This window comes from Marmota marmota, unplaced genomic scaffold (genome assembly GCF_001458135.2).
Source record: "Marmota marmota marmota unplaced genomic scaffold, marMar, whole genome shotgun sequence".
NCBI lineage: Eukaryota > Metazoa > Chordata > Mammalia > Rodentia > Sciuridae > Marmota > Marmota marmota.
This window is the reverse complement of record NW_026000082.1, coordinates 24606626-24669234: the sequence shown is the minus strand read 5'-3', so window position 1 is coordinate 24669234 and position 62609 is coordinate 24606626. Positions and strand designations below refer to the sequence as shown.

The 62609-nt window shown below is 47.4% G+C and overlaps 2 protein-coding genes and 1 pseudogene across 5 annotated transcripts; all 3 read right to left on the bottom strand.

The window, feature by feature from the left end:
* Positions 1-2993: 2993 nt before the first annotated feature.
* Positions 2994-25774, bottom strand: Nt5c1a (5'-nucleotidase, cytosolic IA). Its single transcript, XM_015485222.2, has 7 exons — positions 25637-25774; positions 24886-25396; positions 16724-16891; positions 16122-16251; positions 14333-14455; positions 12181-12365; positions 2994-10631 (listed from the first exon to the last, which is right to left on the bottom strand). Exons 2-7 carry the CDS (start codon positions 25006-25008, stop codon positions 10266-10268), a joined length of 1095 nt encoding a protein of 364 aa, XP_015340708.1. The 5' UTR covers positions 25009-25396; positions 25637-25774; the 3' UTR covers positions 2994-10265.
* Positions 25775-30475: 4701 nt separating this feature from the next.
* On the bottom strand, positions 30476-43273 carry Hpcal4 (hippocalcin like 4). Of its 4 annotated transcripts, none has more exons than XM_048815685.1 (5): positions 43117-43263; positions 42890-42980; positions 36929-37098; positions 36576-36791; positions 30476-34729 (listed from the first exon to the last, which is right to left on the bottom strand). In XM_048815685.1, exons 3-5 carry the CDS (start codon positions 37088-37090, stop codon positions 34532-34534), a joined length of 576 nt encoding a protein of 191 aa, XP_048671642.1. In that variant the 5' UTR covers positions 37091-37098; positions 42890-42980; positions 43117-43263; the 3' UTR covers positions 30476-34531. The 4 variants fall into 4 exon arrangements, with proteins under 4 accessions (XP_048671642.1, XP_048671643.1, XP_048671641.1 ...); XM_048815686.1 differs by having other exon boundaries at positions 42890-42983; positions 43117-43258; XM_048815684.1 differs by lacking the exon at positions 42890-42980 and having other exon boundaries at positions 43117-43273.
* Positions 43274-47842: 4569 nt separating this feature from the next.
* Positions 47843-62609, bottom strand: part of LOC107141492 — a 27965-nt pseudogene continuing 13198 nt past the window's right edge.

Here is a 62609-nt window from a genome sequence, read left to right as displayed (position 1 = left end):
AAAAAAAAAAAAAAAAAAAAAAAAAAAAAAAAAAAAAAAAGTGCCTCTAACTCCCAGAGAAAGTTGGAGGACCCCGAACCTTTTATACCTGGGTAGAACTTACTCTCCAACCATTCTCCTGACCTCCACTCAGTCTTGCCACTTCTCAAAATTTCTCGAATATATATCACAAGTTCATCACAGGTTCATTCTACCAAGTCCCCTGCTGTTGTCAGGGAAACCACGCTTCTATTTTACCGCTTGGAGACTATTAAGACCTTCAGTAAGAGGTGACCCTGGAAGGAGGTCCAGGAAGGCTGTGTCAGTTCAGCTCTTCTAGGAGATGGAGGCCGAGGCCAGTCAGAGGTGTGAGAGATGTGCTTGGAAGAATAAAAGGAAGGGAGCAGGAGGAAGCAGAAGGAGCCCATGACACCCATGTAGTTCTGACTCCTGTGGAGGAGAAGGGGGATGAAGGGGGCTCGGACAGGAAGAGTCTCTGGCTGCTGTGGAGCTCTGAGGACGTCTTAATCCAGCTGTCTTCTAGAGAAGCCCCAGGTAGGGCCCAAGTAGCCTGGAGTCAGTGTCCCCACTGTGCCCGGTCACAGCTAGGAGCAACCAGTGACACTTCTTGCAGCAGTGACACTTCTTGCAGCAGGTTCTCCTGAAGGGAGATACCAGCGTTGTGCTCTCTGGGTGAAGGGTGTGTGCTTTGCAAGTTCACCCAGCAAGCAAGCAACCAGTTCACACCCCTGGGCTATGGCTGCACCGTGCTCACACTGTGGTGAGCGTTAGATCCCTTCGGGCTTCCAGGACTTCTAAGAGTGACTTTGCCAGAGGAATGAAAGACTGAGGATTCGGATTGCTGCATTCTAAATGTTGGTGCCCCTTCCCCCATGCCAGTGGTGAAGACTAATCACCAGTATGATGATATTAGGATGTGGGATCTTTGGGAGCAGATATATCAGTGATAGATCAGTGTCCTTATAAAAGAGACTCTGGACAGTTCCCTTGCCTCTTTCACCACTTGAGGACTCAGCAAAAAGATGGCCATCTTTGAGTCAAAAAGAAGGCCCTCACCAGACACTGAATCTGTTAGAGCCTTGACCTTGGATCTTCCAGCTTTCAGAACTGTGAGAGGTGAACTTCTGTTGTTTATAAGATACGCAGCTTATGGTGTTTTGTTATAGCAGCCCAAATGGACCAACACACAGATGAGGTCATGTGAGAATATGGCACTTCAGACAGAATAGCACTGAACTGGGATCAACAGCCTGGGGTTAAATTTCTTTTCTGCATCTAACATTGTGTGTCCTCAGACAAGGGGCTTTCTTTCTCTAAGACTTGGTTTCTTCTTCTGTAAAATGTGGACAAGAAAATTTCACTCAGGTCTCCCACCCAGGCAAAAAATAATAGGGCAACAGCAACCAGTCTTTTCATCCATAAAGATGGCTCTACTTCTTAGAGAGGTGCCCACCAAAGACCGTTCCTAAAACTTTTGCCCAGCGTAACTCCAATGGCAGAAAATAATTTGTTCTATTCCTGAGGTTTGAGGAGATATAACTCAAACTAACTTAATTAGAGTTCCAAATTTCTTCTGTGGGGTTTATCTTAAAAATGTAAAAGAGAGTCAGGAGAGTATAGCACTTAAGAGACACTCCAGAGTCAGATGACTTGAATTGTCTGTCACTTATTAGCCTTGAATGAGTGACTTTACCTCTGTGAGCCTCAGATTCCTCATCTGTAAGTGGAAATCAGTTCAGAGGGCTGGGTTTGTTCATTCAGGGCTAGTAGCAGAGGGTATCTGGTCACCAGCCACCCTTTGTTCTGCCCTTTCCCTCACCTAGGACATGGTCCACTGGCTGCACACCAGCTCTGGTAGTGCTGACCTATGGGCATTGTAAAGATGCCCAGTGAGATCGAGACATCTCAGAACACAGTTTCCTTGAGGTCTCCAAGCTGGTGATTCTGGGGCTCCTGGAGGGGGGCTTCTCCTGGATGGGAGGTGGGCGGAAGGAAGTGGGTGAGGAATATCATTTTTCCCCAGCTCTGGTGATTGGGTGGGTGGAGGTGAGAAATTGGAGGGACTTCCTGTTGGGAGTATTGTGGAGGTGCATTTGAGACTAGTTAAGCCAGGAGTCAGAGGAGGCTAAAATAACCCTGGAGGACCCTGGTTATACCAGGTTGATGGAAGTAAGACATCTGGTAGCCAGCCTCCAAGATGGCCCTGATGGTCTCTACTTCCTGGTATTTGCACCTTTGTATGGTCCCTTCCCACACTGTAACAGGGTTGATCTGTGTGACCAATAGAATGTGGTTGAAGTGGTAATGTGTCACTTCTGAGGCTAGGTCATGAATGACCAAGTGGCTTTTTTCTTGTTCCCTCTTGGATTTCTCACTTCAGGGGAAGCTAACAGAAATGTCATGAGAACACGCAGGCAACCCTGTGGGAAGGGACTAAAGCCACCTGCCACAGCCATATGAGTGTGCCATCTTGGAAGCGGATCCCTCAGCCCCCATCAAGCCTTCAGATGGCTGGCTGCAGCTTGACTACAGCATCATGAGACACTCTGAGCAAGAATCACTCAGTCTTCAGGATCTGGCTCCACAGAGACTCTGAAATGCAGGAAGATGCTGAGATACAGGGAAAAAGATCATGTGACGATAAGTTTGGAATTGGGGTTACCCCTTTCTCCTCCATCTTAATCCTTTCTCATCTTCTCTTCTCCCTCCTACGCCATGTCCACCTTTTGTAGTTCCAGATGGGAACACTGAGTCCATGTCAGGAGCCCTACTGGGGAAAGCTTGCTTTCTGAGAGGCTCAGGACTGCCATCCATTGCAGATTCTCCCCTCAGGGCGGTCTTCATGAGAGGGGAGAACCTACAGAGAGACCCCCATACCAAGGGATGAAATTGGTCCCAGTCCTGCTCACTACCTATACCCCCATTAACATTTCTCAGGGGCCATACACCAGTTTGTGAATACAGTTTTGGGAGAAAAAATGAGACAATATAAATTTATTCAAAACCTTTTCTGTTTATTTGAATGGCTTTTAAGAAGCAGAAGCCCTCGTTGTAAATGAAGGCATTGACAAGCACGAGGAGGGAGAGGGGTCCACGGGGACAAGCGTATAGCCCTTGATCATGTGACCCGGTGAATGATGCAAAAAGCCAGACCTAGCTGGAACCATGGGGCGTGCTAAGAGCAGGTGAGGGAGGAAAGCTGGGAAGGGTGTGCAAGGCCTAACCCCAGGTGAGGGGACTCATGGAGATGAAGAGGCACATGCTCTGACCTCTAAAGGAGGCACTTGGGAGGTTTCTCATAAACAGCAACTCAGGGGGAGCAGGCGAGTGAGAAGCTGGGCAGCAAATGGTGTGCAGCAAAGGGCTTCTGCCAGGTAGACACAGCCCTACTGTGTGTGATGGCTTCACTCTTAATCTTGTTTTAATCTGGGGATACTGAGATGCTTTTAAGTAGAAACCAGAGATTAAGGAAATGGGACTATTAAATTTAAAACACACAGGGATTGAACTCTTGTCGTCCTCAAACTATGAGCCTGAGTTTAATGACCTCCTACTCTCAGTTACTTGGTTCTAAAAATCCCAATTCCCTGGGCCCAGGTAGCAGTGTAAACTGGAGATTCAAGGGCCAGATTTAGCCTATAAGACATGCTTTTTTTGGCCTGCCTGGTGTTTTCTGAATTTGAAATAGTTGCCAACATCCCAAAGTCCAGACTTCTAGGTTCTTGGGAAAAACTGGGTGGAATATCCAGCAATATCAGCCTGCATTCCCACATGGCAGCCATCTGTCGGGCCCTGGTCAGTGTTTTCCATCTCCCTAATGGCTCTGCTAATCCCCTTTACTCATTTCTATTTGCTGCTCAGCCCCTGTAGGCATCAGGGTTTGTGACCTGTGCCTGTGCAACTGGTCTGTGGTGATCTCAGTGATTTTCTATGTGGTGGCAGCTACATGTCCAGCCTTGAGCCTTTACCCTAATTCAGTGGCAGACTTCCCATGAAGGAGTAGCCACCCATAAGCCAGGAGGACAGAAGTTAATGACCTCCATCTGCAGTTTTGATTCACCTTATGGGGCCTTTTACTTGGCAAAGATGAGTAACTAAAAGTTCCCAGCCATATTTCACTTTCATACTCCTCTGGGACTTGGCTCATCAGAGAGATACTTCCCAATCAAGGTCAAGGGTAAGTCACTTTTGGCTAGAAGTTCAGACTAGAACATCCAAGCAGAGAAAGGAATGCTAGCCTAGGTTGGGCTGGGCCAGGGTTCAGGGAGGAAAGCAACTATCCTAGACACAGCCATGACATGGCCAGGGTATCTGTGCACACTCGGCAGATTTTGCAGCTTTGGGCTTCACCCATGTCACGTGTGAATGGGCTCCTCTAGAGCTTTGCAATACACAATCTGCCCAACTGCACATGTTGGCTGTGGCACTATTAGGAGGAGGGAAGAAACAAGTGGAGTTAGGCAGGTAGAGTCAAAAGCATTGTCCTAGCCCAGATTCTTATCCCTTCCTTGCTAAGTCTACAGAGCGTAGGGGTGGGAGACAGGGTTAAAAGCCAAGGCTTTGGCCAGAGGCTAGAAGTTGCAGAAGAAGGCTAAGGGGACTGACCTCAGTGGCCCCCATGCTACACACATGCAATGTCCATGAGATGATGGGAACAGCCAGAACCAGTTCCAAGAAGCAAGGCTGGCCCCCACAAACTGAGGATCCTCAATTAATGGAGATAACAGTTTGTACACTCCTAGTGAGGAGTGAAAACATGCACACACACACACACACACACACACAGCATCATCAGAAGAGCTACCTGAGCCACTACACATACCCACATAAATATACACACATGCACAGTTTTTATCTGGTTGCACACATTGTGTGCATCCACACAATCACAGTGTTATCGGCAAGAACAATCAGCTCGTCACTCAGGTATGCTTAGAAAACATTTTCAGAGCACCTGAAGTCCTTTATGGCTGGCAAGGGCTACTTGATAGGGAAAGTCCAGCATAGTATTAAGTAGAATGAAAGAAGATGAAAGTAAACCAGTGAATAAAATCACTACAGCTGGCAGCTGAGTGCGGGCATGCAGTGCCACCTACTGGCAAGATGGGTTTTTGCACTTTGCTTAGAGACCCAGGACAAAACCCAGACACTGCTTCTCAGGGCCCCTTCCAGATAAGCTGCCAACCATGGGATGCCATTATCCTCCTTCTCACTGTGTTTCACTGGAATCAGGTGAGAGCCTGGTGTCCTCAGAGTTGCAGCACAGTATCAAAGTGTGGACATCCAGGACTCTTGGAAAGCAATAGCCACATTGATAGGACAAACTAGGTTTCATCTTTCACCTCCAACCCACTGGTAGAGACTGCCTGGAATGCTGGGTTGAGAAGGATTCTGAGGCCAAGTCTAGGCTTAGAAGAGAGAACTCTCATGATGGAATGGTGACAACAACCGTGGCTGTAGATGGGACAACTTCCACACTGCTATTTCTATGATGGATCTTGGAAGCTTCCGGTCCACAGCTTGTTGGTGAAGGGAAGTTTGTTGCTCACACCCTCACAGCACAAGAAAACTGTCATTCCAGCTTTTACTGGACTTTGATCTTTCATGTGATAAATAACTTCTGAGCCAGCCAAAGCCCTCTTGGAACCCTCTTCATGAAGAATTTGTCCTTGTTTTCAGAGCATGCACATGGATGACTCATTGATATGAGGCACTCAAGTCAACAGTGGGCACTTCACTTTATCCAAAGCTTACATTTATCCCCCATCCCTCTACCAGCACTCATCACTGCCCAAAAGACCCCATGAGGACCACAAAGAGGCGAAAACACAAAGCCATTCTGAGCAGATGCTGAACAACCAGCAGAGATCATCCCTAGTCAAGGGTCCTGCTCCCTGCCCCTCCCACATCAGCTTGGGTCACTTGAGAATAATAAAAACTTGGAATCTTAAATCCTCAAATGGATTTGCAGTGCAGGCAAGGATCAGAGGGGCACAGAGCCCATCCCCCTTGGCAGTGGAGCCAACCTCTGTCCTCATGTGCTTCGGGGCATGTGACCTAGTTCATCCCACTGAGGTGTGGCCGTGGATGTTGTCTTAGCCCAGGGGTCAGCAAACTTTTTTTCTGTAAAGGGCCAGAAAAAAATATTTTTTGCTTCATAGTTTCTGTTGTAACCATTCAACTCTGCTGCTGGAGTACAAAAGCAGTCAGAGACATGTGTAAACTAGAGCACATGCTGCATTAAAAAATAGCAGGTGTGGTGGCACACACCTGTAATTCCAGTAACTCAGGAGCCTCAGGCGGGAAGATTGCAAGGTCAATGTCAAGCTGGGCTATTTAGCCAGGACCTAAGCAGCCTAGTGAGTCCCTGTCTCAAAATAAAACATAAAAAGGGATATGGTAAAGCATCCCTAGGTTCAATCCCAAGTACCAAAACAAACAAAAACCCAAAATTCAATAACACATGCACACAACAAAAAAATCTAGAAATTTGACAAAAATAGGGGGTAGGTCATGTTTGGTACAAGAGCCCCTCATTTATCAAATTCTTCATTTGCTCAAACCAGGGGTCTTCAAACAAGGTTCCACCAAATTTGGGATTGTTTGAAAGTGCCCCAGGGATCTGCAAATCTTTGGCTCTGATTTAAATTGATTTTCAGCTATTTATGAATCTATAACCACAATCTGCCCAGTCAGATGTATTCCAGCAGTTCCACATGCAGGAAATCAACATGTTCACTGGCTGTCTAGAGAGCTTCTCTGGTGAAGATCTCAGAGTGGGACTTCTCTTGCCATCACTACGTGTAGAATGGTATGGAAAATAGCGGGGAGCCTGGTTCTAGCAACATACAGACACATCTGGGAGTCCCAGTGCTGCCACTCACTATCTGGGTGGCTTTGGGCTAGTTGCTTTAGCTCCCTAAACCAGCAAGGCCAGGACACCGTGAAACAGAATGGACTCTGGCCATGGTGCTAGCACAGCCTCTTCAAGGCTGAACCGTGGGAAGATGGAGCATTCACACTGTAGGGCCCAGAATAATTGAGGTCACCAAGGGATACTCAGGGGACTCAGGGCAGGACTGTTTACCACCTGGTATGGAGGTATTTCAATATTTTGATCATCAGTTTGGCTGTATGGGTGTACACCAGCTGAATATCATTATAATGCTGAATTCATCTTGGATTTGAACTTCTTGCTGGTTTCTTTTCTTTTGTTCCTGACATATTCTGTTACATTCCCACTATTCTTGATTTGCCTCTCAGGTAGGGGAGGGGGCTATCTGCAATGATCTTAGCAGTCTCGGTGATTAATAACAGGGCTTCCGCTTTCCTGTTAAATGGCAGTTCCATTGGGTCACTTCCATTGTTGGCAAACACTCCTGGGTCCAGTGATCTGTTGGGGAAGTGGTGTTTTCAACTAAAGGGTCCAGCATTCCAGAAGCTGTGGCACCTCTGCCCTGGTGCTGCAGTCCTAAGTCAGGCCTGGGGCTTTGATGCTTATCTGGCTTTTTAATTTCCTGGTGATTCAATAAACAATGCTCCTCACCTCTGGGTCCCTCTTCAGTACTGAGACCATCAGAAGGCTTGTCTGGTTGTGATGAAACCTGCCCCCAGGACTTTTAGCTTTTTACTCCAGCTTCTGAAAGCCCTTTTCTAGGCTTGAGGTGCTCATTTGTGGTTTCAGTAATAGAGTTTGGACCTTCAGTGTCTCTTCATTGCCCAAGGCTCTCTATAGCTATTAATGGTGCCCCAGTGAAATCCACAGCTTTTCTTGTACCTTATCTTTCTGCTTCTAGCATCACATTTTCCTGCTTCCTCAGAGAGCTGAAGGGTCTGTGGTGTTCATCGCTGGGCCCTCGGGATGGACTTCATGGGTTTTAGAATCTATGAAGTTTATCTCAATTTGATGACACCTGCTGCCCTCACCATGCATAAGTCCTTCTTAGTGAGGCAGCCTGATGCCATTCTATGAGCCTGGACTGTGTCCAGCTTTGTAGGGTTCTTATGGCCACTGGCTCTGTGAGTCCTGGAGGCTCCTCCAAGAGCATGACTGTGACCCCAGTGGCAGGCAGGTAGGCCAGAGGCTTTTTGTCACCTCCTGCCAAAATGGAGGTGACCTGAGGCCGAGTTCCCTCTCTCTTCCTTTTCATTTCCCTGTGACTGTTCTTAGGTTGCACAGCATCTATGGCCAGGCAAAGAGCACTGATTTAGAGGAAGCTCCACACCAGACCTTCTGCCCCAAGGCCACCTCTGCTGGCCTAAAGAGTCCTGGTTATGTGATGGAAATGGCTGTGTACAAAAACACCTTCATTACATGCCCATCTGGGTGCCATGATGCCAGTGTCCCTAAGGCAGCTGTGGTAATGTCTGTCTCAGCCACTCAGTCCAGCCTTGCCCTTCTTCCCTGCAAACAGCCTCTCTGGGCCTCTGACACTCAGAGCACAAGCACAGCCAGCACTTCTTTTCTGGCCCAAACTGGTACTCATTTCTGGAAGCACCTCGGTCTTCTTTTTCCTCCTTCCTGGACTATCTTTCTGCAACTGCTACCTGGTGCCACACTGCCTGGGACATGTGCTCACTCAGACCCTGGGCTGAGTGCTCAGAAAGACAAAGGTTGGGTGGGCTCCCCAGGTTGCCCTTCACCCCCAGGCTCTTGCCCCCTCTAATGATGCCTTTGGTTTTCTTTGCAAAGTGCCCACTCATAGCTAGGATCCTTGGGGAGATGGGCAATCAGTGCACACACAGATGTCTGCTCACCCCTTCTTGGTCTTCCATGGGCATCAGCCATTCATGCTTCTTTCCTTTCTCCCAGAAAGCCAAGGCTGCTCAGCAAAGGAAGAGACTGATTCATCAGGGCTCTCTGGAGGTGGTGAAGGAGGTGCTGCAGGAACTTCTGGAAGAGTGGAGGTTGCCTCATTCCAGAATCCCTTACACAACATCCCAGTGACAGAGAGCTCGTTACTTCCAAGCAGCTCTGACTGCCTTCGGCTCACTATCCACAGTGGGAGAATTTTGCCTGGTGCACATCCAGCTCCTTCCTAAGTCATTACTGCCTTGGCACTTTTGGGTCTCAGATCAGACCTACTGACACTTCCTACTTCACCCAGGCAGTGCCTTACCCTCTGGGTCAGCATGGACAACTGCTCACTTCAGACGCTGCAGTTTCTCCCCCTGTGTTTGGGGCCACAGATATTCCACCTCTTTCCCCATTGGCAGAGCTGCTTAACAGCACAACAGGACCAAGGGCCAATAAGAGGGGGTTGGCAGACACAACAACTAAATCTTGGCTAAAATCTGAAGCAGAGAAAACCCGGCAGCAGCAGCTACCAAAGCTCCCCCCCCAGGAAGAGCCTGTAGTGCCCCCTGCTGGCTGAAGGAGAACTTGCGTGCAGGTTCAATTTCCTCCCAACTCCTTTCTGAAAAACTTCCACCTTGGCAGCTGACCCCTGATGGTCCAACTTAGAGAATTCTAGGAAGCAGATGGGTCACGTTGTCCATTGATTTCCAAACATGGAAAGATATATACAGGGCTGCTATGGAACATTGTGTCCTTTAACAAAGGCCTCTGGGCTGAAGGGTACTTGGGGGCTGAAATCCAGCCTATATCTTGTTAACAAAGCTGTGTAGCCCAGCCTCAGCCTGGGTCTGGCCACAGAAAGAGGTATCATTTTATAATTGGCCTAGAAAAAGTGTCCCTTTGTGTGATTTGTATATTCTAGGCTGCATCCCAGCAGCCCTGGCACAGAATGCTTTCTTCAAAAGGCAATTTCATTAAAAAACAAACAAACAAACAAACAAAAAAAACTTCTCTGGCTAAAGGAGAATTTAGAAACCACCTAAAAGATGTGGGAACTGAGGACCATGAAGGGGAAGAAGTCATGCAGTTAATGCCAGGGCAGAGCTCAGATGCCAAGTCCACCTTCTCCACAGCAGTTCTTGGCACTGCACTGGGCTGGTTTTTATCCCAAGGCCCTTCTGAAGCATCCTGGCTTTGCTGATCCTCCCCTGCTCAGTCCCATCAACTTCTCCCTGAAACCAAGCTACTCTGCATGATCCTACTGTCCTAGCTAGGATCATGGCACAGTGTTTGCCCAAAAGGGGGCATGGTCAGTCAGTTCGTTGACCCAGTCTGTGCGATTTCCTACAGGTACCTCACCCAAAGGGATGAGGGCAGACGTGCGGAAGGACAGAATGGCGAGGAACTAGAAGGGGCCACCAGACAAGGTGTTGAACTAAGACAGGGAGCCTGAAGTGAAGTGGCTCAGCTACTGTGCAGATGGGGCCTGCTTTGCAGGTGCAGCCCGCCGGGGTGTCTGTGCCACGCCGTAAGGCACATGGGCAGCCACGGTGCCCATCTCCTGAGCCCCAGCCACGTGGAACATCTGATCATCAAAGAAGATATGTGGGCGAATCTTCTCCAGGAGGGGGCCCTTGGGTGCTCCAGCTAGGAACAAGGCCTCATCCGTCTCCAGGCCCCAGCTGCGCAGGGTCTTGAGAGCTCGAGCCCCAGAACTGGCTGCGCTGCGTGCTGTCACCAAGTAGGTGCGAATTGGGCATTCTAGCCGCAGGCCCTTGGAGTAGAACTTCTTCTGCAGCCTACCCAGTGCCTCCAGGAAGCCCTTTAAGGGGCCCTATGAAAAAGTAAGGGAACACTGTGAGCTCAGCCTCCCCAACAAGTGCTCCCCTCCTCTCCCTGAGGCACTAGTATCCTCCTTGTTTGGTATGAGAAAACTTTTCAGGATCCCTAGATCTCTCGGGTAGTTTTGCTGTGGCTGCTGGGGTTCCTGCGTGCATCAGTGGGGTTGTAGGTACCTCAGTCTGGAGTCTGTCTTACTGAGATTGGGGCTGTGCCAGAATAACTGGACCAGGGCAATTGTTAGTGTGCATATCTATCCAGGCCCCCATCAGCAGGTGTCTGTCTGGCAGCTCTGTAAGCATGGCCTTCTGTGCCCACCAGAAGGGAAGATATTAAAATTAGTAACTATGGCATGGACACCCTCCAGCTGTCAACATCTGGGACACAGGGGCCAATGTGTATCTGGTGAATATGAACCTGCCCCTGGGCACACAGGTGGCTCAGAGTGTCAGACTCAAGCGCTCTGAGGGCAGGGAAAGGATTTATTTCTCTACAGTGCCCAGAGCAATGAAGCTTAACCCAATGAAAAGTCCCAATTCTTCAATTCTATACAGTGTGATGAGACATGAGTTAATGAGGATATATGAATTAAGAACTGGAAGATGATGAAGACTGCTTATTTCTAAAGTAGCTGGGAATAAGTTGGGCTTCTAGGCTTAGAGACTTCTGCCTTGCTGGATGACCCAGAGCAAGCAGTAGTCCTTGGGCCTCTATTGACCACTTAGTGGGAAAATTGTCTTGCTCTGAGAAACTGATTTTTGGGGAAAATTCAAACTGGAGCTCCCAGGAAGACTGGAGAACCCCACAGCTCCAACCCCAAGAAATTTTCAACAAGTATTAAGACATGTTCCATTCTCAGAGGCCCACTGAGCAATCTGAGTGTGACTGAAGTCCCTGATCCCACTCACCGAGGCATAGCAGGAAGTGGCCCAAGCATACAGTCTGTCCCAGCGCCCCACCCCATGCCCCAGCCAGATGTCCCTGCTCCAGTGGGCCTGCCCCTGTGGGGTGCCAATCCAGTTCTTCCTCCTCCAGGAAGGGGAACAGGAGTTTCTTCAGGAACAGGAGCTTACTCAGAGGTGATACCAGAGAGGAGTTGAGGGATCCAGAGACAGGATGGGGGATTCAGAGGGAGGAGGTAAGGCTTTTGGAGAGCAGTGGGAGTTTCAGACAAGATGTGGGGACTTAGAGAATGAGAACTTCAGAGAAGGGGTGGGACCTCAGAAAGGGGATTAGGCTCCAGAAAGGAAGGAGGACAGGAAGGGACAGAGATCTCAGAAAAGGGATTGGAGCTGCAAGGAAGGGGAAGAGGTTCAGAGTGGGGCTCAGAGAGACCATGGAGACTTCAGTGAGGATGATGGGGACTGAGTAAAGGGGTGGGCGCTCACTGAGGGGGCTGGGGCCAAGCCAGAGGGACGAGGGATTTAGGATAGGTGAGAGGACCTGGCTAGAGTCTGGGCTGAACCCAGGTTTGGTTCTGACCAAGGGCAGGTTCTAGGGAGCCATCTTGTTCTTCTCAGGGGTTCTGGGACGATGTAGAGCACCTGAGCCAAAGGTTTGTTCTCATGAGCCTTCTCATGCTCGAAGAATCTGTCCAGCCCATGCGCCTTGACAATGCGCTCTGACTCGTCTGAGAAGAGCACAGCATCCCCATCGAAAGCCACGCGCAGTTGACTCTGGGACACAACGACATCCCTGCTGGGGCTGAAGATGGTGGCAGCTGCAATCCCTGGGCAGAGAGAGGCAAGCATTGTCTGTCTTCAGAGCAGGCAATAGGGACCCCCTGGGTGGTGCAAGAGAGGGCTGTCTCAGGCTATGCCAGAGAGGGTTATCTCAGGCTACGCTAAACCCACCTGCTCTCCCCCACCAGGACAGAGGGCAAGGTTAATGAGAGCTAGTGTTAAAAATATCTAAAAACCAGTAGTTAGGTCATGGACATTGGCCATAGGAGTAGACCAAGCTGTAGCTTCAACATTGGGTGCTAAGGGCCCTCACCTATGTGGAGAGGTCTGGGACAGTCCTGGAGGCAGGAGGAGGCTCAGGGCAAGAGCTCTTTACCAAATAGTATGAAGGAATTTTAATACCAAGAAAAATCATGCTAGGGATCAGCCAAAGAGCTGGTCCTGGGAAGAAGAGTCCACCAGGCCCTGCTCTCCTGCTCAGGGCTCCTCACAGACCCCTGATATGGATCTACGGAGGGTCTGGAAAGGAGCCCTTTACTCTGGCTAGCCCTGGTCACTCCCTCGCTGTTGATTATAAGTTACTCACCTTCTCTGGGCCAAGATAAAATTAAGGTCCTTATGGCTCTGTCTGGGATTGAGATTCCAGGCTGCATTAGGGGTGGGATGAGTGTGGGCACCATGTCTATAACCACAATGGTTCCCAGGTATGCCCTACTCAGGGCAGGTTGGCCATTCATGGTTCCATGAAACAATACAGGTGGCCCTAGGGGGTGGTAGCACAAGCTGCCTTTGACTGTGTGAAGTCTCCATAACTGGGACTTCTCTGTGGGAACCCAGGCTAAAGGCTAGAGCTGCCCTGGACACCAGAGCACCAGTGCTAAGAGGCTGGAAACCTGGCAGCTTGTCTTCATCTCTCTGAAGGCCACTTCTGTCCTGATGTTTGGAATCCAGGATCATAGAGGCAGGGCTCAGCAGAGCTTTAGGAGGAGTGAACAGTACAGGCCTCACAGCAACCTCCCTAGCCTGAGGATGCCAATAGCAGGGCAGCCCCTGGGCATCAGGCTAGGCACCTTTTCAGCTCTGCTAATGCCAAAGCCAAGGTGACCCAGAACCATCTGACCTCCCTCCAGACCACTCTCCTGCTCCCTAGCCTGAGGTCAGGTTACAGGCTCACAGAAGCATGCCTACATGTCAGCACTCAGGCCTCAACCAGGGAGTGTGACATCTGCCTAGGGAAATGGCTCCTGGGTCCTGATTAAAGAAGCCTTGTGGAGCTCCCAACAGCTCAGGAGAGGGAGGCGTCAGGAGAGTGGCCAGGCTTACAGGCAGGAGAAAGCAAGAAAGAGGAAGAGAAAAGTGGATATGGATCCTGCCACTAGTGTTCAGCCTGGGGAGTCTTCTCAGGCAGCCAGGCAGTCCTTCTTCCTCTGTGGCCTGTGTGAGTTGGATACACACCCAATGGGGAGGACTGAGTCTATCCTGGCCACCATAGTCTCCCCTTGAAAAGGGCTCATAGAGGGAACTCCCCTTTGTTGGAACTTGCCCCTGGATTTCCTGGCCTCACTTTAGCTCTGGCCAGCCCAGCTGCTGGAGATGCTGGCCATTTCCTGAGCCCATCACTCTGGCTGGACCGGATATGGATCCCCCGTCCCAATGGCTCAAAAAAGGGTAGGAACTGCCCATGATCATACAGGAAACAGAACTCTCACTGACCTGGAGGAATCTTAGAAGGAAGTAGCTTTCTGGGCTGTAAGGAGGGTTTCCATGGAAACAGAAGGTTGGGTAATGCTGATGAATAAATCCATCTTTAACACAGTAGAGCAGGAGGTGGGAAAGTCGAATAGGTGGGGCCTTGTTTTCAGACTTTATAAACAGATCACAGGAGTTTAGGCCCAGGCCCCTCTCTAGTTACCATAGCAACTCCCAGCACCTGTATAGTTTTAGGACCCAGGCCTCCCACCTCTTAGACCACTTTGCTAGACTTCCTATATTTTCCCTCCTCATTCTGACTTACCCTCATCAATGGCTTCTCGCACTTTTTCTGCATCAGCTGACAAGTAGAGGTTGGTGTGATAAGCCTTGAGGTAGCAGATGGGGCTGTTCCCTCCAGTCATGCAGAACCTCTCGATGAACAGATCTGGGGAGGAGGCAGAGAGCACCCAGGTGAGGCCAGGGTCAATCCTCCAGGTTTTAGAATGGATTCTCTGTGCTTAAGGAGTGCCATCTTGGATTCATGTGGTGGTGGGCAGCAGAGTGATTCTCTGTGACTTTAGGCCAGCATTTCCCTTCTGAGCCCCTTCACCCTTCATCAATGAAATGGGGATGAAACTTCCCAGCTCACAGAAATTCCCTCTTGTTAGGGAATCAGGATGCTATAGACTGCGGGACCTATAGACACCTGACCCAGCTGTCAAACAGTTAGTTCCCATGGCTGCCAAGGGTGTAAAATATTTGCTGGTCAACGGCTGCTATTGTTTTAAGTGATCTATCACTACTTCAGCCCTTACCCCGAACCCCTGTCCTCCTCACAGCTCACAGTCCACAGTCCACAGAAAGGTGAAATGCCCAGCACCACAGAGGTCTTTCAGGGCCAGCTCCAGCACTATCTACTTGGCGCGTGTGGACTGCTCAGCATCTATCACACAGGCGATTAAATATTTTTAGTATCACTTCTGCTCCCATAAATTTGAAATTAATATTTAAAACATGCCAACTGGTGGCTGGGGGCATAGCTCAGTGGTAGAGCCCATGCTTTTACACACAAAGCCCTGGATTCAATCCCTAGCACCCCAAATAAAGAATTATTAAAGTAAATTAAATAAAGCCAACTGGATTAGCTTGTTTCCTTAAAACAAGGTCTTAGAAATCTGTCTCTCTCTCTCTCCCCAAACTGGATTTCTCTGCTTTTCCTTGTTTTATATTCAGAAAGCAGAGAAATCCAGTTTGGGGGCTGCCAGGGAGAGGGAGAGAGAGAGAGAGAGAGAGAGAGAGAGAGAGAGAATGTGAACTTACTAGAAAAGCGTAAGTAAGGGCTTTCCAGTACTTGGCTTCAGGCCTCTGTGGGCCCAATTTTACTTCCTGCCCCAAGGTTCTGAGACACCCTGGAACCTAATAAATTATTTTCTTCATCTGAAGCCAGCTCTGGAGGGTCTAGTATCTTTTTTGAGGTGTGGGTACGTGGAATTGAGCTCGGGGCAATTAATCTCTGAGCCACATCCCCAGCCCTTTTTTATATTTTATTTAGAGACAGGTCTTGCTGAGTTGCTTAGGGCCTCAGAAAGTTGCTGAGGCTGGCTTTGAACTCACGATCCTCCTCCCTCAGCCTCCTGTGCCACTGGGATGACAGGTGTACTCGGCAAGTATTTTTAATCAAAAGTGTGGACTGAGACACAGAGCACTTTTACTCTAGCAACTGCCCGTGATTCTCCCAGCAGCTTTGTGTGGCCTTTTAGCCTCATTGCAGGTAAAGAGGCATGGGGGCAGAAAGTGCTGCTGTCACACAGGGAGTGGGGCCTGTGCACTGTGTGTGGAGCTGACTTGTGTCGGCTTGGGAGAGCCTATGGTCAAACGAATTATGTGAGCCATTTGGTTGAATTTTATTCAACCATGGGTGGCTTGAAATCAGCCATTGCAGGAATATTGACACCTGAAAACTGGCAACACTTCAAATCAGGGTTTTTTTCTTTTATTTTTGTAAACAGCCAGTTCACCAGCATAGCACTGAACTTAGGGGTCCAGTGGGTACCAACTGATGCTGCATTGGTGTGGCCCATCCCCGGGGTGCGGTAGGGCCTCCTGCTTACCGTAGTGGTTGATACTGTTGATGAGGCGGACTCCCACTTGAGCATGGTTGTTGGTCATGAGCACGATGTCAAAGACATCCTCACTGTCGGGGTACAGCTCCCGAAGCCGCTTGTTTACAGCCTCCAGAGCCTGGAAGGAGAGGGCACCCTGTTGCTCAGATTCTTATGATGGATACCTGGAGCTGGTGGCCAGGGATCTAATGAGAGGAGGGGAGGAGAGGAGAGGGGAGGAAAGAACAGGGGAGGGGAGAGGAGGGCAGGGGAGGTCGGAGGCAGACCTGGGATGAGAACAATGCATAGGGACAATCTCCTAATGGTGTTCTTCACCGGTGTGCAGGGTGTTTGCTCTTCAGGAGCACCTCACAAAAGAGATGAGTGAGGGTCACTCACCAAACTGGTTACCTGGCACAGGGCTACATCAGTCCTGAAGAGGGGTGGCCTCTTCTTCCCACAATGGCTCTGTTCCCTAGCCAAGCCTGTGCCCCCGTGGGGTTGCATCTGTACAGAGGGGACTCCTTTTCCTTGCTCAGACAATCATGGGAGTGTTTTTTTCTAGTCCCCACAAAGGCACTCTGTGGGCAGCTGCAGGACCTGCCCCTCACCTTCACGAAGGGGAAGGCTGGCCCAGGACTGAAGGGCTCATTCTCGTGCTCCAGCTGGTAGCGCACGTACTCCTCCACGCCCTGCTCCGTGTAGATCCGCTGCTCCTCGTCCATGCGGAACAAGGCTCGGGAGGACACAGCAATGGTGACAGCATTCTGAGGCCTGGGCTGTAGAGGTGCAGGAGTAAGGGCTGTCACTCAGACTTGCTCCGGGGCAGGTGTTCCTATGCAAACCCCTCAGCTACTGAAGACGTGGAAAAGACCCAGGCCCAGGCTTTTCCCTAAAGAGACTCAGTCTGGGAAGAGGCAGACAGGTTAGGACCCTGTTTACAGAGAACCCAGAGGCAGAGGATGGCTTGCCACCTAGAGTGCAATCTGAAGGAGGGACATGCCCTCAGGGAGTTCGCAATTTGGTTGGGACATCTGAATACAACAGAAAAATGAATATGATGTATGTGGCCCAAGTATGACTGATGCTTGAGATCCAGGTGGTTTCCATTAGGAAATGAGAGCTACATGCCCTAAGGAAGAAATTGATGGCCAGGAACATAGCAATTACATAAGAAAATTTATCTCCAGCCCAGATCTGTCTCCTGAGTTCCAGATTCAAATATCCAACTGCCCCAGCTTCAACTCATCATGCCTGAGGCTGAATTCCCACCACTTCCTCCACCCCCAACTTGATCCCTCCTCCTTTCCCTCACCTCCAGGCTCAGCACCACCATCCACTCCAGAGCTCCACCAGAAGAGTAGACAGCACTGCTGCCGGGTTTCCGTTTTAGCGACTAAATGGCTCAGGGATCACTCCAGGTAAACTGGGCTAACTGGGCTGCATTAAAATAACCACACAAGAGACACAAATACCTTTTTCTTTGGGTCACAGTGACAGCTCCTCTGACCTTAAAGGTCCACAGGAAGAGAGAGAGAGAGAGAGAGAGAGAGAGAGAGCAAGCGCTGACCCCTTTTATTGAGGAGAAGCTATTCAAATAAGACAAGGGATCAGGTTTCAGGGGGCTGAGTCTATCTTCATGATGTCCACTGTCAGCAGGTTGACTGACACCTGGGTAGGCCACACTCAAAGGCACAGTAAGAGAAGGGGACACACACACAAGGCACTTCCATGGAACATTCTATCCTAAACAGGGCAAGGGGTAAGATTACAAAGGAACAGGTGAGCATAGCTCCACCCATGGGGCTGTAGGAAGACACAGCCTGGGCAGGAAGACACAGGTCACTCGAACCCTAGAAGAGCAAGGCAGTCTAGCGGCTTGGGTGCCTGAGGCCACATCGCCCAGCAGGGGAGTTAACTCAGTCACGTGCTAGGTTGGTCTCCCACACACCACTGTCCACAGAAGCAGAACCCTGAAGCGGCTTCACTCCTTCTTCTTCCCTGGCTCCATTCTCCATCAGCCAATCACCCCAAGCAGTCAATACGACCAAGGTCCAGCCACTTCTTTCTGTCTTCTCTACCAGACACCAGCCCATCAACACCTCTCACCCTCTACAGTTTCTCACTCATGCTGCTGTCGGGGAATTTTCCTAAAGTGCAGATGGGAGCACAGCCCACCTCTTCAGTGGTGACCACTCTTTTCAGAGTGGAATTGGCAGCCTTTGGTATGGAGTTGGAAGTCCTTCACAACAGACCCCTTTCTCTTTCCCCACTCTCAGCTTCTGCTTTCCCAGCCTTGTTCAATGTGACCTTTCTCATATCTGACACACCCTCCCCTTCTTCCTCTGAGCCTTTGCTGTTCCCTTTACGGATATGCTGTTTCTCATACTCTCTGTCCAGCTAACTTCTACTCAACCTACAGGTCCCAAATTAGACTGTCACCTCTAGGAAGACTACCCTCACCACAGTCTCCATTTGATACCTCTCCTGTGGGTTTCCTTCTTAGTACAATTAACATTAAATTATAATCACTTATTTAACGTTTTTCTAGGTGAATTTAGGAAGGAAGCAGGAACATGAGTATCTCATCTGTTATTGTTATTATTGGTACCAGTAATAGTACGGGGGATTAAACCCAGGGACACTTTACCAGCAAGCGAAGCCCCCAGAAGTTTTTTATTTTTTTATTTTGAGACAGGGTCCTGGACTGGGGGTATAGCTTAGTTGGTAGAGTGCTTGTCTTGCATGCACAAGGCCCTGGGTTCAATCCCCAGCACGAGAGAGAGAGAGAGAGAGAGAGAGAGAGAGAGAGAGAGAGTCTTGTTAAGTTACTGAGGCTGGCCTTGAACTTGTGATACTCCTGCCTCAGCCTCCTGAGTCGCTGGGATTATAGATGTGTGCCACCATGTCTGGTTTCATTACTATATCTCTGTGCCTGGCACAGAAAGGTGCTCAGCAAACCTTTAATACCTCTGGAATTCTAACATATTTCAAAAACATTTCACACATATACATGTATATATGTTTTTAATTTTTTTAAAAAATTATTTTTTCTTTTTAGATATACATGGTAGTAGAGTTTATTTTGACATATTATATACACATGGACTATAACTTATTCTAGTTAGGATCCCATTCTTGTGGTTGTACATGATGTGGAGTTTCACTGGTAGTATATTCACATATGAACATAGAAAAGTTATGTCACATTCATTGGATTGAACCCAGGGGTGCTCTGCCACTTATTGCTGTCACCCAATCTTCAAAGTATTGGTAGTAAGAGGTGAGGCCTTTGGAAAGTGATCAGGTCATGATGGGATTAGTTATTCTTATAAAAGACATACCAGACAAGGCCCTTCCTACAACACTCCCCTTTTAAAAGTTTTTTAAATTTTGACACAAGGGTCTCACTAAGTTGCTGAGGCTGGCCACAAACTTGCAATCCTCCTACCTCAGCCTCAGAGTCACTGGGATTACAGGTGTGCACCACTGGGCCCAGCATTAATACACTTTTAACATATTTCAATAAGAAAGTGTGTGCAATAAAAAACTTCACATGGAGCCAGGCACGGGGGCACATGCGTATAATCCCAGTGGCTGGGGAGGCTGATGCAGGAGGATCTTGAGTTCAAAACCAGCCTCAGCAAAATTGAGGCATTAAGCAACTCAGTGAGACCCTGTCTCTAAATAAAATACAAAAAAAGGGCTTGGGATGTGGCTCAGTAGCTGAGTGACCCTGAGTTTAATCCCCGGTACAAAACAAAAATGAAAAAATTAACATGAAACAGAAATTCCAATGCAGTGCCCTCATCTGTTCAGATTGCTTCAAATATAGCAGGTGCCCAGAAAATATTTTGTTAGTTGGTATAAAACTGGTGGACATTGACCAGTTTTTTATGCCGGGCACCTGAGCTTGGGTAGAGACATGGCTCCTATTCTCAGAGCTCACGGTGTGGTAGGGAAGGTGATGGTAGTAAGAGGTGAGGACTTGGGAGGTGATCAGGTCATGATGGGATTAGTAGTCCTACAAGAGACACCAGAGAGCTTGCCTTGCCTGTTCCACCATGTGAGGACACAGCTAGAAGTTTCCATCTTTGAATCAGAAAGTGGACCCTCATCAGATACCAGTCTGCTGGTGTCTTGATCTTGGACTTCAGCTTCCATAAATAAATAAATTTATGTTGTTTACAGTAAAAATCACTGAGTTTATGGCACTATTTGTTATAACAGCCCAAATGGTCTAAGACACCCACTTCTGGTGGAAAGGGGAGAGGAGTTTGACACCACAGACAGCAGCTGGACTCTTTTTAGTCCCTGGCAAGGATCAGAATGTGGGTGCCCAAGGGATTCATGGACACCCAGAGAGTCCTTCCACATCTCTGTGACCTGGGAAGTCCTAAATCATGATTCCTACTTTATAGATAAGGAGACAGGGGCTCAGATTGAAGTCAAGACTTGTGAGTGGACCTCAAATTCTGGCCTGTTCCTGGTAGCCCTGTGAACTATGGACCCCAACCCACTGCTTCTTTCTGGGGTCAAACCTGGGCTCCAATCAGTTGATATTACTGAATGATCACCATGTGACAGGCACTATGCTGGGGACATAGCTGAAAACAATACAGGAGATCCCTGCCACCATAGATCTTATTTATGATTCTTCTTCAAGGCAGGGATTCATGCCATTCATTAGAACACTGTCCAGTGGAATTTCCTGTGATAATGCAAATGTTCCATAATCTGTGCTGTCCATGTGGCTATGGAGCAATTTGAAGTGTAGCTAGTGAGACCAAAGACCTGGGTTTTTAATTTCATTTAATTTTAATGAACTTATATATCTACATATAGTTAGTGGCTAGTGCAGCTTTAGAACCTAAAAACAGGAATGGAGAGCCAAAGAATTCCCCAAGGTCATGTGATTGACTGACCTCAGTTTGCAAAGCATTAGCTTTTAACCCCAACCAAGATGGTGTATGTGGCAAGTAGGGTCAGTGTAAGGAGTGGTGGAACAGGTCCTCCTCCTAGGATCAACCCAAATGTCTTTCCCAGTTGCTGAACACTGTATGTCTGTGTTTTCTTGGGCTGGGCACCCCTCTAGCCCCATCAACACTGGTGATCCTTCAAGGAAGAAGCTAAAGTCAAAAGCCCTAAAGGAAAGGGGTGATAGGGTGATGGCCATAGATGGTAAGGGTAGGGTCAGAGGTGGGGACATTCACTCTTCATGAATCTAGGAATTCTATATGCTTTTGAGACAGGGCTTAGCCTACCCTATCCTCTGGGCTTACTACCCCAGGGACAGACCCATGCTCCCTTGAAGGACAGAGAGCCAGCTGCTCCCCAGTCCCTTCAGGCAGATTCCCAAGCCTGTCATTCCAGCCCAGGCAGCCAGCCAAGGTCTCAGTCCCCACTTTCTGTCCCACAGTCTCTGCCAGACTGCCAAGTCCTAAGTCTCCTCTGGCCAAGCTACCCAGACCCCATCTCTTCCCACTCCTGACCATTGCAAGAAAAATCATCCTGGCTGCCTTGGCCCGAGGAGTCTCTATTTCCCTCTTTTCCAGATAGGGAAGTAGGCTAGTGAGGGGCAGTTTTGTTCTACACCACACAGCAAAGTCAAGGCAGAGCCAAGATGAGATCCCAATTTTCGACTTCTATCCTGGCCTCTGTCCACACAGCAGTTCCCTTGATATGGCTCTCCTCAATGGCTCCCAGAAGTCCCCAACCTCTGTTACTTTAGTGACTTCCCTGGATATACCTTCCCTAGCCTCCCTTTCCAGATTGGGAGAAATGGTGAGAGGTAGAGTCTCAGGACAGGGCATCTTTTCCCTCTCAAATGGAATTCCCAAGACAAGGACTCTGCTCTCCACCCCCAGACTACTCTCAACGCAACACCAAGTAAAGTGGGGTCGAAGGGCCTCCAGGGCATGTGCTGCTGTAGGAAATGCGGCTCCAGCTGGAATAGATGAATGGCAGTCAAGACTCCAAGCTGACAGGAAGAACAGGTGAGAGGGTGCTTAGAGACCCTCCTGAGCCTGGCCAAATCTCTAACACCTGGTCACGTGTTGTCAGGTGCACCAAAATCAGAAAGCAGCCCACATCTCAGACTGGGAAATGGGTCAAAACAATTCAGTGGTTCAGCCTGGAAGCTCTGGCTCTAGGAAGCCAGAGTCCTGCCAGCTCCCTGCCTTCTGCTGGGGCTGAGGCATTGCTCTGAATTAGGGGGTGGGGAAGGAAGATTAATAGAGGGCAGCTCAGCTACCACTCCCACTCCAGCCTGCCTGAGAAGCTTCCATATAAATCAACATGATTCTGCCTAGTGCACCCAAGATAGGAACATAGCCAAAATGCTATTATTTCTGGAAGGACTTAGAGAGAGAAGGGTGGCTGGGAGAAAGGAACAGAAGAGCTCTGGATTGAGGAAGTCCTCTGACCCCATAAGGTGAGGGCCTCCTATGTGCCTTCACTCAGTTAAATATTTCCCTCAGGCTCCTGGGAATAAGAATAAGTCCAGGCCAGGCCCTGATGGGGCCCAGGAGGCCTAAAGCCCCCAAAATAGCCTGTGGGAAGAGGGGCTACTACAGGAAGGAATAGGAGCTGGGAAGCCTCCAGGTTCCTTGCCTCCCAGAGATCCATGAGGGAGGCTGGAGGGGTCATGACTGACCTCTGGGCCTGAGCTCCCTGGTTCTTGGTGCTTGGGGAGGAATAGGATTTGGAACACTGAAGCCACTCCAATCTCCAACATCCATCTCCTCTCCAGCCCCCAGACCACAACATCAATCTAGCTTTGCCTTCTGTCTGTTTTGCCTTCTGCCAAATCTGCCCTTTCCAATCCATCCAGCAAACAGACCTAGAGTGATCATCTAGAATGAAAATGGGATCAGGCAAAAAATAAGGGATCAATTTAATCCCCTGCTGAAAAATCCTATAATAGGTCCATTATGGTCTCCATGTTTTGTTGTTTTTTTTTTAATGTAGGTTGATCTTTTATTCAAATGAACTCTTAGGCAGAACCTCAATATGAAAATCATATTGCCATAAATAATAGGTATGAGCTTATTTTACAAATTCAAACATATAATATATATTTATGAATGTATTTATTATAAAGTCAACCAACAAAAACAACACAGTTGTTTTGATGAGAACAAACATAAAACCAGGGGTGGGGACGCCAGGGCAGACTTAAGCTTTAGAATCCAGCCAATTTGTTTCTGTTTTTGTTTTGGAGCAGGGTTGAGAAAGCCCTGATTCATACAGATAAGTGGTTGCAAGTGGGAATGGTTTTAATTTTGTTAAATAATGGGGCTTACAATCTCAAGATGCTTTTCTATTAAATAGAACTGAGGAAAAGCTTTATTCTGAGGTTTGCTAAAAATGTAATAATAATAAACCTGTAGCACAAGTTAATATGTCTCTGGTCCCCATAGTGCTGAAATCTCCAATGAACACATTTGAGTGAGTTGGGCTTTATCACATATTTTTAATAGTTTAAAACATAGTTTAAAGAAGAAAGAAAATTGTATTCAATTGTCTGCAGGCCCCCTGAAACATGGGTCTCCACAGAACCTAGTTTGAAAACCTCATCTCACTAAGGCCCTGTCCACAAGCCCCAAGTTCCTCCACCCAACAGCATCTCTGTTACTCTTCTCTGAATAACCCCACATTTTCCTACTGAGTCCTGATTCTGAAACACAGTCCTTGATTTCAAAGACATCTCCATCTTTTCCCTCTCTGCCTGGGAAACTCCATCTACTCAGGTTTTAAGATCAGCTGAAACACCAACTCCACAAAGCCTTTCCTGGTGGGCAGTCACTCCCTCCTCTATGCTCCCACTGCACCATGTGGGATCTTTTTTTGAGCACCCACCATCTCCAGAGCCTCCAACAGTGCACTGTGATCTCCTTTGACTGGGGCACAGTTTAATCAATATCTCAATGCCATGGATGACCAAGGCCTAGAGATGTCCAAAGAATGACTGTTGGGGTGAGCTTCCTAGAGAAGGCTCTTTGAAAGGAAGCTTTAAGGTCCTTTGAATACATCCAGGCCAGCCTTTATCCTCAGTCCCTTCCCCAAGCTCTGAGATCTGGGAAGATGGACTGAGCAAGGCTAAAGGCAGACCAGGGCTTTATGATTTATTCCACAGGGGAAGAGGAGCTCTTTCCTCTGTGTGAGGTCTCAAAGGTTGGACTCAACTTTGGGATGTTAATATCCATTTCAAAGGGGGAGCAGAGCTTGCTACTGGGGTACAGAACCCAGCGTTGGGACCCTAGAATGAGGGGCACAAAGGCCTGAGCGCACAGAGCAGATCCCCAGTGCCTGGAGCAAGAAGCTCCTTTTAGGACGCAGGGAGGGCAGCATCCCGACACCGAGAGCAGGGCCCCAAGCTATGGCCCGAACGCAGAGGTTTGGGTCCCGAGCCGGTGCCCAGATAGTGGAGAGGGGAGCACACAGAGAGGAGCCGGGTTTCCAGTTTCGAGTTACCGGAGCCTGGGACGCTACTTCAGGCCGGGTTGACCAGCTTTGCCAACAAGTCCACCCAAGCACCCCGGATAGTGGGGAAGGAAGTAATCTGGGGTCGCAGCCCAATCTGAGCAGTGATAACACTTGGGGGGAGGGGGACCCTGGCGTGGAAACTGAGCCGAGGGGTGGGGGAGAGAAGAAAGAAAGAAACAACAACAACACACAACCACCAGAACAGAGCTCCCAAAATAAACCCGAGCCTGAGCCAACTGCTGGGCGCTTTCTGGAGCAGAGGAGCTGCGTTCCCTCCCAGAGGAGCACTACGGGTCCCTTCCCAGGGNAGGTTGTCATAGAAAGTCTTGGCCTCCTCCCAGCGCGGGGCCGCGGCGGTCTCTGCCCCGGGTCCAGGTCCCCGGGCCTCCCGGGACTCTCCGGGTTCCATGCTCCAGCTCTGACCCTGCCGGGCTGGAGCAGGCGGCTGCGGAGACGCGGAGCTCGCGGGGCCGGGCTGCGGGAGGGAAGGCGCGGCGGGGCGTGAGAAGAGGGCGGGCAGCAGCGGCCAGGGTGTCCGCGTGAGCCGCCGCCCCGCCCGCCCGCCCGCCGCGGGTGGGGGACCCGGGAGGTTAGGCTCGCCCTCTCTGTCGCCGACGTGCTGCTGCTGCTATAGGTGCGGGGTACAGCTGAACTCTCCTTTCCCGACGGACCCGCGCCTGAAGCAAACTGAGGGATGCGGTTCCAGCTTTGCAAGCTTGTAGGCTGCTGCGGATTCCGGATTGTCAGGATGATATTCAAGGGCATGGAGAGAGGGGAGATCTGACAACTTTTCTCACCTAGAGTGTGGTGATCACCAAAAGAGAAAATGGAAAGTGACTCTCCACCTTCCTTTCCAAAGCTAACCGTCCCTCTGAACCCTTCGGATGCCAGAATGCTGGAACCCTAGGACCCTGAGCAGTCCCCTTCCCCCATCCTGCGGACTGAGGAGGAGGTGGATGGACAACTCCAACTACCAACAGGGACCTGCTCCTCAGCGGGGGGGCAAGTGGGAGATCCAGCCAGCAGCCCTTCTATACCATGGCGGAGGCGGTCGAGACGCTGTGCGTGCGATGCTGCCTCTTCTGCGCCCTGGCCTAGCGGGAAACCCAGATCGAAGAAACTGGGACTCTGAGACCAGATTCTCGCTGGCTCCTTGTTGGCCAGCAGAGGGCGTGCGTTCCCAGGTCCCACCTGCCGAATTGGGAGTGGTTATTTACATGTTATGGAGGGGCTGGAGGCGGGAGCTTAGAAGTAGGGCCTAGGAAACAAATGTTAAGCAGCCGTTTTTTTGTTTTTTTTTGGAATTCCACGGTATTGTCCCTTTGGTGCAGAGCCCTGAACTATGAATATCATCCATTCCAAGGAACAGGCCAGGAAGTCTAAGAGTGAATACAGAAAGGAGGGATCTTCCTGGCCTCCACCATGTAAGGAGGAACCAACCAAACCTTGTTTGGGAAAAAGAGGGAAATTATAGTAACCAAAAAAAGTTATAGGAGTGAGGGGATGTGTGTTTGTCCTTCCCAAGACTTAGCAGATAATTTCTAGTTATGACCCCAGACCTCTCCCACCCTGCCTGCCTTTGCTAATTTGATGATAACATTCCTCCTATCTGAGGTGGCCTTGTGACTTGCTTTGACTAACAGAATGCAGTAGAAATTACGTTATATGGTTTCCAAGCTTAAGTCTTAAGAGGCCATGCAGATTCCATTTTTTTGCCCTCTTGGGAACCAGCTACCATGTAAAGAAGTGTGGACCATTCTACTGCAAAGAGGCCACGGAGTATAAGAAGCCAGTATAGAGGTTGGGGATGTATTTCAGTGTAGACCATGTGCTTAGCATGTGTGCGGTCCTGGGTTCAAACCCTAGCACCCCAAACAAACAAAGGACAGCAAAAAGAAGCAGCAGCCAGTGAAGAACTGGGTTTCCCAGGTGACAGCACATGAGTGAGGCCATCTTGGCTGTTTCAGCCCCAGCCTTGCCCCAGCAGAATTCACCTATGTGACTCCAGTCAACATGAAGGTGAAAAACCAACCAGGTGGACCCAGCCAACTCATGAAATTGTGAAAAATAATAAAGTGTTGGTTTAAGCATTAAGCTTTGGGGTAGCTTGTAACATAGTAATAAATAATTGGGGGGGGGGTGCCAGGGAATGAACTCACGGGCACTCAACCACTGAGCAACATCCCCAGCCCAATTTTATATTTTTATTTAGAGACAGGGTCTCACTGAGTTGCTTAGTGCCTCGTCATTGTTGAAGCTGGTTTTGAACTTGCAATCCTCCTGCCTCAGCCTCCCAAGTCACTGGAATTACAGGTATGAGCTACCATGTCTGGCATACATAGTAATAAATAATTGAAAGTCTAATTGGGTGTCATGGTGCTCACCTGTAATCCCAGCAACTCAGGAGGCTGAGGCAGGAGGATCACAAGTTCAAGAACAGCCTCAGCAATTTAGCAAGAACTTATCTCAAAATAAAATAAAAAGGGCTGGGGATATGGCTCAGTTGTTATGTGCCCCTGGATTTAATCCCTGGTACAAAACAAAAAGAAAGAAAAATAAAATCTGGGAAGACATCCAATATCTTCATGGAGAAAGATGAAGTCACTTAGGAAGAATGTATAGAGTGGTTGTGGTTAATTGGATGAAGATGAGCACTTGACACAAAAGTAAACCAACCCCATGCTGCCCAGTGATTTTGACCTATATGATTGACTTGAAAAGATGAGCTGGGCGAGTCAATTCCTCTTTCTGGGGAATTTGGAATTGAAAAAAGGAACTCAGGAATGATTGAGGATGCTGTGAAATATAGTTGGTTCCCAAGAGACTCAGATGAGCCTCAGCAAGCTGTAAGTATATGTAAAGTTAGAGGGATGGGGGTAGAAAGTCTCTATGAGCAGAGTGAACCAACCAGCAGATAAAGTTGGGAAAACATATGCAGAGGGCAGCAGAAATGCTTAGAGTTAGCCACCGCCTCTGGTCCTGACAATTTCCCAAGTCCCAGAGGAGGACCGGCTAGGTGCCCATCCCCAAATTTCCAAGGGATTCTCCACATTGCTTCAACCAAAGAAGAAAGTTGGTGGCCACTGGTGTTGTTTTACCAAGCCACCTTTCCAAGCTTCCTCTAATAATGAGACTTGCCTCCAGACAAGGAGTTACATGTGCCAAAGACTTGACCATTGTTTGCCTGCACACAGTGACTGATCCAGGGATGACCATGTGACCCCTTTTGGGCCTTCATATATGGATGTTGGGAGATTTGGCTCTTTTTTCCCTCTGGGGTTATTAATTTGGGATATGAGCTGTACACTCATCTTTTCCTGTGGCAGGTGAAAGAACATAAAAAAAGCCCATCTGGAAGGACAGTGAGGTCACAGAGATTGAGAAAAGCAGAAGCAGGAAATAAGAAAGGGTGTAATACAGAGTTTCTGGATCCAGCAGGGCCAGAACTTCCCAATTACATGAGTCAACAAGTCTCTTTTTGCATAAACTTGTTTATGTTGGATTTTGTTCACTTGTAACCAAAAGACCTAACTAATCCACTCCTCTTTACTCATGCTGACCTGAATAAGGCTCTGTTCCTTGCCATCAAGGATCCTGCCCCAATTCATGGTTCAGTCCCTTTAAGAATTTTCCTAGACCCTTGGAAGGGTTATAGAAGTTGGTCCTCAACTGTTCTTGCCACTTTTCTGGGGATCTGACCATCCTATCTGGCTTGCCTCTCACTCCCTGATAGCTGGCTGAGTACAGGGATTCCCTGGCTCTGTATCTCTGGACTTCAATCAGTACTTTCCCTCTGGGGAGGGAATAAGTTGTGAACAGACCCCTTTGAGCACCCCTGCCCCTGAACTGCTCCCCTGGGCACCCCTGCCCAGCTTGCCTGGTCTTGTTGGCTAGAATTGAGGAAGACTCCTGGGCAGATGCTGCCTCTTCCATGAAACCATCTCTGCCCTTTGCTTTTACCTATCCTCATACCACCATTGGGCAAGACTCTTCCTCCTCTAAAGCTCAGAGCTCAGGGTTTGCTACCTCTCTTTCACATTCTGAACTGGGTTTATTCCTATGGCTAAGAAAGCACAATAAGCAGTGGCCTTGATGTCAGGAGGTCCAAGTTGAAGTCCCAGATTCCTTGTTTTGTTTTTTAAAATGAAGGCTTGAATGTGCTTGGCTCAGCTCACAGAGAACCACATGGGAAGGTTTGTGGATTATGATGGACTGTGTACACGAGGGGCCATTGTTGGGAGGTAGGAGGGCTTCACAGGAGGACATCCTTAAGGCTGAGGAATGGGTGGCCCAGAGAGAGGAGATGATGTGTACTTGCACAGAGGCCTAAGAGACTTCCCCTATCCCCCTTAGGAGAATGGGGGAGGACAGTTCGGGGTGGCTTAAGTGCAGGGAACAGGAGAGGGAAATGAGACAAAGAACAAGTCTTCTGAGATCAGCTGGTGGCAAACCACACAGGACCTTGAGGGACATTAATGTGGGTATCCTACATGGCCAGATGTGTGTTTTAAGAAGATTATTCTGGTTTCTCAGTGGCAGCTAGATGATGCAGAGGGCAAGACAGAAAGTAGCAAGGCAAGACTGGTGGGTAAGAAACTATGAGGGATTCGGGGAGAAGGTAACTCAGGACATTTATACCCCAATGCTGGCAGGGGATAGCACTTCCCATCCCCCCAGCATGGTTTCAGCTGGAAATAACAGTCCCAAGTTCTCAGACTTCTGAGTCACCTCTTCAGGTTCATGGATACCCCGAGGCCAGGTCACCCTCCTTCCTCTGTCCTAATTGCTTCCTGCCAAGGGAGCTCCCCCTCCAAGTGTCCTTGAAGAAACCCTTGTAAAAGCAATTGAGCATAGAAGAAGGAAACAGGTACCTCCAGCTGCCACTGCCCCCAATTCCCTTCAGAGACTAGTGCCTCTCTGACTGTTGGGGTGTGCTGAGAGGGGAGCTTGACTGCCAACCCCCACCCTACTCCCACCATACCTGGGCTAGCTTAGGGAGGGTCTCAGGACTGTGATTAATGGAGAAGCTTTGCACTACACAGCAGGGCAGGTGGGGGTTCAGCTTAGCTTCATTTGCTGTGCTGCATGCCTTGTCATGACAGGGCCGTATTTGTGAAAAGGGGTATTTTTTCTAATCAGCCCATCACTGCCTGGCTGCATACTCATGGGGCTGTTTCCTCTCTGAGAGGGTCCCTTTTCTTAATATGGACCAATTGTCACCCTGGCTCTGAGCCTTTCTTTCTTCCCACTATCCACTCATTTCTGCTCTTATGATGCCTTCTACTGGACAGAGAGAGAAACCAATTCCTGGTATGGGCTACCTTTGGCTTCCTTCTGGGGAGCTGTTCTGCTCACAGGTCCCACACATCAGTGTCCAGTCTGATCTCAGAAGACACCTGACTTATGGGATCCCCTAAAAGCTGAGCTGAACCAAGCAGATTCTTTGGATTGAACAGACACACAAGGGATTTATCAGTAATATCAGGTAAGTCCTGACACGGAGTTGATATCCGTTTGTGAAGAGAATTCAAGGAAGTCTGAAGAGAAGCCTCTGAAAAGAGCAAGATGCAAACATTGCCCAGGGGGCAAGAGCCCCAGAACCCAGAGCTGAGGAGGGAGAGGCCCAGTTGCCAGTTTCCGTTCTCTTGAGGCTCAACCATTCTTGATTTTCCATCTTTAGGGTTGCTTGTCATCATCTCTCCTCTTTCTTTGAAACAGCTCAAGTGGGTTCCTGTGCCAGAATGACTGATCAGAGTTCCTGCCAGAATGACTTTGATCCCAGTCACATTCCTGATGGCCCCACCGTGAACTCCTGTGGGCCCCTCTCTCCCTTCCCCTTCACCCCAGCCCTAGCCCAGGGTAGGGAAGAGCAGGAGTTCTCTGCACAGTCACGCCTTTTATTCATTATCAGTGGGAAAAAGACACACCACACAGCACAGGGTCGACCAGTGGGGACAGTCACTGAGGGTGCAGCCAGAAGCAACACTCTATAGACAGGGGTTACACTGGGAGCTCATGGTGAGCTGGGGTCCCCTCTCTGCCACACAGCCCCTCTATTCCCCAGTCCTCCTCACTGCCGCTGCTTAGCAGACCGTGAGCCTGGCCAGTGTCCACCAAGCACAGAGGGCCATACACCCAGTGAGGCCATACCCTGCCTACATCCTGGCAAAGGCAAAAAGGAAACCCTGAAAATATCAGAAAGAAAATTCCATATGTTTTGAAGACTTTTAAATTTAGGATTTGAATTATGTCATTTTTCAAGAGCGATGAATGAAATATGCAAGAAATGTATTCTTGCCTCAATGGTGATCTCTAAAGTCAACACAAAGCCTCACCCAGGGTGTATCTTAAGGAAATATTTGTTGCTTTAATAAATTTTTGTGTAAAAATATTTACAGTGTCAGCTTACTACCCTGCCTAGGAATACCAGCTTCTCCCTTTCTCTTTCCTTTCTCCTTCCACCCTACCCTACCTTTTCTCTCTCTCTGCAACAGGATGAATTTTCACCTCTAGGGACTCTGCCATTGTCAAGAAAAGATTCAGTGCCTTTGCTTTTAAACTTACTTTTTCTTAACTTTTGATTTAAAGGTAAGTTAAATAATCCTAACTATGCTCTAAGGACTGGGATGGTCATCTAAAGTAGCCCATGCTGATGATCTTAAAGATAAGAAATAAGGTGCTTATTGATTAGCCTAAAAGGATGAATGAATAAGGACAGAAAATGTGAGAAGAAAGATTCTGGAAACTTGTAATTCACAAAGTTGCTATAAGACATCGAATTGCAAAGGATAGTTTGGCTATATTAATGTTTTAACTGTCTGTATGATTTTTAAATTTTTTTTTAGTGGTCAATGGACCTTTATTTTTATTTATTTGTATGCAGTGCTGAGAATCAAACCCAGTGCCTCACACACGCTAGGCAAGTGTTCTACCACTGAGCTACAGCCCCAGCCCCTGTCTGTATACTTTTGTGTCTGTGCAAGTCAGATATAAATCTCTGCTAACTTTGTGCTTAGTGGCAAGTCCCTCTAAAGCTGAGGCAGCAATAGGATACCTGCTTCTGTTCTTAAGGCGGGGCCAGTGCTCTACCACATGGGCTCCTGGGTACACAGTCCTTGAGATACCTAGAAGAGTGTGGGAGCAAGGTCTGGCCTGCCCATGGCTCCTCCCATCAGCAAGATGGAGGTGCCAGTTTCTGGCCTGGCATTATGTTCACTCTGTTGGGCTATCTGAAAACCCTTGGCCTGACCAGCAAATATCACCCATGGGTATGCATCCAGAAAACTGGAATGATCAAATCTGCTCTCATGGGTAGGACTTGCCCACCAGCTTGGTGGGTGGGGAACAGTTCTCTCAGGGAAGAAGACAATGTAAGATGCTTCCAGGGTTCTAGGTCAGAGGCATCCCAGGATAGCATTGGTCCATTAGCAGAACTGCCCAGTAACAGAAAACAAGATTCTTGAAAATATAGGGACTTCAAACTTCTGTTTCTTTTTGGAAGACCACACCCTTAGAAACTTCTTATCAGGAAGCTTATAAAGGACAAAAGCCAACTTGGCTTGCTCCAGAGTCAACCTCCACACAAATCAGATACAGGAATAAGCAGGGAAGAGAAGAGTCTCTTTGCTCTTAGAGAGCCGTGGGTTCAAGTTTTGACACTGTGTAACCTCCTGACTGTGCTCTTGCACAAGAGACTCCCTTTCACTAAACCTCAGCTTCTAAGTCTGAAGAAAGGGAATGAAAATTCATTCTTCATAATCTCCATAGATTATGAAGATAAAATGAGACGGGTTTGTTGAAAAGCCTTTAAAAGCCATGGAATTCCGTGTGATTTTGAGTTAGGTTAGATTCAACATTTTGGTGAGAAAGAATTTCACTTAGCAAAAAGCCTTCCACCAGAGATTCAGGTCCCAGCTGAGCCAGGCTGTTAAGCATTCTGTATCTGGCTTGCTGACTGACAGCACAAGGTACACCTATTCAGCTCCTGAGAACAATGGAACATCCCTGGAGGCATTGCAGGATAAGTACCTCCTAGTTACTGCTTAACAATGTGAATTCCCTAGCCTCATCTTTCGGCTTGGTGGTCGGCAGGATAGAAAGAGAGTGGCAACCCAGTGGTCCTGTTACTTCAAAGGGCCACATAAAGAAAGATCCAACAGAGCTTGGGATTACTGAAACTCTTGTATCCCCAAGAGTTTCCACCTGTAGAGAGGAAGGACAGGTGAGTGCTCAGAAGTGAGAGGCGAACTGCATCTATTTCCTGTAGATGCAAACTCTGCCATCACGCGCGCTGGCACTGCAATCATTCCCTACTCCCACCCTAGGCTGGCAGCACCTGAATACTAGACTGTTTTCACCAGCAGTTCAAGAGGAAGTCAACTGTCACTGCACATCAAAGATAATTTCTGATCACAAGTACAGGAGAAAGTAAAATGAACGACTTGATGAAGAAGCAAGAAGAATTTTTCTTGCTGTCAAAGCATGCAGCTGTATATCTCACGGATTCAAAATCAGAAAGCAAAGCCTGTGTGCTTGAGAAGGGGTGAATTTACCTGGCAGATCTAGGATTGAGAGTTAGAAAAAAACCTTTCAAATGGAGCATGCCCAGCACACCTTTAGGCATTTGGTCCACAAATGCAGCCTGGAAGCCTAAACAGTGGCCAGGTGGTCACTTCTCCTTCTGCATAGAAGGCAGTGAAAGAACAAGGCCATCTCTGAAACTAAACCAAATTCAGAAACAAGCCTCCATGATGTGGGATGCACACTTGTCTCACTCTTGGCACACCTATCATTTCTCTCTCTGAAGCCAGAACCCAACCAGAGTCAGTGGGCAACAAAGAGTTACTTGTTCACTTGTTCAATCAAATAAAAAAAAAAGTTCATTTAAAAAGAAGCAGTGGAAGCAGCAAAAACTGCTGATGGTGACAGCTCAGGACTCGGCCTGACAAAGAAAAGGGTTGTCTGTTAAGTCTGGTGGTATTTTCCCCTTTTATCTCAACTTTTTTCCCCCTGAAAATTAGCATTATCTATAATCATTTAATCATTTTATAAGAAACCAAGTAATATAGAGTATCTTTAATATCCTAACCTAATAAAATGACTTTAGCTCTTTTAAAGGGTACTAAAAAAATAAGTATTACATAAATTTTCATTTTCCTTAAAACTTCCACTCACATGGCTCCTAAACATCTAAGTGCTTTTCATTTCAGCCTTCTGCAGCTTTGGATGGAGCTAGTTAGAAGATGCAACAGCTCCTCTCAAGCTAGCCGGCATTCCTGTACCTCTCCTCAGATATGTCTGACACTCCTGTTTGAGACCCTGACCACTGAAGGATGCCCCATTGCCAGCTAGGAGCTTTCAGAGGGTACAGACTGTGTCTTGTAAACTACCATATTCTTAGCACCTAAAGGTGCATGGCACTGAACAAATGTTCAATAAACATCAGGGGAAGAAAGGACTGGGGCCAGAGGGGTCAGGTAGAGTTGAGTGGGTAGGGTAGAGACTACCTTTAAGGAATCTGGGTCCTTCGGAAAGGACAGATCCAATCTGACCCTTTGACTGGGGCCTGTGGGACCCACATTTTATAAAGCATAAGCCCAGAAACAATAAGATTTCAAAGAGTACCCCAGCACCCCTCCTTAACCAAGCCTCATGGGGCAAAGCCAACTCCCCTGTGCCCAACTGATGTTGGTTCTGGGCCAAGGCTAGGGGTGAGGCTAGATAACAATACACCCGAGGACCTGTTTCTTTTGGGGGGTAAGGTGATCCTTCAAGGAACCTGACTGGGGAAGAAGGGCTTGGGCAGAGGAGTGAGTGGGCCAGAAAGTGAGGCTGGAGTATCCCTTTCCCTGGGGAAGGGCCAGCCAGAGAGGTCACCAGGTTGGGAGATGGCATGCCCCTCTTGGCCAGGGGTCCTGCCCCCTCACCAGCCTCTACTTCTGCATGTCACACTGCAGCAGCAACACAATGGATGGGTCGCTTTTGGCTGCCTCCTTGAACTCCTCCAGTGTAATATGGTCGTCCTTATCCTGGTCCATCTTCTTGAAAATCTTGTCCACGCGCTGCTGGGGTGTGAGCCCATCCTGGTTCATGCGCATCATGATCACGGTGCCCACCATCTTATAGATAGCCTGGCGGAGCAAAGAGGGAGGTGTGAACACCCACAGAGGGAGGGAGGGCCGAGAGTAAATAAAAGGCATTTGCAGAAAGGGAGGGAGAATACCGGGAGGGAGCGAGGATACTGGGAGGTGATATATGGTCATTAAGATACCTCAAATTGGGGCTGGGGTTGTGGCTCAAGTGGTAGTGCGCTCGCCTAGCACACGTGAGGCACTGGGTTCAGTCCTCAGCACCACATAAAAATAAAGGTATTGTGTCCACCTAAAACTAAAATAAATAAATAAGTATTTTTTAAAAAGACACCTCAAGGGCTGGAGATGTGGCTCAAGCAGTAACTTGCTTGCCTGGCATGCGTGGAGCACTGGGTTCGATCCTCAGCACTACATAAAAATAAAATAAAGATGTTGTGTCCACCGAAAACTAAAAAAAATAAATATTAAAAAAATTCTCGGGCTGGGGATGTGGCTCAAGTGGTAGCGCGCTCGCCTGGCATGCGTGCGGCCCGGGTTCGATCCTCAGCACCACATACAAACAAAGATGTTGTGTCCGCCGATAACTAAAAAATAAATATTAAAAAATTCTCTCTCTCTATCTCTCTCTGTCTCTCTCTCAAAAAAAATTTCTCTCTCTCTCTCTCAAAAAAAAAACCAAAAAAACCAACAAAAAAAACCTTAAATCAAGCATGTCTCAAACCCAGCTCTTCACCCCTCTGCCTGTTCTTCCTCAGCGTTCCCTATCTCCGTAAGTGGCAACTTCACTCCACCAGCTGTTAGAGCAAAAACTTTGATGCCATTCTTGATTCCCCTCCTTCTCACACCCCATGGACACACCCTTCAGCAAACCTTGTGGGCCTCTAATTTTGCAGTAGATCCCATATCCATCCATCCGTTTCCTTCCACTTTCCCAGCTCCTTGATGATTGCAGCCTACACCAGCTTTTGACTACTGTGAAAAGCTCTTACGTGGTCTCCCTGCTTCTGCTGTCCCCTGCCTGTCATGGTCTATCCTCCACACCCACCTGACAGGATGAGTTACTCCTGGCTCCCTATCAGACCACTTTCCTATCACTCTCCACTCCACTCCTCTCCAAGGATTCAGCCTCCTGCTCCTCCTTGAGCCTTGCAAACACCATCTCACCTACATTTATTTTCCTTCTGCTCCCTTGCCTTATTCAAGTTGCTGCTCACTTTTCACCTGATGTAAAATCACTTTTCCTCCATTGTTGTCTCCCCTTACTTTGATTATTCCCTTCACAGCACTTGCTGCCGGACCAACACAAGTTTATTGATATATTTCTCTAAGTTCTCTAGAGGACTTAGTTCTCTAGAAGGAATCTCCCATGAACAGTGCCCTGCTGCTGGTGATACTCAATATTTATTTGTTTAAAGAATAAATGAGTTAAGAATTTAGGCTCTGAGCAGCCTTTATGGCACACACCGGTAATCCCAGAGACTCAGAAGGCTGAGGCAGGAGGATCTCAAGCTCAAAGCCAGCCTCAGTAATTTAAGAAATTTAGCAAGACCCTGTCTCAAAAAATAAAAAGGTCTGGGGATGTGGCTCAGGGGTTAAGCATCCCTGGATTCAATCCTTGGTACAATCAATCAATCAATAGCATTAATTAGGCTCTGGAGCCAGGTACTCTGGATTTGAATCAGGAACTGCTACTTGCTTCGTTTTCCTCCTCTGTAAAACGGAGATTCTGACAACATCTACCCCATCAAGACCCGATCCTGAGAAGCAGGTATGAGCGAACTGGGAACCCAGCAGCGAGGCCTAAGGGAGGATGGCAGGAGAAGCCTAGGGACACTGAGTCAGGGACGCCCACCGGGCCCGCCCGGCCTAGCCCTTCCCAGCGCACCTCGATGATCTCCAGCATCTCCAGGCGCGTGATGCGCCCGTCGCCGTCCAGGTCGTACATCTCAAAGGCCCAGTTGAGCTTTTGCTCAAAGCTGCCGCGGGAGGTGACCGACAGGGCGCAGATGAACTCCCGGAAGTCAATGGTGCCATCGCCATTCTTGTCGAAGGTGCGGAAGGCGTGCTGAGCAAATTTGGAGGCGTCGCCGTAGGGGAAGAACTGTGGAGCCAGTGGGAGGGGTTGGGGCGCAGCGGCAGCCTCGCCACCACCTCCCCACCCCCCAACCGCCTCCACCCTCCTGGGGCGCCCTATCCTCCTCCAGCCACTGGGTACCCGGACACCGCGCCCCGCCCCACCTTGATGTAGAGCTGCTGGAACTCCTCCAGGTTGAGGATGCCGCTGGGGCAGTCCTTCAGGAAGCCCTTGTACCACTGCTTCAGCTCCTGCTCGCTGAACTCCGTGTTCTGAACCAGGTCCTCCAGCACCTCTGGGGCCAGCTTGCTGTTGGTCTTCCCCATGGCGGGGCCTGGGGACAGAGGGCTCCCTCAACTTAGTCCAGAGCAAGAGTCTCGCCTCGGGAGTGGTCCCCAAGTCCCCTTCAACACCTTTCTGCACCCCATTCCCTCCCACAAAGATCTGACCTTTCCATGGCCAGGATCTCTCCTTTCACACAGGTCCCCTCCTCTGGCTACCCAGCTCAGCAAGCCCCACCTGGGCACAGCAGGCTGTTCTTCACCCACCCCTCCTACAGGAAGCCACCCTCCCTTCCTCCCCACCCCCACAGTGATCTCTTCTCCCCCTACATGGAAGGGTTTTTTCCCTTTGGGACACTTCCCCATAACAGGACCTCCTTTCTCCCCATAACATCCTGCATCCCAGAGTAGGCCTTCCTCATAGGGGGTCCATAGGCTTCCCGTTCACAGCTGGCCGTCCTGCCGCAAGCCACAATTTTCATCCTCTCCTCTTCCACTTTCTACAGCTCCCCACACCTGTAGCATAAAGCCCCAACTCCTCTCCCTCCTATTCAGAGCTTTCTGCACTCAGTCCCCTCCCTCCTTGGCAGGCTGCTGTCCTACCAGGGACCTGAGGCAGGTTCCTAGTGTGACCCCCTGGCTCTGTCTCACAAGTTCTTTCTCAAGGCCTTCCTGGGCCACCCTAGCAGGAAGCTTCTCTTCCTCTTTCCTGTGTACAAATAGAAAATCTTAGCCTGGAGCATTGATGACCCTGATTACATCAATTTTCATTAACCCATTCATTCCCATAGCACTTTTTGAGGCTGACTATGTGTGCTAGGCCTTGTGCTAGGGAGGGAGATAAACACAATACAAGCCTTCAATAACTCATAATTGGGTTAATTGGGTAGAAGACTGGGGCTTTCAACCCATGTCAAGGAATTTGACTTTACCTATAGGAAACAGAACCTGGGGCTTTAAAACCAAGGACTTTGAAACTAACAACACTTAAAAGATGTTTCAATATGCCACGTGCTGAGGATCTAGAAAGAAGGGATGCATTTTGGAATTTTTCTTTGGCTATAGTATGCAAAATAACTTAGGATGGGGGTAGGTAGAGCAGGGAGGGGCCTGCCACACAGTTTAGGTGACATAATTATGCTAGGGCAGGCGCTGTGGAGACATGTGGATGAATCAGGAGATGTCAGAAGGGGACATTGGCAGGGCTTGGTGACTGGTTGGATGGAGGAGTAAGAAGGGCACAGAAAGCATTAAGGCAAATGCTCACATTTGGGACTGAATAGATGGAGGTGTTTTGTTGAGAAGCAGGCTTGGGGAGGATCAAATCCATCCCACACTGGGATGGGAGCCCCTCTAGTGACCTGTACAAGGGAAAGCATTTGTAGAGGGTAGCCAGGCCCTGAAGTGTGGGTGGGCACTCCTATCTGACTCCCATGGGAGAAATGTCCCTCAGAACCTGGGTTTCCCAGGACACAGTCTGGGAGGTTGGGTCTTGGGATGTAGCTCCATGGTAGAGCACTTGTGTAGCATGTGTGAGGCACTGGGTTCAATCTGCGGCACTGCATAAAAAATAAATCAACAAATAAAATTATGGTACTATGCCCATATACAACTAAGAAAATTAAAAAAAAAAAAAAAAAACCAAACAAACCTGGGAGGTGATTTTGACCTGCTTAGAGTCTCTCTGGAGGGAAGCCAGGCTGTCAGCCACCTGATCTGAGTTTGGTATGTTCCCCCCCAACCTCCTTTGCTGTGTAACCTTAAGCTAGTTACAGGATATCTCTGGGCCCCAGGTTCCCCAGCTGGGCCATGAGGAAGATCAGGGAGCAATAAAAGTGGCAACATCCTTCCCCACCTACCACCCCCAGAGAATGAGGAGTCCTATGCAGTAAAAAGCCGGGGTGAGAGAGGGGGGTGAGGCACACCATCTTCAGGAACCTGGGTCTATGAGGTCCTAAAGAGCTGCATTGGGGCCAGAGACAAGGGTGCTTCTGGGACACTCATGGGCAAAAGGAGGCAGAGTCCATACTTAGCTGCCCCCTCCCCAGTCCAAAGATTCTGTAGTCTCAGGGTATTAGCAAGGAAGCTGGAGAACCCAGAGACAGAGGTGTCTGATGGGGGAGGCACAGCTTTTCTCCATTGTCTCCTGTGGCATGTGTCTGAGTGTCTGCGTGAGGGGCTGAGTAGGTACGTGGGAGGATGTCATTGTATCAGGCTGCAGATCTGTCAGAACACACATGTCTCTGTGTGTGTCCTGGTGCCTGTGTGGCCCTCACCTGCTGCCCTCTTTCTCCTCCCTGCCTTGCGCTATATTTCCCACAGTTCTGTCTCCTCTTTGCCTCTACTGGGTCCCAGACCCAATGAGGACCAGGATTCTTCCTTTATTTCTGCTCCTCTCCTTTGCTCTTCTTGGTCAGAAGATGAAAGCTGGCGATCATCCTTTAAGCTCATCCCCTTATTTTAGTGAAAACTGAAATCAAGTGAGAGGGAAAAACTGGCTCAGGGTTACCCAGCAGGTCAGCGCCCAAGCTGAATCCTTGCCACCTGCCTGTACCATCCTCCATACATCATGGCTAATCGTGCTCAGCTCAGACTTTCTCCACCCCTACCTGGCTTCTGGAAAAATCCACTCTGATCTTCCTTTTGCCTCAGTGAGACCATCTTGCCTGAACTCCAGGCCATAGTCTCTGATACTCAGGAAATATCCACACTAGAGTTGATTCCCCCAGCATTTCTGAGTCAATCTGTCTATAGCCAAACTCACCCTGGACTTGGGACTATTTATCCTCTCAATTGAATCTGTTCTCTCTCCTCATTCCTGGGGTTGGCAGAGGTGGGGGGACCATGACCTGTAAAACTATTTCAGTTTTTCCCTCTTTCTTTTCAAACCCAGATCAAATTTGCCATCAAGTCCTCTTCCTTCCTTCCTTTCTCCCTCCCCACCCCTTTCTGTGTTGGGAGTTGAACCCAGGGACTCCTGTGAACCATGTAAGGACTGAGGTTCATCTACAACCTTCTTTAATTTTTATTTTGAGAAAGGCTCTTGCTAAATTGCCCAGGTTGGCCTCAAACTTGCAATCCTACTGACTCAGCCTCACAAGTAATTAGGATTGCAGGCATGCACCACTGCACCTGGCTCTGTGGTTTATTCTTATTATTATTGGTACTGGGGATTGAACCTAAGTGTGATTAACCACTGAGCCACATCCCCAGGCTTATTACTTTTATTTTCAGACAGGATCTTGCTAAGTTGCTTAGGGTTTCGCTAAGTTCCAGAGGCTGGCTTTGTACTTGCAATTCTCTTGCCTCAGGCTGGTTTCTTTCTTTGAAACACTCCTGAAACATTCACTATCCATGTCCAGGGGCAGAAATCCAGATGGTGTTCCACATGCCAAGCCAGGCCCATGCCCAAGGGGTTCACCTGCCTCACAGGAAGTGCCTTCCCTCTGATTCTTCTGTTCTGAGGAAGTACACCCAGCCCCTGAGTTACAATAAGGGCAGAGGCAGCCATGTTCGTTGGCCCTTTGAAACTCCAGAATCTTCTAAAATCTGGTTTCAGGATGCTCACCTATCTCACCTTACCTCCCATTGCTCCCCTCACTGCCACATACTCTCAAGCCAGACTTCTCACAGATAGAATAGACCTCACCTATTTGTTTGGCTAATTTCCTTTCCTCCACCATCCTTTTTCTCTTCTGGGCTGACACAAAGCTACAGTCAGCCTTCAGGGCCCAATTCCTGATGATTATCCTTTTCCAGCCTGGACAGTGGGTAGGCAGCAGCACAGGCTCAGCACTCTGGGTACCAAAAGACTGTGCGCCCTATGACTCTGTAGCAGAGACCTCACCTGGTGCTCAAGGATTCCAGGGGAGGCCTTTCCTGAGCCAGGAAAAGTTCCCCAGGACTTTTGCTCAATGGTAAGGAGCTTATCCCTACACAGTAGGACCCAGACCACTTTTGAAAAGCTTGGTTACTGAGAAAAGTGCTCTTCCCATTGTTCCTGAATCTGCCCTCTTGTACCTCTCCCCCGCAGTTCTCTGTCCGATATGCATATATGTAGCACCCTGCAGAGGCTTGGAGGCACTGCCCAGGACTCAGCCATGTTCAATGAACATCTCTTAGTAGATTATGTGAGAAGAGCAGAGCCCCTTTCTTCCTTGTAACTATGTCACACTGTCTTTTTTTGGGGGGAGGGGTGCTGGGGATCAAATCCAGGGCCTTGTGCATGCACGGCAAGCACTCTACCAACTGAGCTATATTCCCAGCCCCAATACATTGTCTTGTTTACCTGTGCTTTTTCTATGGTACCCACTTTAGAGACAATGGAACCCAGAGCCAGGGAAAGGAAGGGTTCATCCAAGGTCAACTAGAGCCCATCAGCAGCAAAGCAAAGGCCAGAACCTAGCTTGGGGCATATTCTGTTGGAGCCATGGCCTCTGGAGAGCTGTGCTCCAGCTGAGAAGCTGGCACTGCCCCCAAACACAAAACTGTTGCTCCTCTGTGCTTAGAGGTTTCTTCTAGAGGGCTCAGGGTTATGGGCTTCGAGTGGAGAGGTGGCAGTGAGGGTGGGAGGGACTGAAGGAGGCAATAATCCCACACCCTCGCCCAGCTTCAGAGAAGCTGGTGCTGAGGCGGTTGCTATGGTGACAACAGCTCCCTGGTCAGGAAATTTTCTCTTTGCTCTCCTCCCTTTGCTCTTCTTCAAGCAGCAGCAATAACAGCTGCAGCCAGGTCTTCTCCCTCTCCTTCTTCATGAGAGGCAGGGTGTGAAAAATAAAGGGTGAGCTCTATTGGTCACCTCCTATTTGGAGCTGTCCAAATCAGGGTGGACTAGTAGTCTAGGAGAGACTCCCTAAGAGAAGGGGCCTGGAGGAGGTGGCCTGTATCTAGGCCTGGGTAAGAAGTAATGTCCCTTCAGCGAGGACTGAAGTTGTCCAGGCCTCCTTTGTGAAATATCCTTATGGTTCAGAGCCCTATTTTCCCATAATCAGCCATAGAACCAAAATGTGTCAGTGCTGGAAGGCTATTCAAGATCATCTATCCTGTGCCTGCCACCTTACCATTCTACCAAAGATCAGAGAGTAAAGTGACTTGACCAGGGTCAAATAACCACTGAGGCAAAGGCAAGATTTGCACCTAGCTCTTCTGCCTTCCAGGTTCAAGCCACCTTAGGGAAAGGAATGACACAGTGCACATGGAATTTTGGCATGGTCCCTGATGAATGGCAGGAAGACAAGAGAGGGAGCAACAAGGCTTAGGAAGGCTAGAGAGATACAGATTAGATATTTGAGAGGTGGAATGAGAGGACTTGGTTCTTTGGTTGTGAGGGGTGAGAGGAGGAGGAAGTATGGAAGCTGAAGCCTTGGCAGCCAGTGACAGGGTAAGGATAGTCTACTGTGGGGTGGCATCCCTGGTTCATCCTCCATCCAGAAAAAAGAGACCAAATATGGGGACTTCTGCCTAGTACTGGGGACCACTGGAGGTGGGCTGCTGAGAGAATGTCTGGGTGGGAGGGTGCTTCTTCTCTCCTTCAGGTATGCTGGGAGCTGTCAGCTTGAGGGATGGGAAGTGGTGACAATGTAAGCAGGGAGTGGGCGCCCTGTGGAGGTGGGCTGTCTTTGGGGACAGAGCCCATGGTGTGAAGGGCGATGAGTTGCCGGAGGAGCTGGTGGGGACTCTCTGGAGGTGGGAGGTTGCCATGGGGCTAGGCAGACTAGCCATCTCCAAAGGCAACAGGAGGGTGACTGGTGCCTCTAGCACCACCACCACCACACCCCCACGCCCCCAGGTAGGTGTATGTGTGAGCCTGTGAGCCCTGGGAGCCAGAGCAATGGATGTTCTTACCTGAGCTGGGGGTAACGAGGCGGCTTCCTTCCTTGCACCAGAGGACTGCGTCTGAGGTGGAGATCCCCTGCCCCCGGTCCTCCAGATGCTACTACTTATGGAGGACCCAGGATCGGGAGAAGAATTAGGGGACAGAAGAACAGGTTGCAGAGGAAGAGTGGAGGGGGAGGGGTCTAGGGCCTCCGCCCAGCGGGGTTGCTCAGAGGGCCCGGCCCCACCCGCGTTACCTGAGGCCGCTCGCCGGGTCTCCGGATCGCTCTGAGCCTCGGCGGGCCGCGGAGGCTAGGCTGGCTCGCGGGCGGGCAGCTGGGCTTCCCAAGGTCCACGCCGGAGCCGCCTCCCAGCTCTTGTATCACTATGTGCCCCTGGAAGGCGACACGATTTGCATAAGCCCCGCCCCACCCCGGGCAACTTGGACGTCGATTGGCTCTGCGGGGCCGAGTGGCAGGCGGGGTTTCAGGTGGGGATGGGGTGGACAGTGAGGCCCAGCCACAGAAGCGCGCCCCGCCCGCCAGCGCTGACCTTCTCGGAGTCTCCAGGATGCCGGAGGACTGTACCCCTATCTTTACCCCTTCCCTGAGGCTCAGACCCCGGGTCACAGTCTGGGGTGAAAACTACTGACAATTGAAGTGGATTCACAAAAACAACCGCACCGTTGCTATGGAAACGAGAGAACCACAGCCGAATCTCTAAGCCCTCTCTTCCTGGGCCCCAGCGGGGGTGGGGGTGGAAGAGGGGATGACTCACAAGATGAGACCCCCCCCCATATCCCACCCGAAACTGGAGAGAGAAAACGAGCAGTGCCGAGTGACAGGTGGGGGAGAGAAGAGATGGGATGGTCAGCAGCTCATGCCTTTGCATCACCCGCCCCCCATAACCCACTCTCCTCCCTCGGTGAAACAGAGAGGAGGGTAGGTGTACGCACAGAGCGCAGTATGGATGGTGAATATTCAACCTCTACCTGTCCCCAAGCTAGACTACCTTGGCAGCTCTTAATTCCATCCCTTCTCAGACAAGCTCTATCCTTATTTCTGGAAGACCCCCAAAAGGCCTCTCGTATTGTCTCGTAGAAGGACCCCTCTACCTACCTCAAGGACCCCTGCATTCCCCACCCTCCGGTGTTCCCTGCCCTAGATGGAGCCTGTCCCCAGCCGCCGCCAGTCTCCGGCTTCGGATGTTGACACAAACCCGAGGCGGTTTACACTGAGCGGGTCTGGAAGGTTTCAGGGCCCCGGGAACACCTCCTCCCCGCGTTTGGGGGTCTCCCCAAAGCCTGGCCACGCTATTCAGGCAGCACCGGAGTGTGAGGGCTCACAACTTAAGGAGGTAGAAAGGAACCCTTTTATGCCAAAGTGGGGGTGAAAGGCGAGCAGAAATGCCTGGGCTGGGCCACGTTCGAGGGAGGGCCTTGTAGGGATCTATCAAAAGTGGGGCGGGATGCCTGGAGATTGGTCGAATGGGATCGCAGATGCTAAGAAGCAGGTCTTCTGTCCAAGCAGCAAATGTAGAATTGGGAGGGCGATGGGGGATGGGGACAGGCCTGCCACCAGACAGGCCCTATTATTACCCCACTTAACAAATAAGGAAATGGAAGCCAAGAATAGTTAGGTAATTGCCCCAAGTTCACATAGCAAGGAAGTCTACAGAGCTGGGATTTGAACCCATGCAGTCAGTCCTAGCCGTACACAATACTGCTTCCTTAAGGTCCTTCAATTCCTTGGATTGGAATATTCATATGTGATTCCCCAAGGCATTAGAAAACTCCTGAAAAGAGCTTCTCATTCTCAGGCAAGTAAGACATAGGATTCCAATAACATAAAAGAGCTGGTATTAGTGAGGATAGGTCCTCCTAAATGGCAAGAGAGCCAATATGTGGTTCTCCTGATCATCCCCATTTTTTATATTTTGGAGGTACAAGGAATTGAACCAAGGAGCACTTTACCACAAACTCACAAAGTTCCTTAGAGACTTGATAGTTTGCTGAGACTGCCCTTGAACTCACCATCCTCCTGCCTCAGCTTCTTGAGTCACTGGGATTACAGGCATGCACCACTGCACCTGGCCTGTCCCCATCTACTGGGCAGGACCACCCATGCAGCCTCACCCCTGAATCATCTTGAGGCCCAGAGACTATTCATGAGCCCATCTGTACCTGCTTACAATGCTCAACTCTGAGACCCTGGTTCCCTTAGGTTTGATGTTTAAAGCAATAATAGCTGACATTGACTGAGTTATTTCACTGTTCACCAAACTCTCTGCCATGTCCTTTATCTGAATCTTCTCATTGTATCCTAAAGATGACCATTCTCGGGGTTAGTATTCAAAATATCTAACAAGCCATTCCATCTTCAGCATTACCAATCAGAATGCATGCTAGTCTTAGTGCTAGATCAAGGTCTTGGTAGCTCTCTGTTCTGGGAAGAGTTAACAAGAATTATTGGATCAAATAAGGCAAACAGGGGAGATGTCAGGGTCCTCTGAAGCCAAAGGATATGATTGTCTATTTACCAATCAATGTGGAAGTATTTTGATGTTTTCACAACCAGTTTAGCTGTGCTGGTGCATAAGAACAGAATTTCAGCCCCTTTATTTCATGACAGTGGATGGAGGTTCAGAGGGGTTAGATAACTTGCTCATTTTAACACGGTTCATTAGCAGCAGAACTGGGATTCCATCCTAGGTCTGACTCCAAGGCCCATACTCCTAATCACGGACCATTCTGTGTGCCTGGGAAGGAATAGTGACACGACTATGTTGTGTAGCTGGAGGTTAAATCAGAGAGTTGTGGCTTAAGTTCTGAGACTATGTCATGGCCTTGCTGTTCTCAGGGGTGGAGTCTTGGTGAACACCAGTTCTATGTAGAATGAGGAAGGCAGAGCAAACTGCCAAGAAAGAGAGCATGGTTGTGCAGGAGACCCCAAAAGAGGTCATGGAGGGAAATGAGGCCTGGTAGAGTTCCTGTGAGGGTAGAGAGTGGTCACTTCAATTCACTCACCAAACTGCTAGCATTCCTCTCATCCCGGTCTAGTACAGCACATTTATGACGGATAATGTTTCTCTGATTCCCTGGGTTTTCTCCACCAAGGCTAGTGTAGCCTGGTGACAGCTGGAATTCCCCTGGGTCCTAGATAGTTCACAATCTTCTCTGTGGTTGGGAGAGAGTGAGATCACCATAGTTGATGTCCTTCCCTTTTTCTTATTGGCTAAACAGACTTTTTTTTTTTTTTTTTAATTTCGAAAACAGAAATCAATCACTGTATGAGCATGCGGGGGTCGGGGGGCGCATTTGTCTGCCTGTCTCCCCACCCCTTTGCTTGTTAATACATGATGACTAAAATGGTTGTACAAGAATAAAGTTTTCTATAATCCCTGAGTGATAATTTCAAGGAACCATGTGCTTCTACCTACCCTGTATGTATCCCCTCTTCTCCTGGAGAAGCCTGTGTGTGGTGGCATGAGTGCATAAACTCAAGCCAGCCTGGCTTCGTTTGTATCTCAGCCCTGCCACTTACCAGCTATGTGACCACAGGCGTACCCCAAGTTCAATCCCCAGTACCCCCCCAAAAAAATTTTATTTTTCTATGTCTGTTTCCTTATCTATAAAATAGGGATAATAAAGACAGTACTTATTTTACAGGGCTGTCCTAAGAACAGATTTTCCTTTAGGAAATTACCTAGTCTTAGTTGTGTACTGTCTTGGTGGGAACTGTCAATCCAGGTGTCTTGACTTCCCTTAGCCAAGGATTGGACATAGGGTTCAACTAAATTATTCTCCCTCCCTCTCTTCTCCAAGCTAATCTGAATCTTGGATACAGTGACCCAAGGGTAGGAGATGGATAATACCTGTTTATTCTCAGACATGCCCTGATGACTCCTTCCATTTGTTCCTGCTATCTGAAGTCCCCTTGGGTTTGGCTTGTCCTTTCCAATATCAGTATTTTCTGCTTTTCTTTTGGTTTTGTAAGCTACCCCTCAAATTTTATTTCTTTTTCATTTCCTCCATGGATTATCTAGCTGTGATTTCTGTGTGCTTGCAAAGGAAAAAAAAAAAAAAAAAAATATATATATATATATATATATATATATATATATATATAATTGACATATTTATCACCTGTTGCTCTTGGGTGACAAGTGACAGAGAATCCAGCCCACAATGGGTTAGGCAAAAAGTGAATGTAATGGGTCAAGCAAGGGGAAAATCCAGGAATAGATTGGACATGAGAGCAGGCTGGATTCAGGGGCTTAACCAGAGTGATTAATATTTAATTTCTGGGACTTGGTTTTGCTCTCCTGAATGTTGTCTTCTTTCTTGAGATCCACATAAAGGCAAGATATCTTCCAGTATCTCTAGGCGAGCACAGTCTCTACTTGGAGTTCTATAAATGAGTACTTCTCTTTCCCAGGGCAGCCTCTCAAAGTTGTGAGCTGGTTCTCATTGGCCTGATTTGAGACCCATGGTAACCTCAAAATCAATCCCTGAAGACAGGGACATACATTGCTCTGATTGGCTGGGGTTGAGTCACCTGCCTGTCCCTAAAGCTTCCAAAAACAACAGAGGTGCCTAAAGTTTATAAAAACACATACACGCTGTACTATGAGAGTGCAGAGTGCAAATAGATGGCACTCAAAGAGATAACTGAAGATAAGTTAAGGAGGACACTATTTGCACAGGTATGGGTAGGGTTATTGCCAAACTCCCTGGAGCTAGGACAGTGGAGAGCCATTACTATTCCCAGGCCTCAGGGGACAGGGAAAGGAGCAAAGCTGCTCCTTTCCAAATAGGTTTCCAGTGGAGCTGTGGCCTTTGGTAAAGAAGCACAGCCACTACCCCACAGGTGACCTGGTAGAGATTGGGGGGTATAGAAAAATTACCTTGACCACCCTCCTTCTCTCCACACACTTTCCTGTTTGTGTCTCCCACATCCAAGGGGAAGAAAGAGGGTCACAAGCCTAGTGGATGCAGTTCACCTTAAGACTCCTGGGAGCAGAGCAGAGTGAATAAGAGAGTGAGGACAAGCAGAAAGTATAATCTCCAAGTGCATAAGCTCTCAAGTCAGACGAACTTGAACAGGTGACTTAACCTCTCTGCAATTCAGTTTCCTAGTCTGTAAAGGGGAATATTAACAGAACTACTTGCTGTGTGAGGATAAAGGTTTAGCAGAGTGCCTGCCTGACATGAGTAAGCAATACATTCCCATAAATATGTAAATCATATATTTAAGATACTATATGCACTGGGATAAAGTCTAAGCTGCTATAACAAATAGGCCCAAATGTACAATGATTTAAATGCAATAGAAGTTTATTTTTTGTTTATATACAGTTTGCATACTTGTTTACAGTCCAGGGTCATTGCAAGTTGATGGGTAGTTTTCCTTGTGGGGACTTAAGGACCTAGGCCCTTTCTCCCTTGTGGTTCTGCCATCCCCTCAGGTCTCCAGTGAGTTAAAAGGGAAGGAGAGTAGAGGAGGCATGCCTGTTTCTAAATATTAGTTCTGGGCTGGGTGCAGTGGCCCATGCCTATAATTCCAGCAACTATGGAGGCTGAGAGAAGAGGATTGCAAGAGTGAGGCCAGCTTGGGGAGCTTAGCGAGATCCTGCCTCAAAATAAAAACTAGAAAGGGCTGGGGATGTAGCTCATTGGTAAAGTGTCCTTAAGTCCCACCCCAGTACTGCAAATAAATAAATAAACAATTATAAAAGCTTTGCTCTGGAAGGGGCACACAGCATTTGCTCTCACATTCCAAGAAAACCAAACACCATTCTAGAATTTCAGAGAAGGATGTAATACAAGAGACAGTATACAAAAGTATTTGAAGGATTAAAGGAGCAAAAGGCTGATGGAGAGGTTACCCAGAGATTGCAAACTGTAGGAAGCCATTACCACCCTGAGGCTGGAAGGTGATATGCTATTCAGAGCCCAAGTGTGTTGGATCAGGGTTGGAGCTCCTGATGCCATGGACTCTGTAGGGTTACTGCCCTACAGGAAACCAGGAGCTCACACTCTTGCAGATGCTGTGGTCTGGAAGTCTGAAGTCACCCCCTTCTGTTACTGTCACTGCTAGAGCTAGAATTAGTGAATTTCATGCTGCTAAGGCTACTGGAGTGCACGCCACCACCTACCCCACCACCACCACCACCACCACCAAAAAATGCTGGGTGAGAGTTTTCATCTACCCTGCTGTTTTGCTGCTATGGCAGTTGCTGCTCCTACCATATCTAGAGAAAGGGGAAAAGCTTTTACCTTCCAAACTTCTACCAGTGAAACTCATTGGCACAACATACTAGGGAGTCAGTTGATAAAGGAATCTGAGAAATGAAGTGTACAGGCTTCCAGCCGCTTGCTATACAGAGGGGAACATAGGATGAATAGCAGTGGGGGCAAACAGTGACTGGTACTATAACTTCAGTGTATTAAAGATTGTCATTTCAGCCACCTTCCTGAAGTATTTGCCGAACTTCCAAAGTAGCTTGACAATCTCCCTATCCCCAATGCTGGATTTCTATAAAGGAACGGGAGGTACTCACCCCAGTTGCAGAGGGAGATAGGCTATCCTCTCACTTCATTCTTTGTAGGTTTTTATTGATTGACTGATTGGTGCTGGAATGCTCAACCACTGAGCCACATCCCAAGCCCTTTTTATATATATTTTATTTTTATTTATTTATTTAGTAGTGCTGGGGATTGAACCCATGGACTTGTACATGCAAAAAAATTACTCTACCAACTGAGCCATATCCCCAGCTCTCTATATTTTTTATTTTGAGACAGAGTCTTGCTAAGTTGCTTAGGGCCTCACTAAGTTGCTGAGGCTGGGTTTGAACTTGCGATCCTCCTGCCTCAGCCTCCTGAGCCTGCCTTATGGGTATATTTAAATGGTTCCTTTTCCTAAAACTCTGGGAAGGGGGACACCAAACAATTAGCTCAAAAAGTTTTGGAGTATCACCAAGAAGAGGAATGTGACTTATTTTCCAGTTTTATCTCAGCTGACGCATATAAGGTTTGTTGATCTGCCTCAGTGTTGCAATAGCAGGGATGAGAGGAGGTGGGAAGATGTATTGGAGACAGAAGATGTGGTGGCAATGTCAACTAGAGAGAGGATGAAGGATGTGTCCTTGAATGGTCAATCCCTACATCCCTACAGTTATAAAGAATGGAACCTGTAGCCCAAGCACTGACAGATGAAACTTTTTGCAATGATGGAAATATTCTATATCTACACTGTCATGTCTAATACTAGTCATGTGTGGCTATTGAAATGTGGCTAATGCAAATGAAAAACTGAATTTTAAATTTTTATTTAATTTAAACTTAAGTAACTACACGTAGATTATGGTTACTAGATTGGACAGTGCAGCTATAGATCTTAAAGCTAGGGGGAAAGAGGCTAGATAAGATGGCGAGCTGAAGGCTTACTGGAACCTTTGCTAAGGAACATGATGTGCTGCCAATTGGACATGTAGAAAAAAAAATGTAGTTATATTCCAAGGGACCATTGATACCTAAGAGAATAGTTTGGGTTGAGCATAGCAGGCCTGCAGAAAATCCAAGTATTTAGTATTCTATCTGGTATTCTATTCCTGACTCTAAGTATACAACGAAATTGGATTCATGGTGGTGAGACTGAAAATTCTCCTGGGCACAACAGAATAGCCACCCTGATTATTAAAATATCAAAACCCTTCCATACTAACTGGTAAACACCCACCTCCCCAAGTGCCTCCTTCCACCCCAGCCACTCTGTTCCCACCCCCAGGACTCCCTGGACTCTTGAACTACCTAGTCGGGTCTCTATTGCCCCTCCTTCTGGCCTGGCATGGCCAGGGGCTTTCAATGCCCTGCTCAGGGGATTAGCCAGTGCTGGCATCATCCTGGTTGTTACATATTTGCAACATCACCCCTGGTCTTGGGCATTGAAAGCACAGTCACTGATGTGAGGTTACTCATGTAGGAGAACACTGCGATGACCCTAGGGAGCTGCTGGCCCCAACTCATTGTAGGCAGTCACAAGAGAAAAACCTTTTTCTTCTCTCCTTCCTCCTAAAATTGACACTAGGTGTAATGCCAGGTTCCTGGGACCCCAATAGACCTCCAGGAGCCGAATCCGATACAAGCACACAAGAGTCTTTACTGCAAGCTCAAGCCTGGACTCACAACCATTCCCGACGCAGTGGTCCCAGGGAGTGAGTCCTGGTCCTTTGTTCAGTGAGATTTTATAGGTTTTGGGGATACTCTATGCGTCACAACATCACACAGCAAATCATTCCATACCTTGGGAAAATCAAACAACACTCTTAACATTGATTAGCACATTCAATGGAGGGAACAAGTTGGGTAGGGGTGATTGGTTAGTACAAGAGGGGGATTCGTTTGAACTGATTGGTTTAGGTCACGAGGGGGTGTATGTGCTAAACTACATGGTTTCCCAACATGTTATCAACCACCATAAACTACTGGGGGGTCATCTGGCATCCCAGGTATTTTCCCTGTCTCATGCTGATTGGAAGTTGCTAGGGGTTGCTATGGGTCCTCACCTAGCCTAACTGAGTCAGGGACACCTGGCACTGCAGACCTGCCTGTTATTTACAGACAAACAACTCAGCAGGGTGGGTATGTGCCTAGGAGTGCTCTGTGGGTTTTTCCAAGGACAAGAGTCACACCCCCTTCTTTAGGACAGGTCTTGAGGTAGAAGCTGGTTTCTCAAAAATGGAGTCACATCAGTTTCTCACAGGAAAGCAATCACAAGGAGTGGGACAAGTGTGTAAGAGCTGCCTCCTGCTCCCAGCCACTGGAACCTCGAGTCCCGCCCTTCATGGAATGGGTCCTAGGAAAGATTAAATGTGAGATTGAAAACTAATTTGGATGGAATTTCACTGACTGAAAGTGACTGAAATTATGGGTTGGGATGTGTTGGGTAGGAGGGTGACAGGAAAGAGCACCTTTGTTCCTGGTACTAACTTCCATATTGACCTCCTTCTTTTGTCTGCCATGGCTAGTCCCTGGCACAGACCCCCTCTTCATCTCTCATCATTGAGCCTTATTGTCCTATCCTTTGGACACTACACACACACACACACACACACACACACACATCCCTACATGCCTGACATTCCTCAAAACCTTCTTAAAACTTCCAGAGGCCTCTGGAAATCTAAAATGGGCAAATCAAGTATCTAGGGGCCAGCCTAGCTCAAGCTTGAATAATTAGATATTGTATTCTGCGAGTCTGGAACTTTGAATGGAGAGGCACAGAAATCTTGTCATCAGAGCAGAATTGTATGGCTGGTGGTGCTCTAGGGAAAAAATAATCCTGTGATGTCTTGCTATGGGGGCTCAGGTTCTCATCTTCTCTTTTTGTGATGATTTCTTGGTTTTTCAATCTTTTCTTGGAGTCCCTGAGGTTTCCCATAACCCTTCTAACATATCATCCTGCCTCTCCTCACCTCCCCACCCCTGCCTCCATCTCGCAGCCTCCGCCCTTTTTTCCCTTAAGTTAGCCAGAGCTGGTTTCTATGGATCGCAGCCAGAGGCATCTCAACTAATAAAGGCCATTCAAGGTCAGAGATAGAAGATGCAGTGAGAGGCAGCTGCCAGCAGAGGGGGCTGTGGACTCACTTTGAAGGGACCTCTGAGTGGCCCCAAAGGCCTTTGAAAGAAAGGTGGGTGGGAGAGCCAGAGAGTGGCCAAAAAGTCCTTTCTTGCAGCATTTTATCCCATCAAGAGCAAGAAGGCTGTACAAAAAGATTGTGAAATGGAAAGTCGGGGCCTTTGATCCAATCACAGCTACATCATTCTCTTCACTTACTGGTGACCTTGGGCAAGTCACCTAATCTTTCAGTTTTGCTACAGATAGAGCACCAGGATAGCACAGAGATGTACTTCAGGCCATGGGGACTCTTTCAGGTACCTTGAGATTTATGGTTCTAAAGCTGGGTAGGTGAGACAGCTGGATATCTTCCTGGGAGAATTTGTGGTACTTCTGAGAACAGAAAATCCTAGAGACCAGAACATGAGGATAGCCTAGGAAATCGAATTCATTCCTGATGTTTAGGATGATGAGAATGGGGCTGGGCCATGATGGGGGCTGTGAGGCATCTTGGTGAGGGTATCCACCACTGAACATCTTTGGCCTCCAGGGATAACCAGTTTGCTAGGAGGACACAGTGATGGTCTGATTGACTCACAGGTTCTCCCTGGACATAGCCCTTAGGTGCACAAGGGTTAGAGGTTGTGGGACATTAAAGTGTTTTTACCCAACCAGGATAACTTTTTTTTTTTGCTTATTTGTTTTTGGTATCAGGGATTGAACCTGGGGTGCTTAACCACTGAGCCCCATCCCTAGCCCCATCCCCCCCTCTTTTTAAAATTTTGAGACAGTGTCTCGCTAAGTTGCTTAGGGCTTTGCTAAACTGCAGAGGCTGGCTTTAAACTTGAAATTCTCCTACCTCAGCCTCCCAAGATGCTGGGATATCCGGTGTGTGCCACTGCACCCAGCAGAACTGGTCTTTGTACCTGGTTCTCTAGGTACTATGGCCTTATATATAGTAGGGATTGACATAAGGCCCCCATCTGTCCAGTTCACCAGTTCGCTGCTCTGGAACCAGAACTGGATCTCTCTGGGTCTCCTCCATGGGTGATGTTCCTGCTGATGTGGAGACTGAAGTCTCCTCAGATTGTCCCAGGGGCAGCCTCAGTGGAATCAGTGTGTCCTATCATGGCCCTCAAGGAAGAGACCACATTATAACCTTCCCAGACCATGGCCGCCACAGCCCAGAGTTCATGTAGCTGATGAGCGTGGGTAGAATATCTTCCTCCAAAGGTCCTGGTAATGCTCAGTAAGTAGATGCTCTCTGGTTTCTGCAGCATCTTCATGCCAACCAGCTTGAAGCCCAGCCTCTCCAAACCCTGGATCATAGCTCCAATTAGCTTCCACTGCACCCCATCGGGTTTCACTAAAATCAGAATCTGCTCTTGAGTCCAGGAGAGCCCTTTTGAGGTGGGGTGCACGAGCAGGCACAAGTTATTTCTTCACTTTAAAACTCATTCAAGAGACTGGGGTTGTGACTCAGTGGTAGAGTGCTCACCTAGAACGTGTTGGGCACTGGGTTCAATCCTCAGCACCACATAAAAATAAAATAAAGATATTGTGTCCAACTACAACTAAAAAACAAAACAAAACAAAAAAACTCATTCATTTAGCTGGAGATGGGGCAAGCCTGTAATTCCACTGACCTGGGAGGCTGAGGCGGGAGGACTGCAAGTTTGAGGCCAGCTTCAGCAACTTAGCAAGGCCCTAAGCAACTTAGCCAGAACCTGTCTCAAAATAAAAAGGGCTGGGGATGTGGCTCAATGGTTAAGCACCTCTGGGTTCAATCCCTTGTACCAAAAAAAAAAAAAAAGGTTATTACAGCACCTTCCCATAGGGTTGTTGTAAGGATTTTAAAGCATTATCCACGTAATGCAGCTAAAATCTGGCACATAGTCAACATTCAACAAATGTTAGTTGCCACGCTTGTCATTACTGTAAGATACTTGTAATTTTTTCAAGATGAAGAACTGTTTTGCAGGGGCACCCGGATGGAACTGCATTTTAGATCTCAGCCTCCTTCCTTCCCACTGGACCAGAGCTGAGCTTTGCTGACTTCCACACTTCCACTGCTCTTCCCAGCCCAGGCAGACCCCTGATGGGCCAGCTTCATGGTCACCCAACCTATGGAGCCACACAGGGCCCCACTCTTGATTCAATGCTCAGCTGTTGCCATTTTGAAATTCTTAGTAACTTTTAAATAATGGCCCCATATTTACATTTGCACTGGGCCCCTGCAGTTAGGGGATTTTTCTTATTCTCTGGCAATTTGTGATTGCTTTCTAGTTGACCAGTTCCTCATACATATAAATATATAAAATATTTATATGTTAATATTTTATCTTCAAAATGCTTGGGTTTTTATATTATTTTATTAACTTTTTATCTTTCAAATTGTTTAGCTTTTGGTTCTGTGTGTTCATTATGTTTCTTCTTTAATGTTATGGCTTCTTTAAAAAAATTCTGGCTTAATGATCTTACATTTTGTTCTTACAACCTTCTTAGCCCTTTAAATTGCATTTCTCATAAAGTTTAATTGCATTACCTTTATAATATCTACTTCCATCTGACAGACACTGCCTTGAGAGGGCTGTTTCTCAGCCTTTGTCTAATGTATTTCACCCACTGATCAAAATACAGCAGCCTAATAATACCACTACTAAGTCAGAAAATGCTTTTAACATTTGGTGGAGACCCTTTCAGGTTATATAACATCTGTCTATTAATCTGCCTCTCTATATAAAACTACATATATGTCTCTCTATTAACCTGTTTTTCTAATATAGTTAATTCATCTTTCTAAAACAATGTACATTTTTCTACAAAAATCACTTCTTAGTGTCTACGTCTTCCATTTCATAAACATCATAGTTTATTCAACCAGTCTGCTCTTTGGGGATTTTGAAGTATTGCTTACAATTGTTCATTATTATAAATCATGGTATAGGTAACTGAAATGGCATTAGTTCACATCTGTGATTTACTCTTAGGATAAATTCAGGAATGGGAAATTGCTGGATCAAAGAGTGTAAACTGTTTAAGAATTTTTCATCAAATTTTTGACCATGAAATATATCCTCATGCTATAAATTCAAAACATACAAAAGGGATACACAGAGAGGTCTCTCTCTGCCTTCCCACCCCTCCTCACAATTCTCCAGTCATCCATTTCCCCTCCCCAGTGTAACTAATATTACCAGTCATTAGGAACATCTTTAAAGTTATTGACATAGGTTGGGCACGGTGGTGCACACCTGTAATCCCAGCAGCTCAGGAGGTTGAGGCAGGAGTTCAAAGCCAGCCTCAGGAATTTAGCACAGTTCTGTCTCAAAATAAAATATAAAACTTTATGGGGATGTTGCTCAGTGGTTAAGGCCTCTGCATTCAATACTGGATACCAAAAAAAAAGTATTTCATATTCATTGTAATACATCCAAATATCAAAGGAGAATATAGAATAAAAAGTAAAAGTCCTTTCCCTACCACTCAACCCCAATCCTGCTGCTTCCCCAAGGGTGTCCTTCATTAAACTTTGAGTCTTTACTTCCTTCCAGGCCATTTTTTTCACTTGCAAACACACACACACACACACACATCACATCACACGCTTGCTCCTAATTCATTTGATCATTCCCCTATTAATGGATATTTTCTTGATTTGAAGATGGTTTGAGTATGCCACCAAGGATTCGGGTGTTAAAATTTGATCCCCTTTTGTGAGCTGTTAGGAAGGTGAAAACTTAATCTGACTGTGCTATTTAGAGGTGGGTTTTTGAGAGATTGTTAGAATTACATAGGTCATCAGGATGGAGCCCCATGATTGAATCCTGGTGGCTTTATAAGAAGAGGGAAAGGGACCAGAAGACACACATGGACATGCACATCTCTGTCTCTCACCATGTGATTCCCTGCACAGCCTTGGGACTCTGTCAGCAAGACAATCATCAGGTGTGGGCCCTTTAGACCAGAACCATTGGCCAAAATAAGCTTCTTTTCTTTACAAGTCAGCCAGCGTTAAATTTGGTTACAGTAACATAAACCAGACTAATATAGATGTTTATAATTATGTTCTACGTTTCACTTATAGAAACTTTGCTATAGTAAACCTATACATAAACCAAGTCTCTTCTGTAGGGTGACTAATAATGCTCTCTACCAATTAACACTCCATCACAGTGTATTGAATTGGTTATTTCCCCATACCTTTACCCAAATTGGGCATCATCTGTCTTTGACATTTGACAATTTAATTAAAGATTATATCTTGCTATTGATTTAACTTATGTCTCCTGATTATTACTGAAGTTGAGTATCTTTTTTTCTTTAAATATATATATTTTTTTAGTTGTAGGTGGACACAATACCTTTATTTTATTTATTTATATATTTATTTTTTGGTACCAGGAATTGAACTCAGGGGCACTCAACCACTGAGCCACATCCCCAGCCCTATTTTGCATTTTATTTAGATACAGGGTTTCACTGAATTAGTTGCTTAGGGCCTTACTGTTGCTGATGCTGGCTTTGAACTCAGGATCCTCTGTCTCAGCCTCCCTAGCCACTGGGATTACAGGCATGCACCACCACCACGCCCAGCGCCTTTATTTGATTTTTATGTGGTGCTGATGATCGAACCCAGTGCCTCACACAAACCAGGCGAGCACTCTACCACTGAGCCCCAGCCCCAGCCCTAAAGTTGAGTATCTTTCATATGATTTTCTATTTACTTATCACTTCTATTTACTTATGACTTGTCTTTTTTATACTCTTGGGCCAATTTTTATTGGGTTATCTTTTTCTTATTAATTTGTAGTATCTCCTTATGTGCTATAAATCAAACCTCTTGCCTATCTTATAAATAGTAAATATTTTTCTCAGTCGGAGCCTTTTAGCTTTGTTTCAGATATTTTTTGGCCCACATAAATTTCTCATTTTATATAGTAAAATCTCATCCATTTCTACAATTCCTTCTGGTCTTTTTATAGTTATGTTCAAGTCTTTGCTCAATTTGGAATTTATTCTGACATGTTGTGAGGTAAGTACTCAACTTTATTTTTATCCTTCTTTTACTTTTTAAATCCATTTCTAAGTGGGTTGAAATAATTTTTGTATCATCTAGGTGAAAATAGCAAGATGAAAATTCCTTAGGAAAGGATTATTGGGAATCTTATGGGGGCCTACTGGTAATCTCTCTGTGACATTCAAATTTCTCTTTGACAATGTTCCACATTCAAATTATTTTTGGCCATACACAAAACTATGGGTGTCAGCTGGTTGATACCTATGAAGACATTTTCTAAAATTTCTGATCTGGTTTCAGGGAAAATGGAGGCCAAAGGAAGAGAAATCAAGGAAGGTAATAGATGGGTTTGGGGGAACTTCTGGGGGTTTAAATTGCCAAACACTGGGTAGGAAAGAGAGGGCCCAGAATAAAATAAATCTGAAAAGAATGAAGACACCATTTTTGACTGCATAGTGGACATGTTTTCCCTATTTAAAAAGAACAAACAAAATTGAATTTTGAATGGAGAATTTACAGATGGAATACTTCTAATTAAATCACCCAATTCTGCCCACCTCCTACCTCTACAGTGGCAGGAACCCTGCTGAGCAGGGCCATCAACAGGTAGGCACTCAGGAAGTTTGTGGCCATTGATAAAATATTGAAATACTAACATGCTACTTGGCAAATGGAAAATAGTAACTGCAATAAATAATCAAATTAATTATCAGTAGAAGTTATAAGTCCATTAGGATACCATCACGACCACTGATGAATGAGCTTCCCAAAATAGCAACTCTTGAGAAACAGCCACACTCTCTGCCTCTTCGCCCACAAATCGGCAGACAGCTCGACAGCATTGCTCATTCTTTATGAGGAACTCTGGGCTTCAGCGGAATCACCAGTTTATCTTTATCCTAAATTACTCATTTGTTAGTGCTTCCAAAGAATGTAGCCTTTACTTAGGTTTTATTGTTTGCGCATTGTAATACTTGCAGTAGGTGTGCAGGGTTTGGTTTTCTTGAATGATCCAGCACGTCCAAAAACATTTAAAAGATGGACACCCAGGATGAAGATGCATCTCTTGTTGCAACTGCCACTACCTCTGTTTAACTGAAATGGCCTCAGTTTTGGTTTGCCTTCCTCCACGCTTGTTCCTATACTATAGTCTATGGTCTTCACACAGAAACCAGAATGATCTTTCAAAAGCAAAAACTATTCTTTCAGGCCACCTTCCTACCTCCCCTCTGGCCCCATTTCATAGATCCCGTCCCATCATTCACTTTCCTCTGCTACAGGAGTACTCAAGAGAAACGGAACCAATCGGGTGTGTATTTACACACAGAGAGAAAGCTCTATTCTAGGGAATTGGCTCATGTGATTTGGAGGCAGGCAAGTCTGAAATTTGCAGGGCAGGCTGGCAGGCTGGAAAAAGCTGATTTTGCAGTCTTGAGTGGGAAGTCTGGAAACTTGAGTAGAATTTCTATGTTGCAGGCTGGAGACAGATTTACCTTCGTTGCCTGGGGGACTTGTCTATGCTATCAGGACCTTCAACTGATAGAATGAGACCTACCCACATTATGGAGGGTAATCTGCTTTACTCAATATCTACTGATTTAAATGTTGATTAAATCCAAAAAAGTACCTTTATAGTAACAGCTAGTGTTTGAATGAACAACCAAGCACCATATTCTAGCCATGTTGACCCATAAAATTAATGTCACACAGCCTCTTTGCCACCTTTGGTGGGACTAAGGGCTATCTCAGGGCCTTTATGCTTACTTTTCTCTCTGCCCAAAGGTCCTGTTCCACATATTCTTGTGGTTCCAAGGTAGCTAGCTGCCCAGCTGGCTCCCTCACCTCCTTTCAATTTTACTGGATGCAGCCCTCTCTGGTAGCCCTGTTGCAAGCCTCCTCCAGCCCAGCACTCCCAGCCCCTTCTGCTGGCCTTCTGTGTAAGTGGTCTCAAGTGTGGTGAGCCTCAAAGGTTCATTTTCTAATCTGTTACTTTCTAGACACAAACAATTTTGTCCTGGATTATAAACTCCTTAATAGTTTGGACCTTATTTAACTTGCATGCTGGGCCACTGATTAAACTGTTATCCTCTGCTCCAAACCCTCCCTTCTATAATCTGCTTTGTGAGACTAGGGCCGGGGCTCTGAAAACTACATTTCTGCTCTACTAGCTAGCTCCCTGTTGGGCTCTGTCCATAGGGGACTCTACAGGGTGTTCTAAGGGAACCCAGGGAATTGTTTTCATCACATATGGTAAGACACGAAGAAATTATATCACGAAGGAAGAAGCATCTCACAGTCCCCTAGAGCAGGAGTCATGCTGCCTCGTGGCATGGGAGGGGGCACACGGAAAAGCACCAGGGTCAATTAGAAGGCAGAGGGAGCAAGGGGCATGTGTGGGCCAGAGTGTTTTTACTGTAGTTTTCACTGGAAGGAACAGGAAAGGCAGGGTAAGCAGCCATGGGATCAGGTAATTGGGGACAATTTCAGCAGACCTGGGGGATAGGAGTTGTCTATTACGTGGCCCTGGCAATTAAGTCAGATGGATAGGGGCCCAGCTCCAGAGCCTGATAGAGTTGGCGGTTGGGGTTCTAGACTCCAGTTTGCTTGGTTTGCAAATGAAAGGCAAGCTCTAGGGGGAGCTGTTTGCTATCTTTAGGAATTTGCTAATCCTGGAAGGGACAGGCCCTCTACCGTCTGTAAGGCCCCAAGATGTCAAAGCATCAAATAAAATAAAATTAAGACATGATTAATGCACAGGGAAAAAACATGAAAGGATGGAGGTGGGAGAAGAGACTCACTTCCTCTGTTGGTTCCCTGTGAACTTCCTGTGGGCTCTCTGATGGTTTACATTTTATGAGCATCACTCTCAAAGGGCTCTATTCCACTCCCTAGCAACAGCAGGGTCTTCCTGTAGCAGAGACTAAGACTAGTTTACAATTTCCCACCACATGCAGAGCCAACCCCACTGTGTTCTTCTCAGAGACACCAGCACCAGCCCTCCAGTATCACATCCCCAAGAGTCTGAGTCTCAGACCCGTGGGACCCTCTTCCAGATTCAGAGATAACAACTTCATCCAAGCAGTGACCCAATCTCCGAGGTCTGAATTTTAGCTCAGCAGAGTTTCCTTCTAAACTTACAAATTTTAATAATTCAAACTCTCTTATTCCCTCAGCCTAGGGGTGGCAGCTTCTTCCTAAAATTCCCACCCATATGTCATGCTGGTATTTTTTACTGCCCTTTTAGCTACCATGTTAACAACTTCATACATAGCTAGCAATTACTTATATTCAACTCTCTTTCTCTAAATTTTTTTTTCTTTAAATTATTAATGAGGTTCTTTCTCCTGATAGGGCCATGGCTGACTGAGAAATCAGCGCCACGAGTAGTTCCAGGAAACAGATCTTCAAATATAGGACTTTCTTTTCTTTCTTTTTTCCTTTTCTTTATTGTTTTGCTTTTCTTGAATTTGAATTCAGTGCTGAGTTCCTTGCCCATGTAAAATGGGGTACTAGCAATCCATGGCATACAGCGACATCACAATTAATACAATTATTACCTATGGTTAATTGAGATGAAGTGTCTATTGCAGGTTCCTTGGGGGACAAAGTAGCTATTCCACTTGGTCATATGGACCAGGATGTGAGATGGATTGTTTTGAATGCACTAGACTGCTTATAGAAAGAAAATGATAAGTTCAGCAGAATAGTTGACCAAATTGGAAGAGTAATTAATATAACTTAGAAATGGATGCTATGAATATCCCCCAAAGACTGATACAATGATTACTAAAACAGCATCCTCTTAGTTAGGGAGAGGATTAGGCATTGTTTATCCTCTCATTAAGGAGAATGGTATCTTGTTAGGCAAAAAGATTGTTTTCATTGTCTTACGGAAGTTTAAATACGTGAACAAAGGTGTAAATGCATCTTGAGAAACCAAAGTGATGGATTGTTCCTGTTATTACGCTGTTGTCGGTTAGCTCCAATCCACTGTCCTATACTCTGCTGGGTTGGGAACTCTGTGAACCACATATCTTCTTTGCCGAAGTAAGCGCCCTACAAGGCTTTGTCAATGGATGGTAGCAGAGGAAGATTTAACACAGGAGGAGGATTCCCTTGTGAGCATCACCCAGCAACCTGGAAAGCTCCTTCCCATGGAGGTTGCTGAATCCAGTGTGCAGTCTTCCCAGCACCTGCAGGCCAGCCTCAGGGTGCTTCCTCCAGGAACTCTAGCAGCCGCTGTGTAGCACGGCTTCTCAGAGGTCTGCGTTTTGACTCTGCAGGGCCCCTGAGCTAAGCTTGAGTTTTAATAATTTAAGTACCTTCCCTTTGTTCTCCTAGCCCAAGGAGTGGCAGTTGCTTCCTGTAATTTCTGTCTGTAAGATACTTTAATGTCCTTTTCTTGCCTGCATTTTATCACCTACCCAGGCTCAGAGCCTTGCAGTGGGTAAGTCCTTCTGCATATGCTCAAGGCTGAGCAGAAATTTCTTTTATCCTCTCATTTATATGGATGTAGAACCTAGGTCACAGAGCAGTTAAGTAATCTTCCCATGGTCTTACAGCTGGTAAGCGATAGAGCTAGACTTTAGTGGGTCTGGTAGATTCATTTTTTTTTCTTTCCGCTTCCTCCTATTTTTTTGTTGTTGTTGTTGTTGTTTACTTTGTTGCATATATGTGTTACTGAGAGGTTGAATACAGGGGAACTCTATCATTGAGCTATGTCCCCAGCCCTTTTTATTTTGAGACAGGGTCTCCCTAAGTTACTGAGACTGACCTCAAACTTGTGATCCTCCTGCCTCAGTCTCTGGAGCCTTTGGAATTACAGACATATGCCACAATGCTGGGACAATAATTTATTTTTCATATGAATCAATTTCTTGATGCCATCCCAGTCTTCAGATACCCATATGAACCAAGCCTTCCTGGTCAAGCACATTGACTTCAGAGTTGGTGCATTTATCCACTTTGGTACACTGCTTCTATGGGTGGTGGGTGGTAAAGACAGATATTGTTAAGAGCATGGACTTTGGTGGCAAATAGATTAGGTTAAAATCACAGATCTGGGGCTGGGGTTTTATAGCTCAGTGGTAGACTGCTTGCCTGGCATGTA

Coding starts and splice junctions, on each gene's coding strand:
- Hpcal4 (XM_048815684.1), bottom strand. CDS start 37,090: ATGGGGAAGACCAACAGCAAGCTGGCCCCAGAGGTGCTGGAGGACCTG. Junction 36,792..36,928: donor TCCAGCAGCTCTACATCAAG/GTGGGGCGGGGC, acceptor CTGGCTCCACAG/TTCTTCCCCTACGGCGACGC. Junction 34,730..36,575: donor AGATGCTGGAGATCATCGAG/GTGCGCTGGGAA, acceptor TTGCTCCGCCAG/GCTATCTATAAGATGGTGGG.